This window comes from Oncorhynchus gorbuscha, linkage group LG16 (genome assembly GCF_021184085.1).
Source record: "Oncorhynchus gorbuscha isolate QuinsamMale2020 ecotype Even-year linkage group LG16, OgorEven_v1.0, whole genome shotgun sequence".
Classification (NCBI taxonomy): domain Eukaryota; kingdom Metazoa; phylum Chordata; class Actinopteri; order Salmoniformes; family Salmonidae; genus Oncorhynchus; species Oncorhynchus gorbuscha.
Window position 1 is genome coordinate 18,205,915 of NC_060188.1, and position 70,862 is coordinate 18,276,776.

At 41.7% G+C, this 70,862-nt stretch overlaps 4 protein-coding genes across 8 annotated transcripts in view; 3 read left to right on the plus strand and 1 right to left on the minus strand.

The window, feature by feature from the left end:
- Positions 1-4,563: 4,563 nt before the first annotated feature.
- Positions 4,564-6,542, plus strand: LOC124000115 (synaptonemal complex central element protein 2-like). Of its 2 annotated transcripts, XM_046306265.1 has the most exons (5): positions 4,564-4,959; positions 5,274-5,360; positions 5,526-5,614; positions 5,689-5,905; positions 6,048-6,542. In XM_046306265.1, exons 2-5 carry the CDS (start codon positions 5,277-5,279, stop codon positions 6,240-6,242), a joined length of 585 nt encoding a protein of 194 aa, XP_046162221.1. In that variant the 5' UTR covers positions 4,564-4,959; positions 5,274-5,276; the 3' UTR covers positions 6,243-6,542. The 2 variants fall into 2 exon arrangements, with proteins under 2 accessions (XP_046162221.1, XP_046162222.1); XM_046306266.1 differs by having other exon boundaries at positions 4,564-5,360.
- Positions 6,543-7,189: 647 nt separating this feature from the next.
- LOC124000114 (glutaryl-CoA dehydrogenase, mitochondrial-like) lies at positions 7,190-15,887 on the minus strand. 2 transcript variants are annotated; one of them, XM_046306264.1, is made up of 12 exons: positions 15,608-15,887; positions 14,893-15,012; positions 14,729-14,764; positions 14,465-14,605; positions 14,228-14,290; positions 11,113-11,283; positions 10,877-11,006; positions 9,261-9,477; positions 9,040-9,143; positions 8,765-8,890; positions 8,445-8,605; positions 7,190-8,186 (listed from the first exon to the last, which is right to left on the minus strand). In XM_046306264.1, the coding sequence occupies exons 2-12, from the start codon at positions 14,993-14,995 to the stop codon at positions 8,113-8,115; spliced, it is 1,326 nt and encodes a 441-aa protein (XP_046162220.1). In that variant the 5' UTR covers positions 14,996-15,012; positions 15,608-15,887; the 3' UTR covers positions 7,190-8,112. The 2 variants fall into 2 exon arrangements, with proteins under 2 accessions (XP_046162220.1, XP_046162219.1); XM_046306263.1 differs by having other exon boundaries at positions 15,659-15,886.
- Positions 15,888-18,264: 2,377 nt separating this feature from the next.
- On the plus strand, positions 18,265-44,936 carry LOC123999884 (choline transporter-like protein 2). Of its 3 annotated transcripts, none has more exons than XM_046305895.1 (22): positions 18,265-18,424; positions 37,103-37,151; positions 37,261-37,334; positions 37,518-37,602; positions 37,757-37,841; positions 37,952-38,062; positions 38,283-38,343; positions 38,540-38,666; positions 38,758-38,841; positions 38,966-39,078; positions 39,240-39,371; positions 39,639-39,738; positions 39,900-39,992; positions 40,122-40,206; positions 40,364-40,626; positions 40,759-40,853; positions 41,024-41,127; positions 41,306-41,379; positions 41,477-41,547; positions 41,699-41,787; positions 41,911-41,995; positions 42,614-43,647. In XM_046305895.1, the coding sequence occupies exons 1-22, from the start codon at positions 18,391-18,393 to the stop codon at positions 42,775-42,777; spliced, it is 2,178 nt and encodes a 725-aa protein (XP_046161851.1). In that variant the 5' UTR covers positions 18,265-18,390; the 3' UTR covers positions 42,778-43,647. The 3 variants fall into 3 exon arrangements, with proteins under 3 accessions (XP_046161851.1, XP_046161850.1, XP_046161852.1); XM_046305894.1 differs by lacking the exon at positions 18,265-18,424 and adding an exon at positions 34,537-34,941; XM_046305896.1 differs by lacking the exons at positions 18,265-18,424; positions 42,614-43,647 and adding exons at positions 34,538-34,941; positions 43,959-44,936.
- A 14,094-nt stretch (positions 44,937-59,030) lies between these two features.
- LOC124000759 (ral guanine nucleotide dissociation stimulator-like 1) overlaps positions 59,031-70,862 on the plus strand; it is a 13,498-nt gene continuing 1,666 nt past the window's right edge. Inside the window, exons 1-17 of the mRNA XM_046307350.1 lie at positions 59,031-59,353; positions 61,997-62,286; positions 63,006-63,050; positions 63,137-63,306; positions 63,414-63,571; positions 63,680-63,916; positions 64,078-64,181; positions 64,561-64,645; positions 65,528-65,599; positions 66,620-66,706; positions 66,858-66,890; positions 67,241-67,362; positions 67,768-67,857; positions 68,081-68,207; positions 68,674-68,934; positions 69,341-69,455; positions 69,699-70,862. The exon at positions 69,699-70,862 is cut by the window's right edge and continues 1,666 nt beyond it. Coding sequence (XP_046163306.1) covers positions 59,330-59,353; positions 61,997-62,286; positions 63,006-63,050; positions 63,137-63,306; positions 63,414-63,571; positions 63,680-63,916; positions 64,078-64,181; positions 64,561-64,645; positions 65,528-65,599; positions 66,620-66,706; positions 66,858-66,890; positions 67,241-67,362; positions 67,768-67,857; positions 68,081-68,207; positions 68,674-68,934; positions 69,341-69,455; positions 69,699-69,838 — 2,160 coding nt within the window. The 5' untranslated portion in view covers positions 59,031-59,329 and the 3' untranslated portion in view covers positions 69,839-70,862. The remainder of the gene's footprint in view (positions 59,354-61,996; positions 62,287-63,005; positions 63,051-63,136; positions 63,307-63,413; positions 63,572-63,679; positions 63,917-64,077; positions 64,182-64,560; positions 64,646-65,527; positions 65,600-66,619; positions 66,707-66,857; positions 66,891-67,240; positions 67,363-67,767; positions 67,858-68,080; positions 68,208-68,673; positions 68,935-69,340; positions 69,456-69,698) is intronic.

A 70,862-nucleotide genomic window follows, 5' to 3' on the forward strand; every position in this document is an offset into this window, starting at 1 on the left:
TTGTAGACTAGTGGGGAAGCATGTGCCTCATCATTGAAATTAAAACTGGTGAAATTGAGGGCATTCATTATGGAAAAGTAGCCTAAACGATATAGCTCTAATGATGATAAACCCGCTGATGCTCCGGAAAGGCAATCCCCCCCAACACCAAGACAAGGACTTGATTGGTGGTGAGTCTTGAATCCGTGCAACACTCAAGTCTCAACTTCTTTGATGTCTCAGTTCGAATGATCCTAAAGGGGATTGAAAAGCATGAAACATGTATATATGTTAATATCTCCACCAAATGTAGTTTAATTTATGGAGATATTACTTCAAAACGATTTCAATACAATTTTGACAGTACAAGCGTTAGCTGCTTACCTTGATTTTGGACGACCGCTGTTTTGATGAAACTGTCTTTGCTTAGATTTTTTTAAAGGTCCCTAATTGGGAGAGAACTTTTGGATGTCCATCTGAAATTAATTTCCATGTTCATAAATCAGTCCCCCTGGAGTTTTCCTTTGACACGCTTCTTTGTCATCCCTCTGTCTCTGTCCTTGGTTCTGTAATGAACCCAACCAATTTTCACGCGGTAGGAAACAGTTCTATTCCTAGACCGCCCACTGTTCATCACTCAAGGGATAAACTTTATCCAGCCTCCACTTAAACAGCCAACCTGTATCAGCTAGATGTAGTTGATAATGTTCCCTTAATTCTATAGTTGATGGATTTACATTACCAAGAAATGATGTCTCCTTAAATGTACTAAGGACTCATGGCGTGAAAATCATGCCAATTAGAACCTTTACAGGAGATTATCAGGAGTTAATCGGAGTTATCAGGAGTTAATCGACACACGATCGCATGTAGTGGACGAATTTGTTTAATCCATGTTGTTTATGAAATATTGTAGACATTTCCTATTCAATATAAACCTACTTTCATCTTTAAAACATGTAGTTGTTCATCTCCACTCGATTGTTTTAGAGGGAATATACTTCTCCGCCGGGAATAATTCAGGGCACATAAATGAAAAAGCCTTTTGGCCTTTAATGCTTTCCCACCATAGACTAGATTTGTATTTGTAAGCGCTAATTGTTAGAAGATTTTGAAACGCATACAGTTCATGGCCTCAATGTGTAAATATAGACTGTCCCTATCAAATAAATGTATTATTATTATTATTACGCTACGAATAATTTCTACCAAAATAGGAGCTACACTGGTTCATGTTCAGTGACTGACTTCTATTTCCTTAGGTAGAGAGCAGGCTTGGGCATGTATGGGATTTATCTGTTTCATAATTCCCCATTTTCAAAGCAGCAGTAGACATGCAAGGAAGCAGAATCTGAAGAGATTAGAGGTTTTATTCCCTCTATGAGACAAGCCTTTATCTGACCACCCCATGTCCTTCATTTCCTGATGGATTTAAACTGCTAGAGCCACTGGAATACCTCCAGAGATTATCTCCTGAACTTTGACAACGTTTTGTTCTGTTGGCCCAATATATCTACATATTGTGTATACTTCATGTACGTGTGTATGTGAATGCACATGCCACCTGCTTTCGTTATTTTTCACAGAAGTAGTGCACTGGGCCTTTACTAGTAGTGTTTTAGCGGACCAATATACCCCCCCCCCCCTCTTTCTGCGTGCCTGTAGACTATCTGTGCAGAGATGTTTGAGAGGTGTTGGGTGTGGAATTCCAGTTTGCGAATCACTTCTTTCACATAGAAGCCTCTAAATAAATGAAAGAATGCACATCAGACACACCTAGTAGGCTATGGTATGTTGAGATATAAAGGGTGTTAGGCCGAGATTCAATACGATCAATCCTTCAACCCTTTCGGCAATGCACCTTTGAAAGGAAATGTTTCTGCGTTCGCAGAGACGACATTCAAGGTGAACGCTGCATATTTCGGCTGAACTGGAAGTTACCTTTTAAATGTCAAGCGCGCTATAACACGATTCTTCCATGGTCCGGATTGAATCTGCTTTACTCGGAATGGAACTGAAAGGACACTGCATGGGTTAAATTACCGCTGAGCCCCTGCCAGAACAAATCACTGTGTGGATGACCCAGCCAAATACACATTTCCAGTGTTTGCTATGGCATTCTTGCAATACAACAACGCTCATCAATCAGTTTGACCCAGACATTGCGTCAAAGTCGCCAAAGCAGATTAAGCTACTGCACATGTGCAGCATGATAGTTCTATTGAGCCTATATCTTCCTATCTCCTCAGCATCTTCCTGTTCACCCTTCTGAAGTTAGGTGTTTGTCTATCCTAGGAACATGAAATTCAGCCCTTAGTTTGACGTTGTTTTAACCTCTTCCTGTCTCCTCCTCTCCTTTTCTCTTTTTTTCAGTTTGCTGATCACTTCTGTTTAAATCCCACTGGCATTACCTCAGTAGGCCTAATCCCCAGATATCAAAACATTTCCACAATGGCTGAGCTCAGATGGATGTACTTTAAAGTTTGTTTGATCACACAAAGTTCATCCTGAAAATACCTAGTCTCTGGTGCTCTAGCTACAGTTGAAGTCGGAAGTTTACAAACACTTAGGTTGGAGTCATTAAAACTCATTTTTCAACCACCACAAATTTCTTGTCAACAAACTATAGTTTTGGTAAGTCATTTAGGACATCTACTTTGTGCATGACACAAGTAATTTTTCCAACAATTGTTTACAGACACACTAGTTCACTTAATTCACTGTATCACAATTCCAGTGGGTCAGAAGTTTCATACACTAAGTTGACTGTGCCTTTAAACAGCTTGGAAAATTCCAGAAAATGATGTCATGGCTTTAGAAGCTTCTGATAGGCTAATTGACATAATTTGAGTCAATTGGAGGTGTACCTGTGGATGTATTTCAAGGCCTACCTTCAAACCCAGTGCCTCTTTGCTTGACATCATGGGAAAATCTAAAGAAATCAGACAAGACCTCAGAAAAAAATAGTAGACTTCTACAAGTCTGGTTCATCCCTGGGACCAATTTCCCTGAAGGTACCATATTCATATGTACAAACAATAGTATGCAAGCATCAACACCATGGGACCACGCAGCCGTCATACCGCTCAGGAAGGAGACGCGTTCTGTCTCCTAGAGATGAACGTACTTTGGTGCGAAAAGTGCAAATCGATCCCAGAACGACAGCAAAGGACCTTGTGAAGATGCTGGAGGAAACAGGTAAAAAGGTATCTATATCCACAGTAAAACGAGTCCTATATCGACAGAACCTGAAAGGCCGCTCAGCAAGAAAGAAACCACTGCTCCGAAACCGCCATTAAAAAGCCAGACTATGGTTTGCAACTGCACATGGGGACAAAGATCTTACTTTTTGGAGAAATGTTGTCTGGTCTGATGAAACAAAAAATAACTGTTTGTCCATAATGATTGGAGGAAAAAGGGGGAGGCTTGCAAGCGGAAGAACACCATTCCAACCGTGAAGCACGGGGGAGGCAGCATCATGTTGTGGGGGTGCTTTTTGCTGCAGGAGGGACGTGTGCACTTCACAAACTAGATGGTGTAGCGGGTCTTATATGTACCACAGGAGAACCAAGAAATGAAGAGCAACACCATGGCTGTCTTTTTGGCTTTTATGTTGATCTGCAATAGTATCGTGAAAAGACAGGACAGGAACACATCAGTCTCCAATGCACCATCTGACAAGTTGTTCTTACTCTGTGTTTTGTTGGACTGAGGAGAACGGAAGCTACGGGTGGTACCAGGGTGTTAGTAGGTGACGCAAGCACCCAGATGAAATAAAATACATTTAATGAAACACAACCCGAAGATGTTAACATTATTCAGCTACTGTAGCTGCCTACCGAACATCAACAGGCAGCACCAGTAGCGCAACAGTTAAAAATAGACACCAAAAATAAAGTAACTGGCAATCATATCGATCTGACTTCCCCCATCTGTCTGAACTGTTCACAGGTTTTTGCCACTGACCCTCAATCTGGTTGTTCTGTTCTGCGTTGTGTACTTTTCTAATAATTTGTTGGAAGTTGGATGGAAAAACCTTTTTAACTCTCCTACAATGGCATCATGAGGGAGGAAAATTAGGTGGATATATTGAAGCAACATCTCAAGACATCAGTTAGAAAGTTAAAGCTTGGTCGCAAATGGGTTTTCCAAATGAACAATGACCCCAAGCATACATCCAAAGTTGTGGCAAAATGGTTTAAGGACAACAAAGTCAAGGTATTGGAGTGGTCATCACAAAGCCCTGACCCCAATCCCATAGAAAATATGTGGGCAGAACTGAAAAAGAGTGTGTGAGAAAGGAGGCCTACAAACCTGACTCAGTTACACCAGCTCTGTCAGGAGGAATGGGCCAAAATTCACCCAACTTATTATGGGAAGCTTGTGGAAGGATACCTGAACGTTTGACCCAAGTTAAACAATTTAAAGGCAATGCTACCAAATACTAATTGAGTGTATGTAAACTTCAGACCCACAGGGAATGTGATAAAAGCTTAAATAAATCATACTCTCTACTATTATTCTGACATTTCACATTCTTACAATAAAAAGTGTTAATCCTAACTGACCTAAGACCGGGAATTTTTACTAGGATGAAATGTCAGGAATTGTGAAAAACTGAATTTAAATGTATTTGGCTAAGGTAAGGTGTATGTAAACTTCCGACTTCGACTGTAAATGTTTTTCTCCCACTGTCTTGACCGGACCCCAGCCTCACAGCTGACAATTCATTTGAATATGTCATTTTTGATGATAAAAATGTGTTTCTTTGATAATTGTTTTAAAGAATATGCATTCAATCATTCAGAATGCGTGTTGGTGCACGATACAGTATTGTTCCGAATCTACGTTGACAACTAACCAGTTCACAGCACGTGTCCTCCAGAACCCGTTTTCGCGCGCAATTTTCGAGGTGGCCAGACAGTTCTGACGAAAACTTTTATGACACAGTGCAACTGAATAATATACATATTCTTTTTGGTAAGTAGCCAGCAACAGTATTTTGTTGTTTCCAATGGAGTTTCGCTAAATATTCCTAATATTTTGGTTACCACCACATGATTTGCCCTTGACAAAACTCGAGACTGGATACCTATTTGGTTTTGTCATGATCAGATCAGTCTGAAGTGTTAGCATTATGCCTAGCTAGGCTAGCTGGCCAGCATAGCCCAATGTAACGTTAAAGTAGTTGAGTCAGAGAAGGTTAGAGAAAGTGGTTTGGTTGAGTTGTTACAGAATGATCTAACTTCCATACCGGTTGCATTTATTTTTCCTATGCAACATTTTGCTCATAGAAAATGTCCCAGCTCCTCTTTGGAAAGCCAGCACCTACCTTTCAGTCTACACCAAAACCTTGTCATCATCATCCTTCATCACCCAAGGTAAATTAAGGAAAATATGACTGTCCAGCTCAACTCTGAATGACTGAGATCTTGCACCTTTGAATCATTTGCTACTTATTTTTGACAACTGTACACATTGTCAATGTATATTACAGGGATCAGAAAATGTTATGGTTTGATTGACATTTATCCCTGTATTCTTAGGACCCTGAACAAGGACATCGGCCAGAACAGGACATCCCCGATGAGACATTTTCGTTTGTGACACTGGACGAAAGCCATGGACAGCAAAGGTATGGCGTTACTGGGTTTAAAGTATTATTCATTGTGTTCTGTTAAGTATTTAACGTTTTTATTTTAATGGAAGTGAGGACTCCGGCATCGACATTTCAAACATATCCAATAGACGTGACGTACACAACAGTATCTCCAGCGAGCGCCCAGGTGAGGGGGCTACAACTGTTCTCAGTTCAACGATAGAGGAAATAGGGAAGAAGGCCCAGGATCTGATAGAGCGAATCAACCAGAGCCGAGCCATGGACCAGGAAATCATGACCACCTTCGAGAACAAGTTAATGAATAAGGTATCACTGTCCTACTATTGAGTAAAAAGCACATGGTCATATTTTTTGGTAGTTAAAAAAGAATGCATTTAGATTGAGTCTAGCCTAATGTTTATGTGAAGGAGAGTGACTGTGACTAGTGCGCGTGTGGGTTCCTCCCCAGGTGAGTGAGGTGTGCCAACAGGTGAAGGAGCAGATGTTCAGCAGCTATGAGGAACATGGCCGTGGGATGGAGGCCAATCTGCAGGAGCTGTCTGAGGTTCTGGAGCGGTGCAGTCAGCTCAGTATGGAGCTGCAGGGAGCCAGTCAGACCTTATCAGCCATTAACAACAGCCTGCAGCAGACAGCTAAGAACTGACATCTACCCAGCCATGAATTTATTTGAACTGCCTAATAGCATCCCAACTTCTGGGAGGTCTGGAATAATTAAAGCAATGCCTTGTTTGTTTGACAGTGGTATATGTCAAATATAACATAAAACAGTGGTTGTAAACTGAGTGGGTGTTGGAAGCTTTTGTTTATAAAAATGATTACATAACTAGTGTGGATATTTTTTGTTCATACCCATCACAAAATAGCATTATAGAACATATTTAAATGGGTCAGAATATAGGTTTGTGCCCAGTTTAGAATCAAAAACATTCACCTTAATGCCTATGGGTCGGTCCACCAATTCGCTGCCTTTGGAGAAGTGTAACTTGGTATAATTATTATTTTTTGAACATGCTGTCAAAGAGCAGAGAACTTCATTAAAGAAAGTTTTTCTATCAAAAGATGTCAAATAAAAATTACTATAGTAAGGGCATATTAAGTGCCAAATAAAGTAACAGGGTTGATGACTTCTTAAAACAGCTATAAAATCCCTTGTGACAGGGGGAATGGAAGCTTGTGTGCAACAGTGGCAATTGAATGCAAGCTTCACCCAACATTAAAATTGTTAAAACATTTCTAGCCTGTCTATCCATGGGTAACGGGGTTGACGTGTTATTCTCGACCCACTCAGTTTTCCATCACAAAACACCAGAAAATGTCCAAAAAGAGTAGAATCTACTTTAACACTATGATTTGACTATTAGATGTTCAATGTTTAGAAATTTAAGAGTTCAGTTCACATAAGTATTGACCTTAATGTACAGATAAATCACAAATCACATTAAATAAGTATTTGCAAATGACCTTGTCAAAGCAACAAAATAACAACTTCAGTTGATGGGGAAAACTTTTGATTTTAAGTGCGTTAAAATCTTCCAGAAGTCAGTGCACAGAGGAGCATGTCAACGTACTGAATATAGGCCATTTAGCGAGTCATAATAGAAATCTGATTTATTGAATACTCCGTGTGATCTATATTAAAGGGCACTTCATTTAATGTAACAGGCTTTTAAAATTCAATAGTGGTGCATAATTTCTATATCAAAGGGACACAAAATACACTTCATGGAATACCCCAAATACACATTTCTCAGATCTGCCTAAATGGTCACAAATACAACGGCATGATTATTTAAACTGCTTTCATTTATTTACTTAATTTAACTTCAATTGATTTAACTTTTTTCCCCCTAACTCTAACAGTACATGCAGTATCAATTATTTGGCATTCAATAACTGGTCATTTGTACCATAACAGTTCTAAAAACTCAGGACATACGTATGGATCATGACCTCATTTTACAATGTTTGTCCAAAAACCATTTTACTACAAATGCTGTGAGGAAACAAGCGATTCATTCGGAACCATTTCAACTTCCACCGTATAGTAAACTATTTCAAACACATTCTAGACAGAAATTGTCCAAACAAACCAGTAAGTACTAGGGTTTTATGAGAGTAGAAAAATAGCTTTGTTTTTCAAGTTGAAATAATTACACTCATGAATTGTCCATGAGATCGATGATAGACTTGCCTTTAATACCCGACCTGGTCATTCGCATAAAATAAAGATTTAGGACTGGTTTCCCGGACACAGACTAAGCCTAGTCCTGGTCTAAAAAGCCATTTCAATCGAGATTCTCCATTGAGCATGCTTTTTAGTCCAGGACCAAGCTTAATCTGTGTCCAGAAAACCAGCCCATAATCTACAAACTCAAGAGAGAGGAAACATTAGCATTAGTGTTACTGTAGAAGACAAGCCATTAAAGCAGTGTAGAACTACTTGTCCTTTGTTTAAGGAACAGATTGACTTGAGGTTTCTGATAGTGGTCTGTTTGAGCACTAGCAGCAGGCAGTTAGTTATTAACAGTGAAAGACTGCAGTCCAGTGATGGCTCTGCCCAGAATCAGGGCATGGATGTCATGGGTACCTGGAAGACAAAGAAAACAATATAAGGAACCATGTGGAACAGTGCTGTTGCTGAAGTTGAGCAACTATATAAGGGGAGAGACATTTTTTTTTCTCATTTGAAAATATTGTGGAAAGTTCAATGGTTTTCCCATATGACCTATTTATTTATTGTAAATGACATTACTGACCTCTACTGGTGAGGAAATAAACCACGATAAAAGAGTTTTGCTTCCACATCCATATCCTTAGACCTGGTTATGGCCTTCTTTCTCCTCACCTTCGTATGTGTTGACGGCCTCCAGGTTCATAACATGGCGGATGATGTGGTACTCGTCAGAGATGCCGTTTCCTCCCAGCATGTCTCTGGCCTGCCGGGCGATGTCCAGGGACTTCCCACAGCTGTTCCTCTTTAGCATAGAGATCATCTCAGGGGCTGCCCTGAGGGAGGAGAGAAGACATATGAGATAAGTCTCCTCAGGTTCTATTCACTCTGAAACAACCTGAAATTGTACTTCCCCTATTGTGTGTAGTTATTTGTTAAAAGGTGGTGTCACACTACAAGACAATTAGGTCACATCATTTCCAGTTCCCTCTTACTTTTTGGCGTCGATGAGTCTCCCCAGCTGTAGACAGGCCTGCAGACCAATGGTGATTTCTGTCAACATGTCGGCCATCTTTTTCTGCATCAACTGGTTTCTGGCCAGGGGTACTCCAAACTGGATTCTGAGATTAACAAATATCATGAGTAGCAGAACATCTTCAGTTCACTCAGAAAAGCTGAGAAAACAAAATAAGATTCAAGAGCTACAGACTTTTTCTCGGTCCTGCTCATCCAAAACATCCCATACCAATAGTAGCCGCAGAATCCTCACCTGTCTAGTGTGTACTGACGAGCCGCGTGGAAGCAGAACTCTGCAGCACCTAGTGAACCCCAGGCGATGCCATACCGGGCATTGTTCAGGCAACCAAAGGGACCCTAGAGCCAAAGAGGACAAAACGTTTATATACCAACAAGGTTAAACAGCATTATAAGAAAGTCTGGCCATCCACATAAAAGTCAGTACATGAGAGCGGTATCCTGGCCTCTACTCACCCCCAGGCCAGAGACTTTGGGCAGCATGTTCTCCTCAGGAACCTCCACCTCGTCCATGATGATCATGCCAGTGGCAGACGCCCTCAGAGAGAACTTGCCCTCGATCTTGGGTGTGGTGAAGCCCTTCATACCGCGCTCCAGGATGAAGCCACACACCTTCCCATCGTCACACTTGGCCCAGACCACAGCAATGTCCGCCACAGGGGAGTTGGTGATCCTGACGAAGGTGAAGGAGATGAGGGAAGTCATTGTAATTTAGGGAGGAGCAATTTTATCAGTATGCTACAGAGTGAGCCTGGTTTCTAGGGCTATATGAGGACAGTTTTGCATAAGTTTCACAAGACGTGATGGGAGAATTGAACAGAACCACGTACTCAATGTCAAACTAAGCATTTTGTTGAAGTTGTTGAAGCTGCATTTCCCCAGAGGAAACAGTGTTACATTAACTATATAAAACATGAACTACAGGCCCAGGTTACCAATTAACATGTATTTATTCAGTGTTAAGCTTACGCAATGTGAGGGCCAATGCACTCAATGGTTAAGTATACAACCACAAAGTCCAGTTCAGTCACTGCTGACGTCTCTCAGTTCAGAATCATAACACTCTGTGAAACTCGAGTAAAGGGGAACTGAGGGGAACCTAATATTCATGCACCTAGCATTAACATATGTGACCAGCACCACCCTGTGGACTAGTTTACAGAGTGAAATGTTTACAATTTAGATAAGAGCCAAACCACTTGATCTTGGGTTTTTTATTTTAAAAATACATAAAAATATACATTTTAAAAATTGCTCTAATGAATACAAAAAGATTTCTGTATAATAGAAACCATATATTCCTATTCTTCAGAATTTTTGGAAGTGGCCTATTCTTGATGTTTCATGAATAGGTAGTCTTTTCAATCAGTAGAGGAATGCATTCCAAGGTGTTGAGACAAAGGTAGCCTTCATCAATGTTTGTGGTCTGTAGGTGTTTGTTCTGTTATATAATCCATTGGCTATTTATAGGAAGCAATTCTAAAGTTCTTCGCACTGGGTACACACAAAACACTGAGTACATCACATCTAAACATCAAGGTTCTCCTAATGCCTGCTATCCAGCTACATACATCTCTGTCCAGTCAGTCCTGAAGTCCTCATGGGGTGATGAACTGTTTCCGTCACTATGTAGTAGGGCTGGGAATTACAAGGGACCTCCCGCTACACTATCACGATATTTAGGTGACGATACAATATGTATTGCAATTCTCATGTATTGTGATTCAATACTGCGATTTTATTGCAAGATTATGTTCCAAACATATTGCTCACTATATGTCTGCTGCAGAGAGATGAGAAAGCATGAGAAAATTTGTTTTGATCAGTCAGGAAATAAAAGTGCTGAAGACATGGTGGCTCACTGTTTAAAAAGAAGATGGAGAACAAGCTATAAGATGAAAAATACCAGAGTTTTGGTGCAGGTACAGACAACTAGCACCATCTAGCAAAAATTATATATATATATATATATTTACACAATATCGTCAAAAATAATATTGCGACATGTAACTATAGATTTTTTCTCCCTAGCACTACTATGTAGTGAAGTACAGTCTCCCAGTTCTACTCACCAGGTCTTGGAGCCAGTGAGAGTGAAGGTGCGGCTGGAGGGGTTGAACTTAGCACGGGTCTCCATGCCACCGGGGTCACTGCCGTGGTTGGGCTCAGTCAACCCAAAACAGCCCAGGATCTCTCCACGAGCTGGGAGGTAGAGGACGCATTACAGGACAAATACACCCAGATACAAACAGGACTGTGCGTCATTTAAGATGAGGCTTAAGGGATGTGGATGTCCCCTCCTCCTTACCCAGCCTGGGCAGCCACTTCTCCTTCTGCTCTTCGGTACCGTACGCGTAGATAGGGTGCATGACCAAGGAGGACTGCACACTCATGACAGAGCGGTAGCCACTGTCCACCCTCTCCACTTCCCTCGCGATCAAACCGTAGGCCACATAACTCGTCCCAGCACAGCCATAGCCTGGTCAAAGTGTAGAGGGAGAGAGGTCACATCATAGGCAATAACCTCCAAAACAAACAGTAGGCCTACATTAAAAGGGAATTAAGTGAATCTACAATTAATTATCTAATTTACATGATCTATATTTGAATTCTTTTGGCATCACACATGTAGTTGATTCTCAAAAACAAATAGCCTTTAACATTTTGTGATCAAAATGACTAAAGTTCATTTCACAGAAAACAAAATCCCTCTTTGAAAGCTTACAGAGAATGATATAACCCCCGGGGGGGCTTACAGGTACATTATCCATTTCAAATTCTAAGTTTCTAAAACATGTACCAGTAGGCTGTCACTCAAATTAAAATAAAGAAAACTGTAAGAAATAGAGTTTAAGTGATAAAAAAAACAGCCAACCATGTTTCCCACCCATTCCCATCCCGCTCAACAGTTTAGTGTCAAGTATATTTGTCCAAGCCTCAATTGTTCCTTGAGTAGCACCATTCATTCTCGCTGTCAATAATTATAACTTCTAGCAGTAACTGTATCCACTGGCGAACTTGGAGAGAGTGGGGTGATTGCCATCTAAGAGCCATCAATCATCTCTGATTGATTGAGAGATTCAAGGAGCTATCATCATTAGGTAACATAATATATGCCAAACATTGAATATTTACATTCATGCACATCGCACTTGTACCTTTGCCCCAGAAGCATATAACTGCAGGGCACTCACACAGCATATGGAGTTGGGGCCAATTTCATCATGAAATATTTTCTTGGTGGTAAATACAGTCTGTGAACAAACTTATAATGTATAAATTGATGGCTTGGATTACAGGATGACTTATTTTTCCATATTCTGTTCCAGTTAAAGGGTTATTCAGATTCAACAAGATCTGTGAACCAAACTTTTTTAATAGCTAGCTCAGAATGAGTGACATCGGGTGATGTCGGTGTCCTGGAGGGCAAGTACTTTGCCCCCGGTGATGCGTTGTGCAGACCTCACTACCATCTGGAGAGCCTTACGGTCGTGGGTGGAGCAGTTGCCGTACCAGGCGGTGATACAGCCTGACAGGATGCTCTCGATTGTGCATCTGTAAGAGTTTGTGAGTGTTTTTGGAGACAAGCCAAATTTCTTCAGCCTCCTGAGGTTGAACGCTGTCTGTGTGGGTGGACCATTTCAGTTTGTCCGTAATGTGTACGCCGAGGAACTTAAAACTTTCCACCTTCTCCACTACTGCCCCTGTTATTTTCCTGACACCACACTCCGAGGGCCCTCACCTCCTCCCTGTAGGCTGTCTCGTCATTGTTGGTAATCAAGCCTACCACTGTAATGTTGTCTGCAAACTTGATGATTGAGTTAGAGGCGTGCATGGCCATGCAGTCATGGGTGAACAGGGAGTATAGGAGAGGGCTGAGAACGCACCCTTGTGGGGCCCCAGTGTTGAGGATCGGAGGGGTGGAGATGTTGTTACCTACCCTCACCACCTGGGGGTAGGTAACAACATCTCCACCCAGCTGATCCTCAACACTTAAGTTCCTTGCTCAGAACATATGAAAGCTGGTGGTTCAATTTTCCCAGTTAAGAAGTTTAAGGTTGTAGTTATTATAGAAATTATGACACGTTGACTATTTCTCTCTATACCATTTGTATTTCATATACCTTTTTGACTATTGGATGTTCTTATAGGCACTTTAGTATTGCCAGCCTAATCCTGGGAGTTGATAGGCTTGAAGTCATAAACAGCGCTGTGTTTCAAGCATTGCTAAGAGCTGCTCGCAAATGCAGTAAAGTGTGGTTTGAATGAATGCTTACGAGCCTGCTGCTCCCTACCCCCCACTCACTCAGACTGCTCTATCAAATATCAAATCATAGACTTAATTATAATAAACACACAGAAATACGAGCCTTTGGTCATTAATATGGTCAAATCCGGAAACTATAATTTAGAAAACAAAACATTTAGTCTTTCAGAACCATTCCGTATTTTGCCAAACGGGTGGCAACCACAAGTCTAAATATTTATGTTACATTGCACAACCTTCAATGTTATGTCATAATTATGTAAAATTCTGGCAAATTAACTACGGTCTTTGTTAGGAAGAATCACAATTTGCAACGAGCCAGGCGGCCCAAACGGTTGCATATACCCTGACTCTGCTTGCAATGAACGCAAGAGAAGTGACACAATTTCCCTAGTTAATATTGCCTGCTAACATGCATTTATTTCAACTAAATATGCAGGTTTAAAAAAAAATACTTCTGTGTATTGATTTAAAAAAAGGCAATGATGTTTATGGTTAGGAACATTTGTGCAACGAATGTGCTTTTATCGCAAAAGCGCTTTTGCTAAATCATCACCTGTTTGGCGAAGTTGAATTAGGCTGTGATTCGATAAATTAACAGGCACCGCATTGATTATATGCAACGCAGGACAAGCTAGTTAACCTAGTAATATCAACCATGTGTAGTTAACTAGTGATTATGTGAAGATTGTTTTATTATAAGATCATTTTAATACTAGCTAGCATCTAATCTTGGCTCATTGCAGCCACAAGGTCCTTTTGACGCTGCACTCACGTAACAGGTGGTCAGCCTGCCACACAGTTTCCTCATGATTGCAATGTAATCGGCGTCCAAAAGGACAGGTTACCGATTGTTATGAAAACATGAAATCGGCCCTAATTAAATCGGCCATGCCGATTAATCGGTCAACCTCTAATGGAGATCAGTCCTTTCGAGAGCCCAGATAATTTATTTATAAATCCCATCATTGGATGGTTCATTAGTTGGGTTTCCCAAGGGACCCCATAGGCCAGCATAGCTGATCTAAATTGTAAATATAGAAAAAATGATTTACCTGGTAATGTATATGTATTTCAAATCTTGGAATGTTCTCAAACTATTACTGTCCAGGATATCGGCAAGGCCACCCTCCAGATCACAAAGGTATTGACTCACCTTTAATAGTTGGGCCCAGGACACCCAGCTCCCCCATTTCTGACACAATGTCTCGATGGAACACTAAGACAAAACAGGCAGCTTGTTATGTTGACATGGTTTGCATAACTGACAAAATTCATAATATTGACATTCCATCTTAAAGGGCAAAACTGATCCTTAAGGGTTCCTTCCTAGGTTATTGGCATAAATAGCTCAATGGGCTAGGTGATGGTTTGTCTCAAAAGTCAGACCCACCTTCGTTTCTGTTGGCCATCAGAATGCGGGGCATGAGTTTGTCCTGACAGTAATCACGGAACGAGTCTCGGATCATGATCTCGTCCTCAGTTAGCTGACCCTCCAGCTCCAGGCCATCCCGCCAGTTAAACTGAACCTTGGCTGGTCGTTCAGTAGAGAAGGACCATAGAGCAGAGAAGCACAATTGAATAGCAATCAGACCCCAAAAATTGTAGAATGGCAATATATGTATGATTTATCTGAAAGGAGTTGATATCAACATACGTGCTTTAGCCTTCTTCTCACTAGCTTTCTCTGCATCTGTGGAAAAGACACAGATTGAGTACTTCACCCGACAAATAGAGGCATGATGATTGTATGAATGGCTTTGTAAAACTGCTACCATTGTGTTCTCATGATGGCAAGGTCATTATTGAGTAATGTTATACCCTTTTGTGCAGGTGCTGCTGATCCCTGAGATCTTGATGCTGAAATGATGGCACATCTCTGGGGGTTGACCAGCAGACGGCACACAGCGCTTCTCAGTGCCATGATGGGTAGCTAGATTTCTATGAGAGAGAAACAAGGAGAAAAACGTTTTAGAAGAAAATAATTCATAAATCAATGCAACAAACTCAAATAGTTGTCATTTCAAAGACATAATGGGTTATAACTTTTAACAATTATGTAATTTAAGAGAGCAGGTGGAGAAAGCAACTAGCAAATTGAACTCATGTAGCTGCATAGGATAGTTTGAGGAGTAATAAGTGAGGAGTAATAAGTCGTGATCAGTTTCGACAATGTTGAAAAAGAGATGTGGTGGTTGGCAGACAAGTTGTTACGCAAGATAACATTAGCACTAGCTAGTAGCTATCCCAACTATTTACAAAGTACATGGCTAGATAAATGATGATCTGCAGGCAACTGAAACTTGGCAGCTATTAACACACCTCACTGTGTGTGTTGGCCACGTTTAGTTGATGTTAACATTTTAGTTGTGATAGCTAAAAGAGATAGGTATTTAGAAAAATGCTGCATGCAGATAAATGAATACGATTAGTTAGTTTACGTTAGCTAGACTAGCTTGAAAGTCAGTCTTGCTCTAGTATCAAGATGTAAAAGCATAGTATCGAGTTTATTTACTTGACACGAACACAAACTTACGGTTTCATCAATGTCCCAAATATATTAGCGAACTTCAATACATAGACTGACCTGTAATTTACAGTGCTGGAGATCCTTGACCCAGGCCTCGGTAGTCCTTTCCAAATTGACAAGGTAGAGGAGGACAAACGTTAACACAGGCGCCTGCGTAAAGTTGGTCAGGAATGGTTAGGTTCTGTCGCCATTTTCAGTGTGGCAAATTTACGTTGATCCACATTAAGTATGATAAAATAACATGTTAATGGTATGTCTGGAACCAAATGTAAATGATAGTGGGAAGTAAATTATTATGAACTTCAAACATGTTTTTTTGTGCAAAAGCATTGGTCGTTTTTTTCTCTATTTAATCACTCCCTATGGCTGCTTTCTTGTGTCTCTCCATGTTGTTGCGTAGTTTTTGATTAAGCTCTGATTGGTTTATTGGCGGGGGCGTGCAGATTAAAGGCGTGGCTATGAGAGGGTTCTTTTCATGTATTGACCACATTCATGTTCAGAACTATTTTCAGAACGTAGGGACAGTGGTGGAAAAAATACCCAATTGTCATACTTGAGTAAAAGTAAAGATACCTTAATAGAAAATGACTGAAGTAAAAGGGAGAGTGACCTAGTAAAATACAACTTAAAATAATTGGTGTTAAATATACTTATGTATTTCTTTATTTTTTAAAATTTAACCTTTATTTAACTATGCAACACATTCGTATTTACAATGACGGCCTACCAAAAAGCAAAAAAAAGCCTCATGGGGGACCAGGACCGGGATTAAAATGTAAAATCAATTGAATAAAAATATAGGCCAAAACACACATCACTAAAAGAGAGACAACACAACACTACATAAAGAGACCTAAGACAACAACATAGCATGGCAGCAACACATGGCAACACAGCATGGTAAAAACACTACATAACAACATGGCAGCAGCACAGCATGGTAGGAGCACACAACATTATTGGGCAGTATCAATAGTTAATGTAATTGCTAAAAATATAAAGTATCAAAAGTAAAAGAATAAATCATTTCAAAATCTTATATTAATCAAACCAGACGCCATAATTGTTTACATTTATTTTTTATTTGTGGATTAGCCAGGGGCACACTCTAACACACAAATAATTTATAAATGAAGCATTGGGGTTTAGTGAGTCCTCCAGATCAGAGTGAATTGGAAAATCTTGTCCTGCTAAGCATTCAAAATATAAGGAGTATTTTTGGGTGTCCGGGAAAAAGTTTTTAAAATGTTATTTAATTAACAAGGCAAGCCAGTTAAGAACAACTTCTTATTTACAATGACGACCTATACCGGCCAAACGTGGACGAAGCTGGGCCAATTGTGCACCGCCCTATGTATGGATTAAAAAATACATGATTTTCTTTAGGAATGTAAAGTAAAAGTGAAACTAGTCAAAAATATAAATAGTAACGGTAAAGTACAGATACTACTTAAGTAGAACTTTACAAAGTACTTTACATCACTGCATATGGACCTGTCAAGCTGATAAAAACGATTGTAATTTATCATTCCATACATTAACTGACTATGACTTGGAACGTTTTTCCTGTAGATAACAATTAAACATTAAGTCACTAGAGTCTGATTATTTGAGCAACCACTTTCATGACTTTGCCCTTCTCTCTGGATCATAAAATAAGGATCATTTTCATATTATTCTAAGATGTTGGGCCCTGACTTTACCAGTAGAGTGCAGCACATTGGCATTTGTGTAATGAGCTCAATGTAACATGCACTAATATGATAGAGTATATACAATTCTACAAAGCTGATTGAAGGTTTGTTTATGATTGTTGTTAATTAAATGTGCAAAGAGATGTTGATTCCAGACATGCAACTCCCCATCCCACATTTAGAAAAAGGTCTGTAACTAAATGAGAATGAAATATATTAATAATTGGGGAAAAAAGCACTTTAATCCTGTGTGACACTTGGCAGAAGCAGTGTGCTGTTGAAAGGCCCTAAGGAATCCTGCAGTGAGATAGATGCCCATTTAGGTAAGACCTTCAAGGTACCAGCCATGCTGAGACAGAAACAAACAGACATGGTGTATAGTCACCTGGTGTTATGCTGAATTATGTAACTTTTTTTTACCAGGACAGTCACACATTTGGAACAATAGCCACGTTGATATGGTGCCAATGGAATGCCTTCAAGTGTAATGTAATTGTTTGCCAGTCATCTGAGTTGGATAGATAGGCACCAATTATAATATTTTAACTTGACTGCACGTCCAACACAGTTCTTACATATTTATTGTGTAGCTCAATTAATCTGATAAACTAGAAAACAAATTACTGAGCAAGTAGGCTTAAACCTGTATCGTACTCCTAGTCCCTTTTCACAGCGGTTCATCCACTCCAGTCCTGACATAGATGATTTAGTATTTTAGGAAATCTTGCAACTTCTCTTCTTGACAAACTGTATCATACTGTATAAAAACATGTCCCCGTGCTCTGCATATGAAGATAAATAGATAGGCTATACTGTCTGCATGTTATATGGTCACAATGACGTACCGTTATAATAGCAGTGTCATCGTGCTCACACCCACGTCCAGTGATTCGTATATTTGCCCGTCATTCAAAGTTTTGTTGGCATTCACTGGTCAACTTTTTCAAGAAGTAACGCCTCGCTAAATTTTATGAGTTTGGTTCAGATTTGTAGTGGATTTCAACGAAGTAACTTTACCGGTAGGCTACCATTTGGACTGGGAATTATGATATATGTAGTCTTACAATTTTAGTTTACAAGTGGACTCACTAATTCATGATGGAACTGGAGGGTGAGAAACCGAAGTATGGTAAGTTGTTAGCTTGTTTAGTTTATATAGGGTACCGTATATCTTTAACAGCGCGTTCACTGTCCTGGGATAGCTAGTCGACCAGCCCCATATAGTTTCGTTTTCATGTATGAAGAAGACTGGAGTGTGGAATGCAACATTGTATTGGTTTGTGCTGGATGCATGTAACAATTTAACTCAGCATTTGGCTATTACATATTTGATTTACCCCATTGACGTAGCCTAACTCAATCAACTTTTCTCTGTCTCCGTTTCAGAGAATAGACGAATGGAAATTGACTCACAATTCGAGCCATAATTTCCATGCATAATAGTCTATGCTTCTGTTTTGGGCGAGCCTACAGATTGCATTTGATTAGCCTATGTTGTTGTTGCCTCTCACATTCCCACGCCTAGGTCTCATCCCTGTGCCAAACAATGAGACTGCTGAGCAATTAGTGGTATAAGGGCCTACAATATTCCATACAATAAATGCACACTTGTATGCAAATACTGTAGCCTATCTGAAATTTGCATACAATATGATTCTCAAATAGGCTGTGGGCTTTGAAGTTTCTTTCAATTCTCTAACATTTTCAGTTAATCAGTAGTAAACATGTAGTTTACGATTGTTAGGGTTAAGCTGTAGTGTCCTTACTCAGCCTTTGCATGTCCAGTTGTTTCATTCCTCAGCCTGGTATGGCACACTAGAGAACAACTCACCAGCTTTGTGCTGACAGAAATTTGAACACCATCCAAATATAGATTAGTTCATTAAAAAAATGCCTCATGGTAGGTCTGAATTTGAATTTAGAGAAAATACTGTGTGTATTGTTTCAGCTATTGTCAGCAAAAACCTGCTATTCCCTGCAATATAAAGGTGTTGGTAGGTTAATGGATCCAAACAATTGTTGTTCATGTAAGGGAAATGTTTTTCCTTGAAGATATGTTCTCATAATACATGAGTTAATTTATGCTTCCTAAAACGAGCAAGAATCTCTGCTGGAGTAGACAAACCTCTGCCAAAATGATAAAGTCTGACTCCATGGTTGTAATTTGGACTTTAAATATACAGTACCAGTCAAAAGCTTGGGCACGCCTACTCATTCCAGGGTTTTTCTTTATAAAAAAAAAAACTATTTTCTACATTGTAGAGTAATAGTGAAGGCATCAAACTATGAAATAACACATATGGAATCATGTTGTAACCCAAAAAGTGTTAAACAAATCAGAATATAAGATTCTTCAGAGTATGACAGCTTTGCACACTCTTGGCATTCTCTCAACCAGCTTCATGAGGTAGTCACCTGAAATGCATTTCAATTAACAGGTGTCCCTAGTTAAAAGTTAATTTATGTAATTTTGTTCCTTCTTAATGTCCTTGAGCCAATCAGTTGTGATGTGACAAGGTAGGGGTGGTATATAGAAGATAGCCCTATTTGGTAAAAGACCAAGTCCATATTATGGCAACAACAGCTCAAATAAGCAAAGCGAAATGACAGTCCATCATTACTTCAGCCAATCTGGAAAATTTCAAGGATTTTGAAAGTTTCTTCAAGTGCAGTCACAAAAACAGACACATCTCAAAATCAACTGTTCAGAGGAGACTGCATGAATCAGGCCTTCAAGGTGAATTGCTGCAAAGAAACCACTACTGAAGGACAGCAATAAGAAGAAGAGTCTTGCTTGGGCCAAGACCGTGAAGCATGAAGGAGGTGTGATGGTGACACTGTCAGTGATTTATATAGAATTCAAGGCAAACTTAACCAGCATGGCTACCACAGCATTCTGCAGTGATACACCATCCCATCTGGTTTGCGCTTAGTGGGATGATCATTAGTTTTTCAACAGGACAATGACCTAACACACCTCCAGGCTGTGTAAGGGCTATTTTACCAAGAAAGAGAGTGATGGAGTGCTACATCAGATGACCTGGCCTCCACAATCACCCAACCTAACCCAATTGAGATAGAAAAGCAGCCAACAAGTGCTCAGCTTATGTGGGAATTCCTTCAAGACTGTTGGAAAAGCATGTGAGAGAATGCCAAGAGTGTGCAAAGCTGTCATCGAAGCAAAGGGTGGCTACTTTGAAGAATCTAAACTATAAAATATATTTGCTTAACACTTTTTTGTTTACTACATGATTCCATGTGTTATTTCATAGTTTTGATGTCTTCACTATTATATTACAATGTAGAAGATAGTAAAAATAAAGAAAAACCCTTCAATGAGTAGGTGTGTCCAATCTTTTGACTGGTACTGTATACCCCCAAAATGTTTAAGTAGTGGCACACCCAGTCATTTTGCGGGTACGCTACTGCTGCCTGCAGTTCTAACATTGTAATTCTAGTACAGCAAAGCATGGTGGAAACCAGTAAGAGAAAGAAATAATGAGATCCGCTCAAAATGTAGACTTTCTCGCAGCATCACAGACATCCCTTTGTTGTGAGCTAAAATATTGTTTTCAGTTTCAACACTGTCCACAAGATGTAGAAACACTGATACATTTTCTAATTTTCACTGTTTGTGTTTTGGTTTCATGTGGGGTTTGCAGGGCCCTGTGAACAACATGGAGGTGGGATAAGGCGAGATTAATGGTTGACTTGTTAGCTGTCTCCCCTCTCCAGCTATAGGAAAGCTGTTTTTCTTCTTTCCACTGCCCACAGCCTTTTCCTCCCTCTGCCTGTCTTATGATGATTCATTTATTATTTAAAACCATCTCTTTCATTATCCAATACTTTTTCCTCTCTTCCTGGCACAATAGATTTTACAACCTCAGTATATGCTACTATTTTGTGTATAGCACTGTTTTCCTCTTCCCTCTATACAGGATTTAGGAATTGTAACGACGTTCGTCTGTTGAATGAAGAGAGTCAGACCGAAATGCAGCGTGTAGGTTACTCATGACTTTAATGAAGATAATCGCGGTACATGAAAATAACTGAATATGAAAACAACAAACGAAACGTGAAACCTATTACAGCCTATCTGGTGACTACAACACTAAGACAGGAACAAACACCCACAAAATACAACGCGAAAGTCAGGCTGTCTAAATACGGTTCTCAATCAGAGACAACGACAAGCACCTGACTCTGATTGAGAATCGCCCCAGGCAACCAAGCCTAACTAGACACACCCCTAATCAGCCGCAATCCCAAATAATACAAACCCCAATACGAATACAACATATAAACCCATGTCACACCCTGGCCTACCCAAACATATAACAAAAACACAAAATACAATGACCAAGGCGTGACAGGAATGTGTTTACAACCCTCATACAAACAAGCAGTCAGGTCAACACCAGAGCAAGATTGTGATGGGAAGAAAAGACAGTTGAACAAAAAATTGCATTGTGGGAATAGTAAGGTGTGACTTGGCAGGAAATAAAGTTGAAGACATTCTGTGAAAAGTTGTGGGGTTAAAGGCCTCTAGCACTATATTGTGACACAAATGACTCTCCCAAATGACTGTCAAATTCGGCGTAGTACTCTTAAATGAAAATAATGATGGAGGTGCAGATATATTGGAATCTGACCAGTAGGAAGCATATTTAGTGATAATCAGGTATTATGTGTTTGTGTGGTTATAAATAGTGTGATGATTGGTAGACCGAGGCCCTTCTTTTTTCTTCTTCATTGTTTGTTCCTTGTGCGTTTGTTTTGCAGTCGTTTGAAGTCTTTCTGCATTCCATGGAAATCTGTCAGGGTTTCACATAAGAAGGCAATGTACAAAAAACATAACTATGGGGAGTTTGACACAGGCTACCACCGTGCAGAAATGAACAGCCCTCACTTGGTTTTAGATTGTATCTGTTTTTATGAAGAAATGGTTTTCAATATCTCCCCCAGCATTTCTCAACATTCCTTTGACCCCGACTCTCCCACGTGCTAATGTTGTAGATGCGTTCATATGATTGTAATTGAGGTTTTCATGGTATAACAGGACTGCCTCAGAAATACAGTGGGGTGTAGGCTGTGATCTAACATAGTCATCCCCATTTCACATCATGGAGTAATTTCAGGCCAACACATATCAGCAAACCTCAATAACAGGGGAACTGACAGGATCAGACAGCCTACAGCCCTGTGCAGTCTTAGATTATGTGTAATTATAAGACATATTTAGGAGAGTGGTTTGAAACTTGAGCCAGAGTCTCTCTGATCTTTATTTCAAGCTCTGGCAAGGTCTAGATACACTCTTAGAAAAAAGAGTTCCAAAAGGGTTCTTTGGCTGTCCCTGTAGGAGAACCCTTTTTGTTTCCAGGTAGAACCCTTTTTGATTCCAGGTAGAACTTTTTTTGGCTCCATGTAGAACCCTCTGTGTAAAGGGTTCAACATGTAACTCAAAAAGGTTCTGGCTGGAACCAAAAGGGTTCTTCCTAGGACCAAAAATGATTCTTTAAAGGGTTCCTGTATGGGGATGGCCAAATAACCCTTTTAGGTTCTAGATAGCACCTTTCTTTCTAAGAGTGGAGCAATAGTGTTGTTTTTGCTATTCATGAACATTTACATTTGAAGTCCAGTCCAGCTGTTTTCTATTACAACAGCTGTCATCGTGTTATCACTTGCCACATTGTCGCTTTACTCAACAACTGTATTGAATAAACAGGCATCCCACTGGGCACACTCTGGTTGAATCAATGTTGTTTCCACAACATTTAAATGAAATTACGTTGAATCAACGTGGAATGGACGTTGAATTGACGTCTGTGCCCAGTGGCATGCCCCTAGGGAAGGAGAATAGTGTTCCCTGCCAGCCCCAATTATTATTGTTTAATCTGCTTGATCACAGTCTGGTCCAAACAGACTCATGTGACTTATTAACCCAACAGCAGTTACGTTTTGTTTCTATTCAGACAGCAGACAGCCTGTGTTAGATTAAGTTATTAGGGAAAGTTATTATGGTCATGGGGCCTGATGAGAAGAGATCAATTCCAGTAATAGTGATGTTGAGTTATTAGGAAGCCCCGTCTATTTGTGTGGTATGCCATGCCCTTCCTCTTCCTGACTGGTAGTCATCACTGTTGGACTTGGCTGCCCTCCCACAGCCTGTCTGGTCTGTCACATCTGGATGTTTGGAAGGTGAAAAACCACTATATTCTTTGGAATTCTACATTGTTTTATAGATTTTCGTAGCTGAATCAGAGCCATGAGTAAGGGGTACGAAAATAGAGCACTGTTTTAGAAATAGGTTCATTTAGCAGACTTTTAGAGAATGTAATTGCGTTTCTTTGTCAATGTTATCAAAACATAGCCAAGTAACCTAATTGATGTTGTCTAATGGGTTGGTGCTGAGGCTCTGGCCTACCTATCTCTGCTCTGAGCACAATAGAGAAAACAACAAAGACAAGACATGAATGGGCGTCTGTTTCAGTGAAGTGCAGTGCTGTCTGTTGTCTGTGAGAGAGTCTCTCACTGGAGTAAATTAGGGAGATAGACAGTAGAGGTGACACTCTCTCCTCAGGAAGATAGGCCTGTTTATCCAGAAGGCTTCAGAAAGTGGAAACTGGTTAGGACTATTCAGAGATATTCATTGTTACAGAAGAGGTTTGTTTAGGATTAAAGTCCAGAGCAGGGATGGAATTACATGGAATGGATGGAATTGTGTCTTGGGATACTCTAAAAATAGTGGACTGGACCAACATTGATATTTGTAACATTTATGGGGGTGTTCTGGTAGCTCTGTAATTCGAACCCTGATCCAAAGTGTACAGACATCTAGTCCAGACCATAAAGAGGATGCTGTTTTTACCAGCAGAGATATTTGGAGAGAGGGCACACTGTCCTACCCTAACCACCAACAAGGCTCCATATCTAGTTTCAATATCTCTGAATGACTGTAACGGCTCTCTTCTATCTCCTCCTCTGACGAAGAGGTGGAACAAGGATCGGACCAAAATGCAGCGTGATGATGATTCATGATATATTTTAATGAAGGAAAACTATACATGCAGAAACTACAAAAATTATGAAATGAAATAATGAAAACCGAAACAGCCCTATCTGGTGCAAACACAAAGACAGGAACAATCACCCACGAAACACTGAAAGAATATGGCTGCCTAAACATGGTTCCCAATCAGAGACAACGAAAATCACCTGCCTCTGATTAAGAACGCCTCAAGGCAACCATAGACTTTCCTAGGCAACCCTACTCAGCTACAATCCCAATACCTACTAAAACCCCAATACAAAAACACACCACAAAATAAACCCATGTCACACCCTGGCCTGACCAAATAAATGAAGACAAACATACATACTTAGACCAGGGCGTGACAGAACCCCCCCCTAAGGTGCGGACTCCCGGACGCACATCAAAACAATAGGGAGGGTCCGGGTGGGCGTCTGTCCATGGTGGCGGCTCCGGGGGACGTGGACCCCACTCCATCAATGTCTTAATTCTTCCCCCTCGCGTCCTAGGATAGTCCACCCTCGCCGCCGACCATGGCCTAGTAGTCCTCACCCAGAACCCCACTGGACTGAGGGGCAGCTAGGGACTGAGGGGCAGCTAGGGACTGGGGGGCAGCTAGGGACTGGGGGGCAGCTAGGGACTGGGGGGCAGCTAGGAACTGGGGGGCAGCTCGGGACTGGGGGGCAGCTCGGGACTGAGGGGCAGCTCGGGACTGAGGGGCAGCTCGGGACTGAGGGGCAGCTCGGCACTGAGAGGAAGCTCAGGCAGGTAGTAGGCTCCGGCAGATCCTGGCTGGCTGGCGGATCTGGAAGTGTCTGGTTGACTGGCGGATCTGGAAGTGTCTGGTTGACTGGCGGATCTGCAAGAGTCTGGAAGAGTCTGGAAGAGTCTGGCAGAGTCTGGCAGATCTGGAAGAGTCTGGCAGATCTGGAAGAGTCTGGCAGATCTGGAAGATCTGGAAGATCATGGCTGACTGGAAGGAGTCTGGCAGATCTGGAAGATCATGGCTCTGGCAGATCTGGAAGATCATGGCTGACTGGCGGATCTGGAAGATCATGGCTGACTGGCGGATCTGGAAGATCATGGCTGACTGGCGGATCTGGAAGATCATGGCTGACTGGCGGATCTGGAAGATCATGGCTGACTGGCGGATCTGGAAGATCATGGCTGACTGGCGGATCTGGAAGATCATGGCTGACTGGCGGATCTGGAAGGCTGCTCATGGCTGAGCTCTGGCTGATCTATGCTGGCAGCTCTGGCTGCTCCATGCAGACTGGCAGCTCTGGCTGCTCCATGCAGACTGGCAGCTCTGGCTGCTCCATGCAGACTGGCAGCTCTGGCTGCGCTGTAGAGAAGGAAGGCTCTGGCAGCGCTGAACAGGCAGGAGACTCCAGCAGCACTGGAGATGAGGAAGGCTCTGGCTGCGCTGAACAGGCGGGAGACTCCGGCAGCACTGGAGAGGCGAGGCGCACTGTAGGCCTGATGCGTGGTGCTGGCACTTGTGGGAATGGACCGAGAACACACACAGGAAGCCTGATGCGGGGAGCTGCCACCGGAGGACTGGTGTGTGGAGGTGGCTCTGGATAGACCGGACCGTGCAGGCGCACTGGAGCTCTTGAGCACCGAGCCTGCCCAACCTTACCTGGCTCGATGCCCACTCTAGCCCGGCCAATACGAAGAGCTGGTATGTACCGCACCGGGCTATGCACCCGCACTGGAGACACCGTGCGCTCCATCGCATAACACGGTGCCTGCCTGGTCTCTCTAGCCCCCCGGTAAGCACAGGGAGTTTGCGCAGGTCTCCTACCTGGCATAGCCATACTCCCTGTGAGCCATCCCCCAATACATTTTTGGGGCTGACTCTCAGGCTTCCATCCGCGTCGCCGTGCTGCCTCCTCATACCTGCGCCTCTCCGCTTTCCCTACCTCCAGTTCTTCCTTGGGGCGGCGATATTCTCCAGGCTGAGCCCAAGGTCCTTCACCGTCCAGTTCATCCTCCCATGTCCAGTCCTTCTCTCGCTGCACCTTGGTGCGGCTATACTCCCCTGGTTTAGCCCAGGGTCCTCTTCCGTCGAGGATTTCCTCCCAAGTCCAGAAATTCTTGTCACGCTGCTCCTGCTGCTGCTGTTGCCTGTTACCACGCCACTTGGTCCTGTTGTGGTGGGTGATTTTGTAACGGCTCTCTTCTATCTCCTCCTCTGACGAAGAGGTGGAACAAGGATCGGACCAAAATGCAGCGTGATGATGATTCATGATATATTTTAATTAAGGAAAACTATACATGCAGAAACTACAAAAATTATGAAATGAAATAATGAAAACCGAAACAGCCCTATCTGGTGCAAACACAAAGACAGGAACAATCACCCACGAAACACTGAAAGAATATGGCTGCCTAAATATGGTTCCCAATTAGAGACAACGAAAATCACCTGCCTCTGATTAAGAACCGCCTCAAGGCAACCATATACTTTCCTAGACAACCCTACTCAGCTATAATCCCAATACCTACTAAAACCCCAATACAAAAACACACCACAAAATAAACCCATGTCACACCCTGGCCTGACCAAATAAATGAAGACAAACATACATACTTTGACCAGGGCGTGACAATGACATGCTTCTCTTTTCTCAAGGGTATACAGTGCCTTCGGGAAAGTATTCAGACCCCTTCCCCTTTTCCACATTTTGTTACATTACAGCCTTATTTTAAAATGAATTAAATAAATAAAAAGTTCTACAACAATACACACAATACCCCATGATAACAAAGTGAAAACAGGTTTGTAGAATTTTTGGCAAATTTATTAAAACTTAAAACATAAATACCTTATTTACATAAGTATTCATACCCTTTGCTATGATACTCAAAATTGAGCTCAGGTGCATCCTGTTTCCATTGATCATCCTTGAGATGTTTCTACAACTTGATTGGAGTTCACCTGTGTTAATTTGAATTGATTGGACATGATTTGGAAAGGCACACATCCTACTATTTAAGGTCCCACAGTTGACAGTGAATGTCAGAGCAAAAACCAAGCCATGAGGTCGAAGGAATTGTCTGTAGAGCTCCGAGACAGGATTGTGTCAAGGCACAGATCTGGGGAAGGGTACCAAAACATTTCTGCAGCATTGAAGGTCCCCAAGAACACAGTTTCCTCCATCATTCTTAAATGGAAGAAGTTTGGAACCACTAAGACTCTTCCTAGAGCTGTCTGAATACTTATGTAAATGTGATATCAGTTTTTTGTAAACATTTTGAAAAACCTGTTTTTGCTTTGTCATTATGGGGTATTGTGTGTAGATTGATGAGGGGAAATAACATTTGAATCCACTTTAGAATAAGGCTGTACCATAACAAAATGTTGAAAAAGTGAAGGGGTCTGAATACTTTCCGAATGCTCTGTATAATAGTTGACTCAGGAGAAGTGCACATTGGATGAGTGTATACTGTTTAAGTGCAGTGCTGTTCACCAGTCCCAAACTAAATACATTATTTCTGTTCTCTCAAGATATGTGCATACACACATTCAGAATGACAGTCACAATATATTCAGGCATGGTGGACAGAAAACATTTAATGGAAGGTTGGCCTTATTTATGGCCGTTTTTACTGTGAGAGCAGGAGAGGGTAGGGAGGAAGGATAATATTGAGGGGAAACTCGACTCAGGAAACATTAGAACAGTTCCAAAGCAAATACCTGAAGCTCAAGAACCAGAAGTAAAACTGCCTTGGACCTTGTGTAGTACACTATAAAATGAGCTCTCTGTCCACAAGAGAAACAGTGGTATATATATTTCTTTGTGCAGATTCTTGGGAAACATCTAGGTATGGTAGTGTACTCTATTAAAGTTATTACAACAACCGATGTAGCAAATAACATTTGTCCTGATAGTGAATGTAGGGAAACTGAGTCCATAGGCACCCCTTTAAGAAAGGATGCATAAATGGAATAAAGCTGGCAGGGCCTGACAGCACACTCCCACTCACCATGTTTCCCCAACAGAATACCATGTTGTGTTCTTGTTCCTAATGTGCTGTAGCTTTTTAAAAACCTTCTCAAGCCATAGAGAAGTTGTAGAGAAAATGTGACACTGAAATGTGGGAATTCATGTCATACCTGTATGTATTCAGTGGAGATCCAACTCTTGTAGGGTGAAATATCCTCCCTGTGCATAGCCCATCGAGATGTTGAGACTGTTGCTGATTTGCTATCTTGTGCTGGTAGCTTGTAAAAAGTCTGCTACTGTGCTTGTAATAATGGGGCCAGTAGGGTCTTACAGAAAATGAGGACAGAGGGAGCCTTTGCTTTCTCTCACTAACTTGTAATGAATTGAAAATTGGACATTCCCAGAATGACATAGACTATCCCATTGGCCAAAACAAGTGACTACACTGCCTGGAAAGAGTATGGAGAGATTCCAACAGAAGCTTCTCATCAATACCAATTTTCCAAACACAGCTCATCATGAAACATACTCCATAATCTGTCTTTATTATCGGCATACACAGCATCCCGTTGGGTTCAGATTAGAGGTCGACCGATTATGATTTTTCAATGCTGATACCGATTATTGGAGGACCAAAAAAAGCCGATACCGATTAATTGGCCATTTAAATTTTTTGTTGTTGTAATAATGACAATTACAACAATACTGAATCAACACTTATTTTAACTTAATATAATACATCAATACAATCAGTTTAGCCTCAAATAAATAATGAAACATGTTCAATTTGGTTTAAATAATGCAAAAACAAAGTGTTGAAGAAAGTAAAAGTGCAATATGTGCCATGGAAGAAAGCTAACGTGTAAGTTCCTTGCTCAGAACATGAGAACATATCAAAGCTGGTGGTTCCTTTTAACATGAGTCTTCAATATTCCCAGGTAAGAAGTTTTAGGTTGTAGTTGTTATAGGAATGATAGGACTATTTCTCTCTATACCATTTGTATTTCATTAACCTTTGACTATTGGATGTTCTTATAGGCACTTTAGTATTGCCAGTGTAACAGTATAGCTTCCGTCCCTCTCCTCGCTCCTGTCATGAACCGGCTCAAAGCCCGTAACAAAAGGGAGACAACGTGGAGATAAGGAGTAACAAAATATATATTTATTAAATAAAGTAACTAAGTATAATATACAATTGTGTGTGTGTAATCAGTCATCAGTAGTGTAAGTGAGTGTTTTGCATGCATGAATGTGATAATGCAGGGTGTTGAAAGATGCTAACGCAAACAACCCAAAAACCACCAAGAAACACAACAAAATCTATAAAGGTGTCTGCACGGAGAGAGTCTCCTCCATGAATGGGGAAGTGGTGTATTTATCCTGGGAGACACCGGGCCCAGGTGTTTCCCATTTAGTTGACGACCCTCCCAACTCCGCCCACCGGCATCCTAATAAGGAAACAAGAACAAAGAGAGAATACGGCAGACAGAGCGGGAGGGTCGTCACTCCTCCCTGGGCTCGAACCAGGAACATAACGACAACAGCCACCCTCGAAGCAGCGTTACCCATGCAGAGCAAGGGGAACAACCACTCCAAGTCTCAGAGCGAGTGACGTTTGAAACGCTATTAGCGCGCACCCCGCTAACTAGCTAGCCATTTCACATCGGTTACACAAGCCTAATCTCGGGAGTTGATAGGCTTGAAGTCATAAACAGCACAATGCTTGACGCACAACGAAGAGCTGCTGGCAAAACGCACGAAAGTGCTGTTTGAATTAATGCTTATGAGCCTGCTGCTGCCTACCACCACTCAGTCAGACAGCTCTATCAAATCATATACTTAATTATAACATAATAACACACAAATACAAGGCTTATGTCATTAATATAACCTTCAATGTTATGTCATAATTACGTAAAATTCTGGCAAATTAGGCAGCCCAAACTATTGCATATACACTGACTCTGTGTGCAATGAACGCAAGAGAAGTGACACAATTTCACCTGGTTAATATTGCTTGCTAACCTGGATTTCCTTTAGCTAAATATGCAGGTTTAAAAATATATACTTCTGTGTATTGATTTTAAGAAAGGCATTGATGTTCATGGTTAGGTACACGTTGGAGCAACAATACGCACCCCATCGATTATATGCAACGCAGGACATGCTAGATAAACTAGTAATATCATCAACCATGTGTAGTTAACTAGTGATTATGATTTATTTATTGTTTTTTATAAGATAAGTTTAATGCTAGCTAGCAACTTACCTTGGCTTACTGCATTCGCGTAACAGGCAGTCTCCTCGTGGATTGCAGTGAGAGGCAGGTGGTTAGAGCGTTGGACTAGTTAACCCACCATTCCTAGGCCGCCATTGAAAAAATAATGTGTTCACTGACTTGCCTAGTTAAATAAAGATTTAAATAAAGGTGTAAAAAAAAAATCTGATTGTTATGAAAACTTCAAATCGGCCCTAATTAATCGGCCATTCCGATGAATCGGTCAACCTCTAGTTCAGACAAAGACAATCTAAATTGAATTGGTATAAATATTGCTTTTCATTGCTCACTGCTAAATGTTTTTTAATAAAAAGTAGTCTAATATCCCGCTAGCATGATAATGAAATGAAAACAAAGGAAATGGCGCAACAGGATGTGGTTATGGATATGTGAATATCCAGCCAGGCTGGGTGAAACCACCCAATGTAATAGTCATGTTCCCACAAGAGGGTAGAAAACACCTATGAATATGACATGCAAATGGCTCTGAGAGGACACACCTGGATACAACAAAGAGGAATAGGCGAAGTGAGAGGTTTTATTCAGCCCAAAATATGTCCATGAAAATAAGCCCACGAAGAGAGGTATTTTCGTATGGAGGTCATTGAGAGTTTTGAATTTGGTCAACAAAAAAATGTAAGGTTAGACTTTATTTTGATAGTCAGTATGTAGACGCTCTATCCAATCAAGTGTGGCCAAATGAAATTGCTAATTTGCTTATTTGATCAAATAGAAGTTTCATAATAGTTGGGTTGTTACGAAGGCATTGATAAGTGGACGCACATGGCATTTCGGCAACTTTTGAAAAAAAAAAACTTTATATCGGCATTGTGCCTGTTCTCATAGAGATAGATTGAGGACTCATCATGGACAAGGCTCGACATTAATACTTGTCCGCTTGCCGAGGACAAGTAAAACAATTGTCGGACAAGAAGAATATAGATTTAAGTTGTCCAGATGGACAATTAAAAAACAATCACGCAAAAATCACAATATCAAACATTAGGTTACTCCGATCAGTATTGGATCAGTGTCCTCCGGATGCAATGTGTTGCACACTGTCCTCCCAATCTCAGCAGAGCACATCTTATTTAACCAGGTAAATTGACTGAGAACACGTTCTCATTTGCAGCAACGACCTGGGGAATAGTTACAGGGGAGAGGAGGGGGATGAATGAGCCAATTGTAAACTGGGGATTATTAGGTGACAGTGATGGTTTGATGGCCAGATTGGGAATTTAGCCAGGACACCGGGGTTAATACTCCTTCTCTTACAAAAAGTGCCATGGGATCTTTAATGACTTTAATCAGGACACCTGTTTAATGTCCCATCCGAAAGACAGCACCCTACACAGGACAGTCTAGTGCCCTGGGATATTTTTTTAGACCAGAGGAAAGAGGGCCTCCTACTGGCCCTCCAACATCACTTCCAGCAGCATCTGGTCTCCCATCCAGGAACTGACCAGGACCAACCCTGTTTAGCTTCAGAAGCAAGCCAGCAGTGGTATGCAGGGTGGTATGCTGCTGAGCATAGTATTGTAGGCCTGCATTGACAGGCCTTTACATCTTGCAGTTGCGAGATGCGTTTTTGAAATCAAAGCAGCAGCATGTGCACATTTGTTGATATGTATTACTAGTTAGTGAGTTATTTGCACAGTTATTATTATTATATATTATTATAGCAAATTCTGGTCAGCAATGAAAGTCCTGTAAAAGTCATGGTGTGTATATCACCTGTGTTCCAGTGGGCCATTACCAGAGGAGGGAGAGAGAGACATTTGCACAGCAGGTAAAATAATGATATACAACAGACTAACTGGATAACCAGCCAAACTACACAATATGTTTTGAATTGGCTCTCACAACTCGCTAGTTGGGCTGGGCACCAGTAGGTGGATAACACTTAAATAAATCATATCAATCATTAACTATCTAGCTTTTAGCATGTATTAGTGTCATTGTCATGTCCAATGTCCTAAAATAACTTTCCACCGGCACTCGTGTATAATCGCAAATGGCTGACATGCAGTTGATACGGGTGCTGATGAAACCAATGCTGCAAACTCCGGTTGTAAAACCGTCTCAAGCGCTCAAAATGTCAATACTGCCCATGTAATTCTGACAAAGTTACAAGAATATTCCTAGACTAGGTTTATTGACAAGTAACTCTTATGCTGTCAAGATCTCCCCTGAACACTGAATATTTGAACCTTATAAATAGATAAACATCTTAGTTAGATGCCTCACCCACCTTAGCCATTTGATCTCTGGTTCACTGAATGAGGGAATTATTTTATAAAGACATAAAAAGTATTTGGTTGTAATTGTATTGTTGCACGGAGGCCAATCATGCTCCAGGAGATTTCAGGAGCACTATTGGGTGTGCAGGCTTTTGCTCCAGCCTTGCTTGAACACAGCACATTGCAAAAAATCAGCTACTCAACAGGGCCTTGATAAACTGACTCTGGTGCGTATTTTACTTTGTGGTGCGGTGCGTATTTTACTTTGTGGGGGTTAAGTGCCTTGCTCAAGGCCACAACGCCAGGAGATACTGTATAATACATGGGATCAGAACAGCAGCCTTCCATTGTCAATACCAGTTATAATAATAAATTATTTTGTGGTTACTTGCGTAATACAAAACATTTTCAGTCATATTTATATATATATTTTTTTTTTGGGGGGGGGGTGTTACAAGTGACTTGAGCTTTTGGACAATTAACAAGAATCTGTCCTACTTGGCTAAAAAAGTGAATGTCAAGCCCTGATTGATTTAGCCATTGAGGACTTCCACCATTTTAAAGTAGTCAACTGGGTGGGGATTCCTATGAGTTGGAAGCAATCAGCCAATGAAGAATAAGAAAATGTACTACCTTAAAATGGAGATGCCATTTGTCACAGATACTACAGTATAATGGCACAGATACAAGGATGAGTCCTCTATCTATCTCTATGGCCAGTTGTTCACACACTTATCTGCCCTCTCATTGGCTGGAATGGTCCATCCTCCTGCCTGCCTTCCATCTTTGAGGATATGTATTTCCATTGTTAGAGCGGTCACATGTTTATCTTGTCACTATAATAGACAATCTTAGCCTATAATTAACTTCCTAATGAGCAACTTTGAATTGAATGCACCTTGTGAATACTCCATTCAACAGAGGTGCGCTCAGTTTGCTTTGAACATTTGCTACGTTGCAGAAACGGTTTGTACGTTAAACAGACTTTGAGGTACATTTGCTCCCATTGGGTGTGGCGAGTCATGCCTTGATTCAATGGGTGACGTATTTAAAGGGCAGAGGCCATGATACAACATTCCCCAACCTGGCCGTTCAGTTGAACGTTCCAGAACATAAAAACATACTGAACGCAGCCCTGGTGTGACAATAATTTTTCAAACGTAGAAGTGACCGTTAGAAAGAAGTTTTTAAAAGGCTGTGTTTACACAGGCAGTCCAATTCTGATATTTTTTTCCACAAATTGGTATTTTGAACAACCACATCAGATTTTTCACATCAGGGCCCGGTTTCCCAAAGCATCTTAAGGCTGAGTTTGTTAGAACCAACAATGGGCTCAGATCTTTTTCAGAGCTGATCTGATTCGTCAAAAGGTCAATTAGTGGAAAAATATCAGAATTGCCATTTAAGATACCTTGTTTAACTTTTAGAGCTATCAAAATATAGCTTGATGTTAATTTGACAGTCAAAATAGCTTCAGGGCTGGAGATCTTGATTAAAGCGCTCATCTATCCAGTATTATAACCAGCCCACCAGTCTCATCAGTCTCCAGTGCACACAACAGATTTTTGTTTTTCCCCAAACACATGCTTTTAATCACTCCTGTGTAGTTTGCTTGGGATCCACAAGGATATCCAGCAGCTCTTTCACAGAGGGGGAGGGGAGAGTCAGTGTTGTGAAAAACAAGGAATTGTCTCCACCCATTTTGCCTTGGTTGTGCTCCCACCCTTCCCTGTAGGTGAGCTACCTGACCAAACTCTGCGGAGAGAGAGAGTGTGAAAGAGGTAGAGACAGCCAGGAACAAAGGCAGAGAGTGAGAGAAACACAGACAAAAAGAGCTCTGTGTGGAGGGGAAAGAGAAAGGAACAGGTGGACCAGAGATTTGAGTTAGGCAGCTGTTGGGGGGTTAGGCAGTGGGTGGACTCTGAGGAACAGGGGTGTGCTCAGAGCTGTTCTTGACAGGTCAGACAAGTTTCTCCCCACAATACCTGTCGCTCTCACTTTCTTAAACACACCAGTTGGTAGGAAAAGGAAGTGAAGCAGAAAAGGGCTGAAGAAAAAGAGGGAGAGTTTTCCGGTCATTTACAAGTTGACTACCAGAAAGGAATTTAAAGATGCCTGAGCAGCAACCCTATTACGGAAAGAATGGTAACTACTAATTGCTCCTACTTGATTTTAGTTTCATTAGAGCTTATGTGGTTTGACCTTTTTCAACCTTATGAAAAGCTGTTTGTGTCTTTCATGATGGCTGGTTTGGTTGTAGCTTAAGTTTGTTCTTGAAGTGAGAGAGCTTTTCTCACTGCTTGAATGTTTTAATGAATCTGTCAGTTGGGAACTTGCTAATGGGTGGTGTAATTTGTCTCTAGAGAAGAGCGACACTGGGTGAAATTAGACCTCTAGTATTGGCATTATGACAACATGACTGAGAATGGGTGTGGGTTAAACCTGCTGATTATACAGGTGTGTGGAGAAATGCAAGTGAACATTGTGTCAATCTTTTCTCTCCTCTATCAAATGCTGCTGGGCTGAAAAATTGGCAGGCAACATTGTTTGTTTTCAGCCCTGATAAAATGTAAATGCATCAGCCACTGTTGTTTTGGACAAATGTTTCTGCATGTTGCTCCAGCTTACACTCCCTCGGCAGGCTGTTTCCACCATGTCTTTGAAGGGCATCTCAGGCTGATTATGCCCATTTAACACTTTAACATCCAGACTCTGTATCTCTGTGCTTGTGGACCTGCTGTGTCCAGTGGATTGATGTTCTCTGGGAGCAGGCCCACTATAATGCATGCTGCAACAGCACCCTGACCACTGCTCTGCATTATTAATGGCCGCCATGCTGAACGTCATACTCTATAGTATCTAGTCTAGACCCAGTGGTTCAACCACCTTAAGACTGTGATTATTGATGTTCTGTGATGTTGAGATTCACTATGGCTCAACTTGAGCACTTCTGACTGATCGTTATAACCGTACCTTTTCTCATCTAGGCCTGAATGTAGTTGACATTAAGGCCTCCTGTTGGTCGTCTGAGGATTTAGAACTGGCAATGAGTGAATGTAGTTGACATTAAGGCCTCCTGTTGGTCGTCTGAGGATTTAGAACTGGCAATGAGTGAATGTAGTTTGCTCATGACATATTCATTCCCTCGTTGTACAGTAACTGTAGGTAACTTTGATTTATGTGGGCTGATTGCAGATGTGGAGAGTCTGTCGTCTCTGTGCTCTTCCTCACCCTGTTGGAACCCCAGGGTTCAGATCCAGGTTACACATTATATTGGGTATGAAAGGGAGAGGATATTGTGCACTGGTTAATAGCCTAGTTTAATTTGGGGGGTGTTATCAAGTTAAGAAAATCAAGAAACATCAACAAGAACATATTTTTTTAATACCTTTTTCATGGCATTAATCAACATTTACCTTTTAAGAAGTAATCAATACTGATGAAAAGGTTCATCTGTCATTTTGTGTGTCTTATGTCCTTCAATCAAATGTAACATTGGCTGAAGGAGACATCACACGAGTTCATTCCCCACATACGCTACTGTCTTATGTATCCTGTTGCCTGGTCACTTTACCCCTACCTATATGTAGATCACAGGAGGCTGCTGAGGGGAGGACGTTTCATAATAATGGCTAATGGAACAAATGGAATGACATCAAACACATGGAAACCATGTTTGATGTATTTGATACCATTCCTCTCCAGCCTGTCCTCCCTAATTAAGGTGCCACCAAACACCTGTGATGTAGATGGCTACCTCAATTACCTCGTACCCCTGCACATCAACTCGGTAGTGGATGTATTTAAAAATGTTACTTTTTACTCGTTATTGTTATTCGGTATTCACTGTGTAATATTCCTTGTGCTACCATTTTTATATTTTATCTTAACTCTGCATTGTTGGAAAAGGACCCCCAAGAATAGGTTGTGCTCACACAGAGTCGCTGACCTCTGGTGACTGTGTTGTGGTACTGCAGGTTCTCATGTTGCAAGGGCTGCTTAGTCACTACAGAGGAATTTGTCGGGTTGCCAGGTGTGTCTGCCCCGAGGGAAAAGTCATCTGACCTACAGTAAAGGGAGCAGAATGTCGACACGTGGGCAATCCATTCTGTTTACCCCATGAAATGTATAACTAGGAGGCAGACGCCCCCACATGGAACAGTGTCAAAGTGCTTCTTGGTTATGAAATGCCTTCTGACAGCCCTGCAGTGTGTACACTTTCATTTAACTTCTACACTGCAAGCCATTTACCATCTGAAATGGTATTCCTACTGTTTGTTTCAATACTTGCATTCTTTCCATCTAGGTGAACCAAAAAAGTATGACCCCACCTTCAAAGGCCCCATCTATAACAGGTGAGAGGATTGCCAGTTCATCCACACTGTAGTCAGGACGGCACATCATTCACATCTAAAAACTATTGTTCCCATAACGTTTCCATGTCTCCCTCTCTCTTTACTCTAGGGGCTGCACTGACATTGTATGCTGCATCCTCTTCATTATTTGCATACTGGGCTATGTTGCAGTGGGAATTCTGGGTAAGTAAATGTGTCCTGTAGGCACAAACAAGCTTAACTGACCCCATATTAAGGACTTGGGTATACCCAGAGTCATGCCCTTGGGTATGTCTCTGAGTGCTGCTCACCTAAAGCATGTCTGTATGTTAAAGATGCCTGGTATTTGATTGTTTCTTTGTTGTTGATGGTTCCCTTCTCCCCTAGCCTGGTCCCAGGGAGACCCCAGGAAGGTGATCTACCCCACAGACAGCAGAGGACAGTTCTGTGGGCAGGCAGGCACACCTCTGGAGTAAGTTCTGCTCTCACCATTCATGCACAGTGGAATACATAACAGACAATCACAAACACTCATGTGTTGATTGTCTCCATCATTCCCCCCCTGGGCATTCACTTTCTTTAACCTGCTCCTGTTTTCTGAACAACTGGTTGTGTTTGTATTGTAGGACGAAGCCCCTGCTGTTCTACTTCAACATCATGAAGTGTGCCAGTCCCATGGTGCTGCTGGAGTTTCAGTGCCCAACCACACAGGTGACCTGAACCTTTGTTTTCAGTTGATACGTTCTTGAACGCCATGTTATTTATGCATGTCTCTGCACTTGTATTATCTTGTCTCATGGTAACATTTCTTTTGCCATCAGATGTGTGTGGAGAAATGCCCTGATAAGTTCATGACGCTCCTGAATGCCTACACCAATAAAGAGGACTTCAAGTATTATAAGAACTTCTGCAAGGAGGGTCTAGAGGGGCTGGTGAGTAGCATGTGAAGAGGATTCTGAGATGGGTGGCGTAGTAGTTTTCCAAAATCAACATGGATGAGAATGTCAATAAAATGTCAAGAATGTGACAGTGTTTTGTTCTACAACAATAGTGTGCCCAGTGGAAATTTAGTGTGAGCAATTCAAACTTTGAATATACATTGCCGCACCAATGGTTGAGATACTAAGTGCTGATTGTTCATGTGTGTTTTAGACTGTAACACAGATCCTGAGATCTGGCCTGTGTCCTGCCATGCTGACGCCAAGTAAACCCTGTAAGTACGGCTCTAGTCTATTTTGCTCCCCTATCCTGTCTAACTGCCCCTTTTCCGTTCCTCTGAGTCAAACTCCCCAACCCTCCGTCTGGCCAGCCCATCCTCCCCATTTCTGGAATTTGAAAAAAGTGAAAGACATTGTTTTACTGCTCTCCCTCATTGTCCTGTGTCTTCTCCTTCACCCCTCTTCCTCCAGTCACCCGTAGGTGCTTCCCTGCCCTGGGCCAGAAGAAGGGAGGGGAGATCACCGTGGGAAATAACTCTAAGTTTGACGACGGGGAGGGGAACATTAGAGATGCCAAAGATCTGGTGGCGGGGGTCAAGTGAGTCCATAGAATTTGCATGATGTTTTCCTGTGATGGGTGCTAGGGCTACATCTACAATCAGCATTGGTCACTGTATTTTCTTCTATAGGAATGCCACAGTGGTCATTGAAGCTCGACAAGTGGCCATGAAGATCTTTGAGGATTACACCCAGTCCTGGTACTGGATCCTAATGTAAGTCAGCATCTTCTCTTTGACACTATTGTGCAGTAATGCATTCACACTGAATTCCAAAGCACTTGATCAGCAAAGAGTCAGTTATGTAGCCACTATCGTCTGTTTTTGTGTCTGGGTTCAGAGGGTTGGTGATTGCCATGCTCATCAGTCTCCTCTTCATCGTCCTCCTGCGCTTCCTGGCCGGGATCATGGTTTGGGTCATGATCGTCATGGTGATTCTGGTCATTGGATACGGTAAAGACCAGTTCAACAGAAGTCCCATTTGTAGTTGTTTCTTAATGTTCATGTCTCTATGAACGCTCTTATCAACAAAGCCATCTCCTGTGTCCCTTTCCCATCTCTCTATCTAAATGCTGTACTTCCCTCTTGTGGCCATGCTCTGTATCACACCACAGGCATCTTCCACTGCTCCATGGAGTATGTTAGCCTGAAGTCAGAGGCCGGCTCTAATGTCACTCTAAAGGACCTGGGCTTCCAGACAGACTTCTCTGTGTACCTGCATATCAGACAGACCTGGCTGGCCTTCAGTAAGTCTCCCCACTAACCTCCTCTCAACCTTACAGCTAGTGTGGCTCAAGAGGTATACACCTGGGCCAATACATTAGAGTTCTACTGTATATCATGAAGCAGGATCAATGTTAGCCAGATAACTTTTATAAACCCTTAGATATAATGCATTGCGGTGTTATTGCAAGCATAAACTGATACTAAGGACTACTAGGATTCCTGCATAAATGGCCGTGACTGAATTCTCCATTTGTTTTTATGCCTTTTCTCTCTCCCGTTGTCTTTAGTTATTATTCTGGCCATTGTGGAGGTCGTCATCATTTTGCTGCTCATCTTCCTCAGGAATAGAATCCTCATCGCTATCGCGCTCATCAAAGAAGCCAGCAGGTCAGGAAACGGGAGTGATCTCTGCACTTACAGCCTTTTCTAATGGGATTGGATGGGAAATGGATCATTGGATGCTAGATCATTGTGGTTTAAATGGGGGCGTAATACATAGATGGTGGATAAGACCTTTCTAGTGCTAAACTGTGATGTTTTGTTTACAGGGCCATTGGGTATGTGATGTCAGCACTGTTTTACCCCTTGTTCACCTTTGCCCTCCTATCCATTGTCATCGCCTACTGGGCTGTCACCGCTGTGTATCCTTCATATTTGGAGAAAAATGACTCATAGGCTTGAGTAAATCAACATGCTCTTCTGAATGATTGTGTTTGCTGGGATTTGTAGTTCTCTGGGTCATATTCTAGTCCTTGACAGCCTCTGGCCAGGTTCCTGTCCACCTCCAATCAGCCCATCTATAAGGTGTTCAATGAGACGGCCTGCGATCACTCCAGGAAAATCTGCGAGCCAGCTGTGAGTCCTGCTTTTCCGTTAGCCCATGCAACATGTCACCATCTAACATCCTGATCTTAATTGGAGAGACATTGAACCATCGATCACCTCCCATGATAAAAGTGTATACAAAGGATAGAATGTCAACTGTTGATTCTTCTCTACCTGTTTCCTCCAGAACTTCAGCACATCCAGTATGAAGGCGGAGTGCCCAGACTCCAAGTGTCTGTTTGCCTTCTACGGTGGAGAGACGGTCTACCACAAGTACCTGATTGGCCTGCAGTTCTACAACGTCTTCCTGTTCTTCTGGTGTGCCAACTTTGTGACAGCGCTGGGTCAGATGACCCTGGCTGGGGCCTTTGCCTCCTACTACTGGGCCTTGGTCAAGCCTGACGACATGCCTGCCTTCCCCATCTTCTCATCCCTTGGCAGATCACTCAGGTGTGTGTGACTGTTTACGTTCCTAACCAAGTTGGGTGTCCAGATATGTACATGATGCTCTGTTGCATATGTGGGTGTCTTGGCGCCATTTAATAAGGTTGGTTAGTGACATGTCGTCACTCCCCTGCTCAGGTATCACACAGGTTCCCTGGCGTTTGGCTCTCTCATCCTCTCCATCATCCAGATCATCAGGGTTCTGCTGGAGTACATCGACCACAAGCTACAAGGTGAGCCATAGATCCTGTATTAGCAGTACTACGGTATGTTGATATTAACACAGCTGTCACTGTATACCCTCATCATACTTTACACTAGCTGTGTATGAATGTTGGGTTTTTTAGTACTTGTGTTGGCTCTGATTTGGTTCTGCCCTACTGTCTGTTATTCTCCCCTAAAGGAACCCAAAATAAGTGCACAAAGTTCCTACTGTGCTGTCTCAAGTGCTGCTTCTGGTGCCTGGAGAAATTCATAAAGTTCATCAACAGAAATGCCTATATTATGGTTTGTGTACTACATGTTTGTGTGCACCTGCTATGCCCAATGTCACCCAGTTAAATGCATGTCATATTGGATATAATTAATTTCAGAGGCGCTTTGTCACCTGGATCATCTGTCAATGTTAACTGTGGGAGAACGTTTGGTTTATGCTTGATTATGAATTTGAGTCTGCTGCCTCTAGGTGGCGATATATGGCAAGAACTTCTGCACGTCTGCCAAAGATGCCTTCTTCCTCCTTATGAGGAACATGATCAGGTGAGTGAGTGTGCTGTCTCTTAATGTTTGTGTTAACTTAATGAACTTTATAAAATGGACTATGATCATCACAACGTATCACTGTTTGACCTTGCAGGGTAGCCGTCCTGGACAAGGTGACAGACTTCCTCTTGTTTCTAGGCAAACTCCTCATCGTGGGGCTTGTGGGTAAGTGCGGCTGTTTCTACAGGAAACATGATGAACAATAACACGCTCTCAGTACGGCCAGTCTTCTAATGATTGTATTTAGTTTTATTATGTTTCATTGTTGACAACCAGTTGTGCTATTGGAAGAGAACTCTTCCGTTCTGTTTCCCAGGAATCTTTGCGTTCTTCTTCTTCTCTGGGAGGGTGAAGGCCTTTGAGAACACAGCGCCCAACCTCCACTACTACTGGGTTCCCATCCTGGTGAGTAGCATAGCCATGCTCCGGGTCTGGTTGGTTATGTAGTTTAATCTATGATTTAAATGTAGCTGAGTGTAACCTACGGTGTTGTGTATTGTAATGGTTGGAGTGTGTTTCTCTCCTCAGACGGTGGTGGTTGGTTCCTACCTTATTGCCCACGGCTTCTTCAGCGTGTACGCCATGTGTGTGGACACACTCTTCCTCTGCTTCTGTGAGTAACAGTAAAACCATCCCCCTCTTGTTTTACGCATTGTCTTTCCCCCACAAACACAAGGGACCAGTGGTGAGAAGGTAAAGGATTATGGTGGACACAGTATACTTAGGAAATGGCTGCCTCGTGTTGGCAACTCTTTTACATCTCAAAGCTTTACTAAATGGCATGTTTTGAAGTAAAGATGTCCCAATGTGTCTAGAGTTCATGTTGTCCTGAAACGGTGACCTCCTCTCCCTTTCTTCATGACCTCTTTAACTGCTAATGGTGTTGGGCTGCCACTAATGATGAATTGCATGATGATATGCTGGTGTTCTTCATAATGCTTTATTGCTAAGTTATTGATCCTAACCCAGCTATCTAGGACTAGTGTTAACTTTCTGGTTGCAGACAATGGGGAAGTTTAGGTGTTGATCTATTCATTTAAAATGCAAATGGGTGCTTTTGCTGGGAATTTTGACAGACTTTCTCTTTCTCTCCCTTCTCAATTCATATGGTTTTCCTCCATCTCCCTTACTAATGCCACCCTTCACCTTCATCATCCTGTTTTCCAATCAACCATCCCTTGACCCCATTTAACACACACACGCACACGCGTACACACACACACCCACATAGGTGAAGACCTGGAGAGAAATGATGGCTCTCTGGCAAGACCGTATTACATGTCAGCTTCGCTCCATGACATTCTGTCGGAGAACAAGGCTGTGGAGGAGACAGAGGAGCCAACCCAGTCCTCGCCACATCAACCAGATGACCAACACGTCCAGCTGAAACAATAGCAGCCTCCGATGCAGGGGAAAGACCAGGAAGTTTATGAGTAGTCATAGCAAAGACACTGTGGACGAGATCTCCACCTGCAGATCTGTCTTGTAGAAATGGGCATGCTACTGTTCATGATTGGTAGATTGACATCAAGGTCTGAATTTGGACAAGTCAACTGCTTGACCAGTGTCTTTCCTTCTCCCTATAGAAGTGTATGTATGTATGTATGTATGTATGTATGTATGTATGTATGTGTATGTATGTATGTGTGTGTGTGTGTGTGTATTAGTGCTCTTAATGGTTGGAGTTGGCAAATGATAGTTGTTTCATTGATTTGGAAAAAAGACACTGACCCATAAACAATGCTAGGAATTCCACTGATGTTTTAGTGAACATGTTGCAGTTCTGACATTGTTGCTAGAAGGAAAACACTGTCAGCCATAGGAAACAATGTGCCTAACTATCCATTTTGGTCTGATGTATTGAACCTCCTACAGATATCACATTTGTTTACAGTTAAAGCATTCAAAAGATCTCTGCAATGCTTCCATCATTTAGTGTTACTGCTATCAGTGCATTATTAAAATGTGAGCTTTTCAATGATCTATAAAAGCCATATGTAGTTTTGTATATACTGAAATGTATTTCTTAGTTCCGCTTGTGAGGGAAGCGACTCCATTTTTTTGTTCTATAAAGCAATTTCAATCAGATCCCTCATTGCCTTGAAATATTTGCCTGTCAGCAAGGTCTGTTTGATGCACTGCACTGGAGACTCCTAGGATCTATGACCATTAACTGAATGCAGTTTCTCTTTTCTCTCTTTCTTGTGCTATTGTGCATGTTGGTAGTATGTCTGCTAGTGATTAAAGCTGCCAGTCTTTCTGTTATTTGTCTTCCTCCTCATTCTCTTTCTGCATTGTGTTGATGGGGAACAAGCTAAGGTAACAAACTTCCTTTTGGGTTTGACTAGGCAAGCTTTACCAATTCTGTCAGAAGCAGGCCAATTATATGTTTTGTAGGATGACATGCTAAATGACTTAAAGCACTTCTGTTTAACTTGGTGTAACCTTGAAGCTTTGCTAATCCATCACAAGTTAGTTCTGATCTGGCCCCTGCTTGGAAATGTAACAATGTTCAAGTTTTTCCTTTTGAAATCATTTCATATTTTTGTCTCATGATGTTTTCCTTGATTCTTCAGTGGAGGACCTGGAGAGGAACGATGGCAGTGCGGAGAGACCCTACCTGATGTCTGACCGCCTCCTCAAAGTCCTGAATAAGAAGAACAAGCCTGAACCAGCAGAGTAGAGCTCTCCCATGTGGTGTGGAGAAGGGCAAAAGCTCTGGTGTGTACAGGTGTGTAATTGTATATAGTGGAGTATGCTTTAAAGACTGGGTTGGCCAAGGACCTCATGCTGTCACTCATCCAGTACCTATGTGGCAATCTGGATAAGAGCGTCTGCTAAATGACTTAAATGTAAATGTAAATGTTGTCATAAGTCCAAACAATCGCTGCCATCCTCTGTGGTCGAGTGAGGCGTATAAATCCTAAATGGAATTTTTATGCTGCATGCAGAGTGCTTCTTACAAGGATGTTTTTTTTCCCCCATTTTCATTCAGTTATTTGGTTTGGATGAAATCATAGTTTTTGTCTGTTTTAAGTATATTTTGATGACCTCATTTTCAAAAACCAGCAACCAAATGTGGTTCTTATTGAATATAGCTGTATGTTACTGTAATCAGACCAGCTGTACACCAGTGTGTTATGAGCATGCTTTGTTATGAATATTACTTGGTGAGCACAGAACTGATCTATTTAGTAAAGTATTTTATACATTTACATAAAGCTGCACTTTTGTATGTAACCTATGCAATTAGTTTAATACATGCAGTACGAAGACATACATTTTATACTTGTTTGAAATTGTGTAACTACTTTATATTTGTTGCAATACTTTCTCTGCTTTGTCATTACCAAAGCCATTAATACAGTACTGTAGCCCCTTTTTAACCCGCTGTTAAACGTCAATGCTTTGCTCTCTGTTACAATTGCCAGGGAATGAGTGGTAAAGAAATGTATTAAGATGGTGTGAGGCTGAAAGCAGGGAAAATATGGGTTGTGGATCTGTTTAAGTGCCTGAGGAGTTCTGAAACTAAAATAAAAGTTGTTTTTTGTTCATTTAGTCGTGTGTGTGTGACTGCCTGCCAGGGCAGATGACCGTTTATCTGACTAACTGTGGATCCTCACGGCTCTCTGAATGGCGTAATTAAGCATCTATATCTGAACTGTTCTACAGACAGACAATTATACAGTTGAAGTCGGAAGTTTACATACACCTTAGCCAAATACATTTAAACTCAGGTTTTCACAATTCCTGACATTTGATCATAGTAAAAATTCCCTTTCTTATGTCAGATTCACCACTTTATTTTAAGAATGTGAAATGTCAGAATAATAGTGATTTATTTCAGCTTTTATTTCTTTCATCACATTCCCAGTGGGTCAGAAGCTTACATACACTCAATTAGTATTTGGTAGCGTTGCCTTTAAATTGTTTAACTTGGGTCAAATGTTTAGGGTAGCCTTCCACAAGCTTCCCACAATAACTTGGGTGAATTCTGTCCTATTCCTCGTGACAGAGCTGGTGTAACTGAGTCAGGTTTGTAGGCCTCCTTGCTCGTACACACTTTCAGTTCTGCCCACAAATTTTCTATAGGATTGAGGTCAGGGCTTTGTAATGGCCACTCCAATACCTTGACTTTGGTCCTGAAGCCATTTTGCCACAACTTTGGAAGTATGTTTGGGGTCATTGTCCACTTGGAAGACCCATTTACGACCAAGCTTAAAGACTGACGTCTTGAGATGTTGCTTCAATATATCCACATAATTTTCCCTGCCTCATGATGCCATCTATTTTGTGAAGCGCACGAGTCGCTCCTGCAGCAAAGCACCCCCACAACATGATGCTGTCACCCCGTGCTTCACGGTTGGGATGGTGTTCTTTGGCTTGCAAGCCTCTCTTTTCCCTCCAAACATAATGATGGCCAAACAGTTATATTTTTGTTTCATCAGACCAGAGGACATTAATCCAAGAAGTATGATCTTTGTCGCCATGTGCAGTTGCAAACTGTCGTCTGGCTTTTTTATGGCGGTTTTAAAGCAGTGACGTCTTCCTTGCTGAGTGGCCTTTCAGGTTATGTCGATATGGGACTCGTTTTACTGTGGATATAGATTATTTTGTACCTGTTTCCTCCAGCATCTTCACAAGGTCCTTTCCTGTTGTTCTGGGATTGATTTGCACTTTTCACACCAAAGTATGTTAATCTCTAGGAGACAGAACGCGTCCACTTCCTGAGCGGTATGATGGCTGCATGGTCTCATGGTGTTTATATTTGTGTACTATTGTTTGTACATATAAATGTGGTACCTTCAGGCGTTTGGAAATTGCTCCCAAGAATGGACCAGACTTGCAGTCTACAATTCCTTTTGAGGTCTTGGCTGATTTCTTTTGATTTCCCCATGATGTCAAGCAAAGAGGCACTGAGTTTGAAGGTATGCCTTGAAATACATCCACGGGTACACCTCCAATTGACTCAAATTATGTCAATTAGCCTATCGGAAGATATTTGTCACGAGTTCGACCGAGGGTGTTTCCCCTTCCCGGGCGGGTGGAGCTCAGCGGTCGTCGTCACCCGCCTATTAGCTGCCACTGATTGTTTTTCCTCCCCCTCCTTGTATGTTTAGTGGTAGCACCTGTTTTTGTTAATTGGTTTGTCTTTATTAGTCAGCCGGCCCGCCTGGTTGTTGTGCGGGATTATTTCATTGTAACCTTCGGCTCTGTTGTAAAGGTACGTGTTAGTTCCATGGTCGTGTATTTTTCCATTGTATTTTTTGATTCCCTGTGTTTTGGGAACGTAACTTTTGTGAACACCCTGTGGTGCGTTGGTGCTATTAAAAGACGCACAGCATTGAACTCTGTCTCCTGCATTTGACTTCACACCCACGACACCCGGAGCATTACAATATTAAAGTCATGACATAATTTTCTGTTATTTTCCAAGCTGTTTAAAGGCACAGTCAACTTAGTGTATGAAACTTCTCACCCGCTGGAATTATGATACAGTGAATTATAAATGAAATAATCTGTAAACAATTGTTGGAAATATTACTTGTGTCATGCACAAAGTAGATGTTATAACTGACTTGCCAAAACTATAGTTTGTTATCAATAAATTTTTGGAGTAGTTGAAAAATGAGTTTTAATGACTCCAACCTAGTGCATGTAAACTTCCGACTTCAACTGTATATCATTGAAAGAACAGCTCAGCATAGCACATTCTGCAGAAGGTGATGGAGTTCTAAGGCATCTCCATACCTCTCCCAGTCCCAATGCTGGCTCTGCATCAGGTGCTTATTCACCTACTCATCTGGCTAGGAACCATTATGATCCAAGAAGCATCCATTGTCCTTGGCACCAGCATGACTGACTTTGTCTTGGCATTGTCCCAACAGGACTTTACATAAAACGTAAACTGGCAGCACCATAGACTACATTTTTCACAGTCACTATAATTGAGTCATTGTATAACATATTAGAGATGACTCGATCAGGCTTTCGGACATATGTTCAGTGACCTCAAATAGGCTTGTGATTATTTAGGTCATAACCTATGGAGGTCTGTGGTTCCTTCATGGGACTCTATGATTGAACTGTGGATGTGCCCTGGGTCAAATACGATTCTGTGAGGTGCTGACAGAACCAATGCACCTTCTCAGCTCACTCAATTCAGGAAATAACTTGATTCTATCCACTCTAGAAAGAAGGGTTCCAAAAGGTTTCTTCTGCTGTCTTCATAGGAGAACCCTTTCTGGTTCCATGTAGAACCATCAGTAAGGGTTCTACATGGGACCCAAAATGGTTATAGCTAGAACCTTTTAGGTTCTGGATACCACCTTTTTCCCCCCTAAACGTGTAGCCTAAAATATGCATTCATAAATGCCTGAATAATGCAAAACTGAATCTAATAGGTCGGCCATTTATTGTGCCGTCTATTGAAGTCTTTCATGAAAAGGTCTTTGTGTAACAATATTTTGTAACCTACTATGAAAGGTCATCCCTTTTCAGTCCCTTTAGTCCCACATTGAGTCTTTACATACACAAAGGCCAATAAAAGCATATCAGTTCAACAAAATGCATTGTGCTCTTTTACCATGGAAACAAAGCCTTTTCAATAGAGTATGTCTCAAGTGACAATCACAAGACTTTGTTTCCTCTGGTGCTCTGGTACGTCACGCCGGTGCTCTGGTACGTCACACCACTTATACAGCACAATAATGGGGGGTTTAGTGCGTAAGAGGAGGACACTTCCCCCAGAGGCAACTCAGCTTAATAGGGACAAAACTCCATTGTATATAAGTGGTGCTATTCTTTTTCTCAAACCCTTTAGCAAAAACGTAATCAAGTTGTCCAGTTTATATTGGCTGGCAGGACCACATAATCATATCACAGTGGCTTTTATGTAACAACTAAGTGTGTATCTTGTTTGGAATCAAACAGGGTAACAATGGCGAAGGGATGCTGGTGGCTTGGTGGCGGTGTGCGTTAGCATTGCAGAGGTCTGAGTCAATCACAGTATTATGGATTCCTCTCATTCTTGTCCCAGTGGACCTAGAGGGCTACAATGTCATTATTATTATAGGTACAGGCCTTGAGACAGTCTGGCATGCACTGAATGTGGTGGCATCATGGTCTGGCTGCTTCAGAAATGTCAAGTACTTGATGATGCTATTTAGGATTATAAATGAAGGATTATTACATGCAAACATGCCACTGTTGACCAGCACTTCCGTATACAAAATGCTAAGAGATTTATGCCAACAGTGAGAAGAGAAAGGATTCACCTTCTGCGTAATCATGAGGAATGTTCAGACCGGTATTCAGCACGCAGTGTGACTCCAGCAGGCATGCCACTGTTTACATGCAAAAAAAAGTTGGCCTCATTCAGCAAGAATTTACCTAAGACACGCTCAACTTGCTGTCATTGTCACGTGTAGAGCTTCATCTGCACTATGGGTTAAGGACTCATCTCTACATTAGATCACTTTAGAGATCTGAAACCTCTTGATTTTAGGGAGAGTGAACTATCCTAAAATTCCTCTTTTTACAAATTGTACTGTTTTGGATTGTTACATGATGTAAGTAAAAGGTTCCCCATCCAACCATACAGTACACTCCCCCTATTGGGGGTTAGGGCACTGCTTAAACTGCTGCCAATTGCAGAACTTAGTGACTGAAACAGAATTAGGCCATACACAAGAATCATGGGAAAACATTGCAAAAATATTTTTAACCTTTATTTAAGTAGGCAAGTCAGTTAAGAATAAATTCTTATTTTCAATGACGGCCTAGGAACAACAACTGCCTTGTTCAGGGGCAGAACGACAGATTTTTACCTTGTCAGTTTGGGGATTCGATTTTGCAACCTTTTCGGTTACAAGTACAATACTCTAACCACTAGACTACCTCCCGCCCTGTATGCAGGGGCCATGTGTTCTCAGCCACACAGGTCAACCACAATGGTCAACCCTCAGTCACGACTCATGAGCCTCAGCTGTGGCAGCACTTTCTCTCCACAGGTAGGAATGTGGACTGTAAACTCCACCTAATGCTCAACCACATTCCACTTAACTTCAAATGTCAAAATTATGTCTAACCCTCTACAAACATCATCCTACATTCTAAGAAAATGCATTGACGTCATCTGATGTCAGGTGCCCATCGAACATCCGACTGCTAAAACTGCAAATAAGGTTTAGAGGAAGACATTGTAATGGAGCCAAGACAGTCCTCCTTGGGAGACTGAAAAGATATGGCATGGGTCCTCAGATCCTCAAAACGTTCTACTGCAGCACCAACAAGAACATCCTGACGGGTTGCATCACCGCCTGGTAGGGCAACTGCTCGGCATCTGACTATAAGGCGCTACAGAGGGTGGTACGTATGGCCCAGTACATCACTGGGGTCAAGCTTCCTGCCATCCAGGACCTATATACTAGGCGGTGTCAGAGAAAGGGCAAAAATGGCTCCTTAACAGCTTCTACCTCCAAGCCATAAGACTGCTGAACAATTAATCAAATGCCCCCCCCCGACCTCCACTAACCTGTACCCCACACATTGACTCGGTACTGGTACCCCCTGTATATAGCCTTGTTATTTGATTGTGTTACTTTTTATTTAAATGTTATTTTATTTAGTAAATATTTTCTTAGCTCTAATTCTTGAACAGCATTGTTGGTAAAGGGCATGTAAGTAAGCATTTTACAGTAAGGTCTACACCTGTTGTATTTGGTGCATATGGCAAATAAAATTTGATTGGATGTAGGAGTGGCTAATGTAATCAATGCTCCGCCCCTGCTTAATCATTGTGTGCATCACTGTGAATAGTACAACCCTTAATCGTAATTTCAACAGCAGAACAGAGGCGATTGAAAACAATCTGAGAGCTGAAGTGTTTTATAAACAGGTTTGTGTGATTACATCAATTACATAAAATCTGATTACATCAGGTACATGTAATCTGGTTACAAATGAAACTACCTGTAATCACTTACCAGAATAAATATTGTAATCAGATTACAGATACTTTTGAATAACTAGATAATTACTTCTTGGATTACTTTTAAATTCAGAAAGGATATTGGTGGAAAAAAATGCAGTGACACCTTTGTTTTCTTAATGACATTGATGACAAGTTTAAGTCTGTTCCACCTGAGTGAGTCTGACCACAAGTCAGAGAACACGATGATGACACACCTTTGATGGATCATTTTTGTTTTCTTCTAATGCCTCTTAAAGTACTACTGCACTTCCTGATTTGGTCTTGTTATTAAGAAATGCTAGAGGTCATGACTAAAGGCAAATGAGAGTTGTCTTGGGGGTGTGGTTTGATGTGAGTGTTTCTTGGGTGTGTCTTTGCCATTCAATCACAACAAACAAGGACATTAGTTAGCCAGTTCGAGTTGAAACATTATTGAAAGCAAGCTGGCAACATACTTGCATCAAACTTGTCATAAGGTTTGCTTGATTATGAGCTAGCTAGCTAATGTTAGCAAGGAGGCATCAAACCCAAAGTTATGCAAATCTTCCTCTCACATTACACGTTAGGGAGAGGCTGTATGTTTAGCTAGTTACATCACAGTATCATGGGCTATGCCGCTATGATACTAGGCTATCACATAATGACAAAACCTAGCTACTTAGCAACAATAAACCAGGCTCAGGTTTGACGGTTGACAGCCCAAGTAGAAACTAGTTGGATGTAATCAATATCCAGGCCATTCCATGAACAACTTTATGGAAGCCCATTTTCACTAGAGTAGCTATTTCCCAAACAAGGGCAAGAAGTAACCAAATGTCTTGTCTGGGGAAGAGGTTCCAGTGGGCGAGTTCATTTTGTGTGACCCGGTGCCCCGGGTGGGTGGGGTTTAGTCATTTTTGACCATTCCATTGGTCCTCCTTAGGAGAGGTTTCCTGCAGCTCGGGGCACCGGGTCATGCAAGTGAACTCCTCCAGTCTTTTCCCAGAGAACATGGTGCCACCACGTGTCAATAGGCAAAAGGGAGAATGAATTGTTGACATAATTGTAATCCAAACCAAAACCTCAAGTAAGTCATGACATAGTCATTTACCAAACTCCGTTTTGAACAAGACTGACTTTATGACCAAATGATCCTATTTATACTTTAAAATCCATTTTGACACTAGAGTTACTGTTTCTGGCTCACATAGATGCCACATAGACTGTTTAAAACCAGAGAAGTTGGTTCTAAGGGGCAGTTGACCTTTAAAGGGAAAGTCATCCAAAAGTAAGTAATCGGAGTAATCCGGTTACATTACTGAGTTTGGGTAATACAAAAGTTACGTTACTGATTACAATTTAGGACAGGTAACTAGTAACTGTAACCGATTACATTTAGAAAGTACTACCCAACCCTTACACAACCAGCTTAGTGAGGCACTTGTATATGAATAGGAGAAGAATCAAGTTCAAGTTTCCACTTTATTTGTCCCAGAGGTAATACATACAATGCAAGTGCATCAGTCATGGGCTGACAGCCATCAATATAAATATAAACAATACTAATGATCAACATTAGCAGCAGCAATAGTACAACCTACAACATCTAAAGTATCATACTGTGTAATGACCTATACAATCAGTAAAAACAATTACTGTGTAATATACAATCAGTTATAATAATTACTGTATAATAACATCAAATTAGTAATAATTATTACTGTGTAATAACCATAAAATCAGTCGGAATAATGTCTTACTTTTCCTTCAAAACAAACTATTAGATGTCTGTTCTGGACAGAACAGTTATTTGATAGGTTACCAAACCATACCTACCGAGAACAATGTTGTAATTTCTTTAACTTCCCATAACCTAATTTGTAGATGACACATTAATAACAGATAAATGTAAGGTCCTGACGACAACAGGTACAGGTTTAGAGCCCTAGGCTGATATATGGTGGCATATTAAATAGTTAATCAGATACAGTATGGATGTAATACCCCTCCAACAAACGTCATTGATTTTAAAGCTCTATTTGTCAGATATGGATTGGGTGGGTAACAAGTTTTTTTTGTGAAAGTTCTCTGGAAAGGTGAGCATCTGTGCAAATATCTGTTATTGAAACTCACTGAGAAATACTCTCTTTCCATTCCATGACACACATGTTACACTAGTAGCCCTACATTGTTGGATTTGTTGGCATAGCCTTTCTGGGGTGACCAGCTCATTAGCTTATGGGCATTGAAAGAAAATGTGTAAATTTGACGTGCCATGTCTATGCAGTGTAATCGCAATTCTATCCATGGAGGGAGACTCAGACTGGAAGTCAGACTTCAAAGGCCCGTTGAAGGAACTAATTGGGTCAATCTAATTCATCTTTCACTCCTGAGGTGAGTGTCTGATCGTGTGTGTGAAAGGAATAGCTGGAACGGAGTCAAACACATTGTTTCCATGTGTTTAATGTGTTTGGTATCATTCCAATGAGCCCGTCCACCCATTGCTCTTCCCACCAGCCTCTTCTGGTCTTCACATACACGACAGCCTTGGTAAAAGAGACCCAACAGATTTACTTGAACATTTAGTGGAGAAGAAATGTTGTCCTCTGAACCTGTTTTTGCTGTTATTCACTGAGTGTACGAAACATTAGGAACACCTTTCTAATATTTAGTTGCACCCCCATTTGCCCTCAGAACAGCCTCAATCAGCTGAGGCATGGACTCTACAATGTGTCGAAAATGTTCCACAGGGATGTTGGCCCATGCTGACTCCAATGCTTCCCGCAGTTGGGTCAAATTGGCTGGATGTCCTTTGGGTGGTGTTCCATTCTTAATAAACACAGGAAACTGTTGAGCGTGAAAAACCCAGCACCTCAACCATGCCCTGTTCAAAACACTTCAATCTTTTGCCTCTCTCATTAACTCTCTGAATGGCACACATACACAATACATGTCTCAATTGTCTCAAGGGTTAAAAATACTTTAACCTGTCTCCTCCCCTTCACAAACACAGGTGACATCAACAAAGGATCATAGCTTTCACCTGGATTCACTTGGTCAGTCTATGTCATGGAAAGAACAGTTGTTCATAATGTTTTGTGCACTCAGTATATTACAGTGTTATTCCCCATTTGAGCTGTCTGGCTGAGATGTAAACAGTCCCATCCCAAAAGTTACACATGTACTGAATATAAGATTATATTGTACTGAATATACGATTATATTGTACTGAATATACGATTATATTGTACTGAATATAAGATTATATTGTACTGAATATAAGATTATATTGTACTGAATATAAGATTATATTGTACTGAATATAAGATTGTAACATGACATTATATTGAATGACTGGAAGAATACATTCTTTCTAATAGTTTATACAATTATAGAAAAAAGACTAACTCCCTTCATCCTAAACTGAATGTACAGTCTTGGGCTCCCGAGTGGCACAGCGGTCTACTGCATGTCAGTGCTAAAGGCATCACTACAGACCCTGGTTCGATTCCAGGCTGTATCACAACCAACCGTGATTGGGAGTCCTATAGGGCGGCACACAATTGGCCCAGTGTCGTCCGGGTTAGTGTTTGGCCGGGGTAGGTCGTCATTGTAAATAAGAATTTGTTCTTAACTGGCTTGCCTAGTTAAATAAAAAAAGAAAGTATCTACCCTGGAAATATAAGACAGCTGTAAAATCGAATTCCAGATTAGGATTGGAATTGATTGTGCATGTTTGATTTGTTGTCTAAGTCAGGGATAGGAAACTCCAGTCCTTGGGCTTGATTGGGGACACACTTTTGCCCCATCTGTCAGGATTTGGCCAGGGTTGTTCCGGTTTTTGGTCACTAGATGCCCCCATTGTGCCTTTTGACCTTTTGTTTTCCTTTGATCCCCATTATTATTTGCACCTGTGCCTCATTTCCCCTGATTGTATTTAAATCATTTGTTTTCCTCAGTTCTTTGCTCTGTGTTTGTATGTTAGCACCCAGCCCTCGTAACTCTTGTTGATCCCGGTGGACTCTCGTGGAATTCTGTTTTTTGTTCTTGTTTGTTTGTTTTTGAGTATCTTTTGAGGCTTTTTGTGCTATACCTTCCACCTTGTGGATTTACCTTTTTTGTCTTGGAGGATTACCTTTGTTCTTGTGGAATTCCTTTTGAGGTTGTGGAGTTACATGTTTTCCTGAAGAACTTCACTTTTTACTTCATTAAATACACCGTCTCAAGTACTGCTGTGCCTGCCTCATCTTCTGGGTTCTGCCGACTATTTGTGGCTTCGTGTTCGTAACCGGGTCCTGACACCATCTGCAGCTGACACACCTGACTTCAATTATCAACAAATCATGGTCTTGCAATTAGTTTAATCAAGCGTGATAGCAAAAGTTCTGGGAGAAAGTGTGACACCAATCAGAACCCAGAGGACGGGAGTTGGTCATCCCTGATCTTGGTCTACATGTGAGCTGATACATACTCATGTATGTGGTTTGCTTTCCTTACTCCAGTCTATGAGACAGGAACCCCACTGGCAGCACTTGTAACCATTATAACCATCGTCCAGACTTGGAGAATGTGGAAGGCAACAAGATCTAAGTGTTAGTCATCCTACCGGTTGTGAAAAACATTTATGATGTAAAACCCCCAAAAAATCCATTATTAGAACTACAAATATACATTTACTGTTATATTTTCAGCAGATGTCAACACTACAGTTCTGCACTGATAGTAGATAAATTATGTAGACAAAATACTCACCAAATATTATTATATCTTTCAGCTACAGGAGGCTCTAATAACAAGTCTCTAAAGTGGAGTCTCTATGCTTAGAAAACTGCACCTACATCCCAGAACTTCAGAGAGCAGTGTTGAGAAGACTGGACTCTCAATTGGTGCTACTAAGGAGAACGACCCTGAGATCAGATGAACCAAGACTCACTGAAGTGCCACCACCAACAATGGCTGAGCTGCTACAACTTTGAGGAGATGTCACCATGCAACACAGGACGCAGTTAGCACACCTTTGAGCGGAGAAGGAGCTTTCCCTTATGTCAGACTTGGTGGTTCCCGGGAAAGTGTGAAAACCTACAGAGTACTCAGAAATGCTGTTGAAAGAGGGTGGAGTACAACCAAACATAAATCATAAGGGAAGTCTGTGTGGGCAAAAAAATTGTGTGGGAAACAATATTTGTGCAATCTTTGTCTAGCATATATGCATCATTATTGTAATTTTGAAATGGTTTTAGAATGATTTACTAAACTGTTCTCTTTTCCTGGATATCTATGCTCATATGCACCCTCTTGTAGCAGACCTACAGGAGGGTACATATCCAGAAAGACAGATGGACTACCTTGGTGGAAATACAGTTCAAATTACACAGATGAGGTCAAATAAAGTTGTATTAGGGAGATAAACAGCAATACAAGGTAGTCTCTGTAACCTTCTCAAAATAACAAAAGCACAGTGTAAAGAAAACATTCTGATAAAGTACTGAACTGATATCACCCAGACCGAGGAGGAAATCGCAAAGAACTACTTCAAATAAAATGGTACTTGTCACATGCTTCGTAAACAAAAGATGTAGACTAACAGTGAAATGCCTCCTTACGGGCCATTCCCAACCATGCAGAGAGAAAATAGATATAATAGAAAAATAATATGAGGAATAAATCCACAATGAGTGGATAACAACTACTTTACCGTGAATGTTTGCAATTAAAATGGTTAGAAAAAGACACAAAAATAGCTTCTTAGCAAAAATAAATTTCTCAAGCAAGAATTTTGCTAGGATTATCTGGGAGTGGTCTGAGTGGGGAGGGGAAAACAGAAAACTAGCTGTTATTGGCAGAGAGGTTTTCTTATTGGTCTAACTAATTTACCACATAGGGACATCACCAGATAGGTCAAAACCCCATCCCACCATAACAGGTTGAAATTTCAGGCGGTCATTTCTAACAGCTCTTACACTAAAAGGGCATTATCATAATTTTCACAATATCACAGTACTATTCCAACCTCATAGTGTGGAAATAATAATAAAACCCAGGAAAACACATTTTTGGCTGCACAGGAGCTTTAACAAAGATGTTGCTAAATTTAGGTCGGAATTCTGCCAAATTACCCAGATTGGCTACACATACAGTAACTACACTGAACAAAAATATGAACGCAACATGCAAGAATTTTAAAGATTTTTCTGAGTTACAGTTCATACAAGGAAATCAGTCAACTGAAATACATCCATTAGGCCCTAATCTATGGATTTCAAATGACTTGGAATACAGATATGCATACCAGTCAGTATCTGGTACGACCACCATTTACCTCATGCAGCGTGACACATCTTCTTCGCATAAAGTTGATCAGGCTGTTGATTGTGGCCTGTGGAATGTTGTCCTATTCCTCTTAATGGCTGTGTGAAGTTACTGGATATTGGTGGGAACTGGAACACGATGTCGTACACGTCAATCCAGAGCACCCCAAACATGCTCAATGGGTGACATGTCTGGTGAGTATGCAGGCCATGGAAGAACTGGGACATTTTCAGCTTCCTGGAATTGTGTACAGATCCTTGCATTATCATGCTGAAACATGAGGTGATGGCGGTGGATGAATGTCACGACAATGGGCCTCAGGATCACGTCACGGTATCTCTGTGCAGTCAAATTGTTATTGATAAAATGCAATTGTGTTCATTGTCCGTAGCTTACGCCTGCCCATACCATAACCGCACCGCCACTATGGGGCACTCTGTTCACAATGTTGACTTCAGCAAACTGCCCACCCCCCACACAACGCCATACATGTGGTCTGCGGTTCTGGAGGCTTATGGTAGAGAAATGAATAAATTCTCTGGCAACAGCTCTGGTGGACATTCCTGTAGTCAGCATGCCAATTGCACCCTCCCTCAAAACTTGAGACATCTGTGGCATTATGTTGTGTAACAAAACGGCACATTTTAGAGTGGCCTTTTATTGTCCCCAGCACAAGGTTCACCTGTGTAAGGATCATTCTGTTAAATCAACTTCTTGATATGCCACACCTGTCAGGTGAATGGATTATCTTGGCAAAAGATAAATGCTCACTAACAGGGATGTAAACAAATTTGTGCACAAATTTTGAGAGAAATAGACTCTGTTTGGAAAATGTTAAGGATCTTTTAGTTCAGCTCATGAAACATGGGATCAAGACTTTACATTGTGTTTACGTTGCGTTTACATTTTTGTTCAGTATAAATCTTAAACGAGTTTTAGAAGATGCAGAATAGATAGTTGAATTAACTAATTTGAGATTTACAAAAAAAATAGACCTTTCTTTTAAGAAATTTGAAATCAGGATTTGTTTCCAACACATGCTTTATCAAATCAACCAAATCAATGCTCTCTGTCTGTCCATCTGTCTTCCAGACTGTTAACTCACTGTGAAGAATGAAAAAGGGGCACTAGCCAATGGAGGAAGCAGACTCTGGGCCTGTGTGGGTGTGTTCAGGGAGAAAAATAAAACATTTTTGTGTGCTGTCCTTATTTGCAATAGGGGATAGTGGGTTAAGTTTAGCCAAATTAGTATTCTTTCTAATAATTATATCTACATATATTTCAGGATGATGTGTATCTCTGGAAAAAAATCAGAATTCATGTAAACATTAGCTTTGAAAACACAGCTTGTCCAAAACAAATGTATCTCTTGGCACAACTTACCCCAGGAATGGGTGAGTTAAGCCACCTACAAATGTATGTACTGAATGAAATACACGACCTTTTTAAAACCATGTCCATCTATTTCCCAAACACAATTCAACACAATCCCTTTTGTATTATAATAATTTTAAGCATCCTTTAACATAGGCTTAACATCTAACAAAGACGTTGTACTTTATCGTAGGCCAGGCCCTGTTCTTACCTCATATCCCAACAATAATACCTTGCATAACACATGGGAAGCAACCACTTAAATTTGCTCATCTTGTCATTGGCTCAACTTACACCATGACCACTGGCTCAATTTACCCCAAGGCAAGCATTTGAACTATATTAGCCCACACAGCTACAACGATGCACTTTCATGCTAGGTTTAGGGCCTCATATTGAAGCTTATAGAGACCCCAACTGATGTACAGAACTCTCTTAAAATGATCTACTTTGGTTATGATACCAGCATTATGAAACCTCTAACACAAATGCATTTGACTTGCTGAAAATCTTTTGGACCTAACTTGCTTACCATTTTCCCATGTGGATTCTTTCTTCACAGACTCCATGAAATGACCTCTTCCTAAATATTTGGTCAAATTATCAATTTTGTCTATGGTTCCTATAAACAAGAGAGGCTCAACTTACCCCACTCACCCCTAATTATCATTGTGCTCATTATGCCACCCTTGTTTACCATAGAATACATAGGTTGTGGAGCTGCCAACAGCGTACAACAGATTTTACTTTCAGCATCCAGGTTTTTTCTTTATCATCACAAAAAACTCACCAGAAGATGAACTTGCAGAAGCAATGAGCTCGAGTTTCGATCAGATGATTATCCCCTATGTAGTTTTTGTAGGAAATATGCAAATACTTACAGAAGAGTAGACCAGAGAGCACACCCCTTTCATCAAGACCGCCCTCAAATGAAAAGCCTGTTCTTCCCATAGCCGCCACCCACTGCATAAAAGCTGGGAGATTCAAGCAAGAACGCCAAACTTCGATTTGAAGAATTTAGCGATAGAGGCATTAGGTAGCTATGGGAAGCGCTTGACAAGTGATAGCGTGTTACTTGTATGCGGCCGCAAAATGTGACGAATAGTACGCAGATAAAAAAATAAATACAAGATATATATATATTTTTAAATATGTAGTTTAAAGAAATAAGTTTCGTAAAATATTTATTAATATCACCATGCAGCCGTAAACTTCAACTCCTTCGAAGTGGATGTGTATTTTCAGCTTCAACACTTAGTTTGAACAAGATGGAAGTTATCACACCATAAACGTTCTTCGGTGACTGACGAGATGGGAAAATGGGAGATATCAATGGTAATTCCCAATGATATGCATAAGAATTTTGTAGTTGTACGACATGCGTTTCATTTAGAAATGATAACTATCTTATTAGTTTTACTGTATTTTCAGAACTATAATGTAATGTAGGATTTTTGAATTATAGGTTATGCACTGTTTTGAACGGAGTCAAATGCGGTTAATAGCCTAATATCTTCTTACACCTGTTGGTCATAAATCAGACAGTGCTGTCTTGTCAGAGGGTTATAGTCATGTGTAGCTATAAATGAGCCTAACGTTACTCCGTATAATCTAAGGACCTTGGCTGTTCTATTTCGAGGTGAATTGGTTATGGCAGCCAAATATTCCATCTAAACGTGAATCGATTCACAATTGCGGTAATCTTTTTAGGAACATAAAACCCTCTTTCATTTCACATCCAAATCATTCTACAAGTGCAAAATATTGGCTACACTCACTACACAGTTTTAACACCGTTGCAGCAGACAGTATTTTTCAGTGACGGCACTTTGTGGCATCAGGTCTTCGGGTTACACACAGGTGTTTGGAGAAGCAGTTAATTAGCATAGGTATTTCTTGCTGATATGAAATATATACCTGAGAAGACAACGGTCCTTATCGGAGCAGCAATAAGAGGACTGGCTCATTGTAAAGGCTGGAATGGAATTCATTGAATTGGATCAAACATGGAAACCACACGATTGAATCTGTCCCATTTCAGCCATTACAATGAGCCTGTCCTCCTATAGCTCTTCCCACCAGCCTCCACTTGTCCGTACGTTTCCTTCGTGTTAACATTTAGAGCGAATGTCTGGGTTCTTAAAACTTCCCTGGCCAGAAGGCGTCTATGAATAAGCTAATGTGCAGCTAATGAATAAGACTGCAACATATTGCCAATGCATGCATCTTGCATGGATGTCCAGTATATCCTTGTATTTAGTGTATGAATATCTGTCAGTGAGACACATACACTTGTGTTCCCACATGTATTTCCTGTATTGATTTGTTAATAAAAATGTAAAAAGATTTGATCTCTCTCTCAAAAAAGACAAACTGGGGAGGAAGTGTAGTTCGTCACTGGGGGCACACAGTTTGTGCAGAGCTACTACAGTAAGTTATCTTATTTGAGAAATTTTCTAGCTGATATGAAAGATAAGGTGCATATCGGAATGTCTTTCGAAAACCGGTTTGAAAGCTTTGATTTATGTTTATAAACATTTTTAAAAAGCATCGAAATTGTAGTTCACATACGGGGAAGAAGTGTTTTCGAGAGCTATCCTGATATCATTTGTATCATTCTGTTTAATCTCAATATTGGACAATTATTGTCTGTTTTGAATTTAGTTTGGTGCACCTAAGACTAACATAAAGATGTTACTGTATTGTATCCTTGCCCATAGAATTAGGATCTCTGTGCCTTGGCCTCATGTAGGCCTACAGATAATGTAATACAGTATTCCATAAAGGACAATGGTGTGATATTGGTTCCCTCACGACACTGATAAATAGTGTCTCTCTTTTCTTGGCCTGGTCAAGTGTGTATAATTAGATTGTGACACACGTCTGCCTGCCTTGAACCTCAGTAACCCTCTGTAATTTAGGAGCTGGGTAATGATTATAACGTGCCTTGAGTTCTCTGCCCACTCTACGCATCTGCATGTCTGTCAATGGCATATGACTTAAAATGCTCTGATGTGCTCTGCTCATACATGGATAATATAAGTGCCAGTGTTAAAACCAGACTGTTTAGTTTTGACAGGGACATAGGGGGGAAAGCCTAAATTATATCAGAAAGCGGTGGACAGATATGGGGGGCGTGTATTAGAACAGAGAGGTTGATTGGGGGCTAGCGATAGACTTGTATGGTGGACGGAGTTGGGGGAGTGGGTGGAGGGATACAGTGGCAAGACAAAGTATGTGAACTATTTGTGAAATACCTGGATTTCTGCATAAATTGGTCATAACATTTGATCTGATCTTCATCCAGGTCACAACAATAGATAAACAGTATGGTTAACCAATTTGGGTAAGCCAGGTAATTCCAAAGGGTTTATTTACTTTTTCTTGCCACTGTAGATTTAATAGAACCTGTGATAGTGTGTGTACAGATGTAAACATGAGTTTGTCTTTTCACCTGTCTGCTGAATAACTGATAAACCCAAAGCGCTCCCTGTATCACAGACCTCCCAGCTGAATAACTGATAAACCCAAAGCGCTCCCTGTATCACAGACCTCCCAGCTGAATAACTGATAAACCCAAAGCGCTCCCTGTATCACAGACCTCCCAGGTGAATAACTGATAAACCCAAAGCGCTCCCTGTATCACAGACCTCCCAGCTGAATAACTGATAAACCCAAAGCGCTCCCTGTATCACAGACCTCCCAGCTGAGTAACTGATAAACCCAAAGCGCTCCCTGTATCACAGACCTCCCAGCTGAATAACTGATAAACCCAAAGCGCTCCCTGTATCAGAGACCTCCCAGGTGAAGTGTCTACATTTTTCTCACAAGGCGGGCATGCCTCTGAATAGACTTACTGTGATGGACTATAAACATCAATCTGGTCTCACAGTTGGTCATTATGGTTTTTAGGATCTGTCCTGTCAGTGGTCTATATGTCTCCCCATCTCATTGTGTGAGTTCCTCCTTCCCACCCAGAACCCAGTGCAGGAGTGGGGTGAGGAGTTTGAGGAGGGGGCGTTGTATGGAATCACCCTGCGTCGGGAGCCCGTCCAGATACCAGCCAGCCCCACCGAGGCCTGGCCATGCGTTGCCTTCGTCCAGTACCGGACCTGCAAGGTGCGCAGGCTGAAGGCAGCCACCCTGAACCGGCTGGTGAGCCACCTCCTGGACCCCTGCTGCCAGGAGCCCGACTACAGACGGATCTTTCTGTCCACCTACCAGACCTTCACCACTACCAGGGCACTCATTGAGCTGCTCTTCCAGAGGTGGGCCATGTCATTAAGTTACAGCACTCATAACTACTATCATGTTTCACCTGACCATTGTCTCAGAGCATAATGCAGAAGCTGTTTCACTGTTAAAATTAGACAGTACATTTACATTTAAGTCATTTAGCAGATGCTCTTATCCAGAGCGACTTACAAATTGGGTATAAAATGTATGTGAGCAAGTTGTTTGATCTCTGTAGTTTGAAAACACCTTGGCGGTGTAGTTTTACCATCTTCTATAAAATGAATGTTTGGTGAAATTACCTAAAGATGTCTCTCCCTCTCTCTTCTCTCTTTTTTACACATTCCGAGTGACCACAGTAACAAATAAGATTAGCCAAATTGGATTCAGAATGTTATGTTGGACACAGATGAGAGGCTATGTCGAGAGTGGCTGTTTTTGAACAACACCTCTCGCTGTGTATGGTCACTTTGTTTCGTCAGATAGTCATTTTGTGAGGGAAGCAAGAAAGAAAAAACTATCTCAGCATCTTTGATGTAATGATAATAAGCACCCAGCAGGTAGTTAGCCATTACAGGTTTTACAACAACAACATTTATTCACTGAGTTTGGAGTGAGGTCAGTGTCAGGATAACAACAGAGCATAGAGACAGACCAAAGAAAAACAGTCTGAAGAAGAATATGGCCAACAGGACAGTGGTCCAGTCACGGTTGAGGTTGATGAGTCTGACACTCTTCCTAATTGTTCTCACAGGGACAATGGGGCTTCAGATGTGTACAACAGTGAATGTCACAGGAGGTGAGCTGGCTGCTTTTCCCTTGATCACATTTATTTCCTTGACTCTGAAACAGGGAAGACATTGTTTCATCACGTTGTCTCCTCAGGCGTCTGTTGCCCCTGATCCAGACTTGGTTGGAGGAGTACAGTGAGGACTTCCGGGATCCTCCTCAGCACCCCTCCCTAAGGCTGCTGTTGGACCACCTGCACTGCCTGTCCTCCTTCTGTTCACTGGCCCAGCGCTCTGAAACTCTGCTTAATAAGTTCCAGGGAGAAGGTACAGGATTCTCAATTTACTTGTTTTTCCTAACCGTTTCTGTGAATTGCCTTTGATTTTTTATACCATTGTTGAACCCCTTCTGTCATTCCTCTCTCCTTTAATAGAAATGGATACTGGTGCCCATTCTGCCCAGGCTGAGGTTAATCAGGAAGGCGAGAGCTCAGGGGAGGAAGGCCTAGAATGGGACAGCCCACTGGATCAGGGTGACATCATGGACTTCTCAGTCACAGGCATCGCAGAACAGCTCACCCGACTGGACGCTGTAAGTGTCAATCATGGCAGATAATTTCTGACTCTTAATATGCGTCCTCAGGAGGGGATCACTAACACTCTTTTTCCATTTGACCTTCCTTATCTGTGCATCTCTCAGGGGCTGTTTAGGAAGGTGGTTCCCTACCAGTGTCTAGGCTGTGTGTGGTCCCAGAGAGACAAGAAGGAGAACCTGTCTGCTACCGTTAGCGCCACCATTGCCCAGTTTAATGCAGTCACCAACCGAGTCATCACCTCCCTGCTCTGCCGGCCCACCTCCAGCCCCTCTTCTGTCCTCAGGGCCTCCAGTCCAGCTCAGAGGGCCTGCGTCATTGAGAAGTGGATCAGAGTAGGACAGGTCAGACACATCTAGGGACTTGGACCATTTGAGGGATACAATTTCAAATCCAAGTGCATCCTTCTTACACAACGTTAACCTGCATCCTGGTTCTCAGTGCGTTTAGTTGTAAGTAGTAAGTTCTAAGTCAGACTCTAACTTGTGACTGTTTTCTGAAAAAGGAGTGTCGGCAGCTGAAGAATTTCTCCTCTTTGAGGGCCATCCTATCTGCCCTTCAGTCCAATGCTGTCTACAGGCTGAGGAAGACGTGGGCTGCTGTGTGTAGGTACGGACTGTCGGATCATACTGGAAGGGTTAGTTGAGTCATGAAGCTAGAGGGCCAATAACATTGACTGAATATGGCAAAAGAAAATAACAAGGGTGTCCTTATCCTCTGAGAATGTAAGGCTTAGTAAGGAAATGATTTACTAGTAATTGACCTACATTATTCAACTAACCTTAGTTTGTACTTCATGCCATAACTATGCAATAAGCAATTTTTATTGAGTCAGTCAAGAATAGTTGAACAATAATTTTAGGTCAACATGCCATGCCTTACCAACTCTAAATCCTTTTGAAGCTTCAAGGATATCTTTTGTAATGAAGTTGCTAGTGGTGTCTGAGTGTTATTTTTGGATTGATTTCATTGGTTTGTTTTTCTTCAGGGACAGCGTGGCCATCTTTGATAACCTCTGTGAAACCTTCCCTGATGAGAACTGTGTGTTGAGCAACAGAGAGATCATTGTGGGGGTAAGAATCAAGTACCTTAAGGAAATTTATTTGACTTCATTTTTCTTTACTTGAGTCTCTGCACAAATGTAATGCAGACGATATGACACTGTTGAAATACACAATATGGAGTGTTTTATTGTTTTGAGAGCAGTTGACCTTTACTTACATCTTAAGGGACGTTGATATTCTACTTTTACGACTTATTAAAACCCATCTTTCTGTCAAGTTAATGCTTAGTGAAATTGCCTTACAATGTGTTAATAGTAAGCCATTGTCCCAAAGCAAAAGAGAGGGTGTTCTATTTTTCTGTCGGCTCTGGGTGTTTGCGTCAAATCTTCACTAGGTCTGGTTACAGTGAGCGGGCTCTAAAGTAAAATTCTACATATTGTCCAGAATTTCCAAATAACATGCTAATATTAGCATCATTGTCAACAAGCACTACACTAATGACAATTTCCCCAGCAGTTCCTTGAGAAACACCTTCATTTGCCTCACGTCTTTATTTAATTTTACTGTATTGGTCCACCCCTTGTTCAATTGAACTGTTCCAGAAAAATAGTTTGATGCTCCCTGTGTCTGCATTTAACAGCCTCACAGGATTTGTGCTTTTGACACATGTTCTTATCAAAATGCTCCTTAGCACAAAACTGCTTTTGTTCACGTGTTTGCATGGATTTTAAAAGCTCAATATATTGTTTACATAATGACACATAATGTGTGTCTATTCTAAGAACAACCAATGTGGTGTTGACCCTATAAGCTGGTAAAGTAATTTCTGACCTAGAACATATTTGACTGACTCTTTGCATATGCTGTAGGTCATTGCAGATGAGTGGACAGGTTGACAATGGAAGGCCATAAATGCAGACTGAATTTAGCTTCTATCTGACCCCGTTTCAGGATGGAAGCCAAACAGCCATGGATAACATTTCTCCCAAGATATCCAAGCGATGTCCTATTGCCAGACAGATGGTAAGCAATGCTTCAGAGAGCGATTAAGAGACATTGCAGACATGATATGTAGACATGAGATATATATCTATCTATATATAGTGGGGGTCAATAAGTTTGAGTTTAGCTTTCACTTCTTTCCATGCAACATTAAATGGACAGAAATGATAGCAGAGGCCTCCCAAGTGGCGACGTGGTCTAAGGCACTGCATCGCAGTGTTGCAGCTTCACTACAGCATGCGGTTTGATCCCAGGCTGTGTCACACCCGGCCTTGACCGGGAGTCCCATAAGGCGGTGCACAATTGGCCCAGCATTGTCCGGGTTAGGGGAGGGTTTGGCTGTGGGGGGCTTTACTTGGCTCATCGCACTCTAGTGACTCCTTGTGGCGGGCCGGGCAACTGCAAGCGGACTCTGGTCGTCAGTTGAACGTTGTTTCCTCCGACACATTGGAACAGCTGGCTTCCGGGTTGAGCAGGCGTTAAGAAGCGCGGCTTGGGGTGGGGGGGGGGGGGCTCATGTTTTGGAGGACGCGTGAGTCGAGCTTCGCCTCTCCCAAGCCCATTGGGGAGTTGCAGCGATGAGACAAGATCGCAATTGGATATCACGAAAAAGGGGGGTATAAAATAGAAATGATAGCAGAATTCTGTGTATCTGAAAGTTAAAAAAAATACATATAGATTTATTATAAGCTATTACGGGGGGTGGAAAGGGGAGGTAGCATCCTAGTACTGTCTACTCAGTATTTTGCGGTGGCAGTTTCTGCTTCTTGAAGTCACATGTAGCCCCCTATCCCCATCAGCTTTTAACCCACGAGGAAAAATCTAGGAGAAATCTATTCAAAGACCGAGAGTGTCATGTGTGGCAAGAGGAAGCCATCCTATCCTTAGCCACTGATGTTTCAAATGGCCACAGATTACTAGGCTATGAATGGACAGTAATCATAGACCAATACCTTTTCTAGCATCATATGCACATTCTCTAAAACTGTGTTACTAGAATCCTCTGCTGACATGCTGTCTCTGGTACTGTTGTCTCCTCAGAGCACCTCCAATGGGGTTGTTCCTTACCTGGGCACATACCTGACTATCCTCACAATGCTGGACACTGCTCTACCAGATACTGTGGAGGTAAGCAAACAGCCATTGAAACAGACGTCTCAGTTATGGCAGCTACTTTAAGTTAACTCTATATTTACTTTAGCGGATTGCTATCTTAATGTTTAATATTGATAATAAATATTCCATATTGTCAGGTAGCATGTTGTGCTATTTTTGACAGGGGGACCTCATAAACTTTGAAAAGAGGAGGAGGGTAAGTTGTTTTTGTCTTCGATCTCTAAACCTGTTGAGAATAGGATTCTATGTAAAGAAAACAAAAGATGCAGTACGAACATGTCCAATAAATATTTGACCCTTGTTATATGACATGCATTGAATTGGTTGTACACTCACCACCACATTTTAGTGGTACTTTCACATGCCGAAGGGAAAAGTGCACACCTTTATGCTTAAGGATGTTTGCTTACTGCTCTAAATGACTATCTCCTAGCCTTTACTGGAGCCCCATGACTGTTAAAATTGTTGTCAGGTGTTACTAGTTCAGGACACGTTACATAACAACCACATAGCTGACATGGGCTCATGATCTCCCTCTCTCTGCAGGAGTTTGAGATTCTCTCTCAGATCCGGCAGCTCCAAGCCTCCTGCTCTCAGTACAACCTGCCCCATCACACCAGGATCACTGCCTGGTTGCAGGGCCAGAAGCTGCTCACTGACCAGGAGAGGTGAGAATCTGTCCCCCCACTGCTTTTATTGTAGATCAGTGAGGAGATAAAGAGCTGGTGAGCTTTGTAGGATTGATGAGGCCTAATAATGTCTTAAATTTATGCCCCTTATAGCCAATAAACCCTTTATACAACCTGAATTGACTATTTCTAATATACTGTATACCCAAATGTACTACTCAAATGACATGTAAAACACAATTCCCATAATCCCTACCCTGGTTTTGCCTGTTAAGGAAAATGAATAGAAAACCCATCTAGAGCTGGGGTTGACACAGGGCTGCAGTGTGTTCAGGCTTTTAGAATCAGATGTGTTAGTGCAGGGCTGGAACAAAAGGCTGTATACATTTAGACAAGTCCACCCTGACTTCGGGGCTCATAAGTGTTTTCTGTGTTCTGCCACAGCTATGAACTGTCCAAAAACCTGGAGCCTCCAATAGACCTCTGCTCCCCAAGCGCCTGGAGCCACCGTTTGCTCAGCAAGAAACTGTCCTCGTGAGTACTGAACACTTCTCTTAATAGCAGTTGCCATCTTGTTAAGTCTACTCAAGACAGTAGTATTCACCCCATCTCTAACATATACAACTATTGTAACATTGTTGCAAATAAACAAGAACTGTAAAAGAACAATGACAAAATGCAGTATTTAAGGTTTTACTAGTGTACGTTGACCACATTTGTTAATTTAGTGGAAAGTTCTAACTGTGTGTATTTGCAGACTCCTGAAAGTGAGTGAGGGATCCAGCAGGAAAACCCATGCAGACCAGATCAGTGTGTCGTCTTCAGGGTCCAGTGGCTCTGAGATGGAGGATCTCTCCACCCCTCCCTCCACACTCCGACTGCAGGTACAGTTCTCGCCGATCCCCTTTAGACATGCCTCTGACTGTCTCTCTCTTTCTGTCAGTCATTGCACACCCTGGTTAAAGCTGTTTCAAATGTTTTAATAGAACACACTGCACTACAAAACATCCTCTAATTACACTTTACTAATACCAGTAGTTACACCATGAAGCAATTCAAAAGTAATTGCCATTATGTGTCTTTTTCTATAACCTCCCATTCATAAGAGTGATCCCCATTGACATCTCATCGAAACTGATGTCCTTGAGAACTGGAATGTCTTTTGACCCGGTCCTCGAAGCCAAGCAGGAGTGGTGTTTGCTTAGCACATGCCTCACTGGTGAAGCATGGCTCAATACTTCAGTTGTCCACAAATGTGCTGAGGTCAATGTCTCAGACAGACAAACTGAAAGACTAATTCATTATTTCCATAGGCACTCATGCATGTACGGTCTCTCTACCTTGTCCCAGTCTCTGTCCAGCTCCTTTCAAAATGTGGCGGAGGCCTTACCCTCCTCCCTGGATGGCTCCACTCCCTCCAGTTGTTCCTCCAGTTCTCAGCCTGACCTCTCTGCTCCAGTGGCTGCCCACCCTAAACCCATGCTGGCCTCTCATCACAAGCGCTCTGTGTCCATGACCTCCCTCCCCCTCTACAACAGACAGGTGGCTGACTCCTGTATAGTGAGGGTCAGTGTGGAGGCTGGCAATGGAAACATGTACAAGAGCATCCTGGTGAGCTTGGGTTGGGATCTGGTGGTAGGGATTATCTTGGGGTCCTGTTATGGAAATGTAAAAGGGATCATGTGTGTAGTACTCTAGCTCTGTACATTTGGTTATGATGACATCTAAGATAAGAACTGCTGTGTTGGTTACATTGACATTTTAGTTATTTGGCAGACGCTCTTATCCAGAGCGACTTCGTTATTGCGTTCAGCTTAAGATAGCTAGGTGAGACAACCACATATCACAGTCGTAGTATGTACATTTTTCCTCAAAGGAGTTATCAGCGAAGTCGGGTGGAGGGTGGGGGGGGGGTGTTATTTAAGATACTCTGGTTGGTTGAAGGGAGGTTTTGCAGCCAAATCTTTCGCTACCTCATTACAGAATATTAACTGCTTGTTTGACTTGTCCTTCTCAGCTGACTAGTCAGGACAAAACTGCCCAGGTGATCCAGAGGGCCCTGGAAAAACACAACCTGGAGCACCTGACCTGTCAAGACTTCACCCTCACACAGTTGATCTCCCAGGAAAGAGGTGAGCTAAAACAATCAGTGCTCTTACACAGTACAATGCCCACTCAAAGATGCCACATCACTGTGCAGATCAGTATTGGTCAAGCAAAGAGTTGTTATAGTTTGGCATTAACTACACCTACCTATAGTAGAAATATTACTGAAGATATTGTTGTCCTGGAATGATTGACTTTTTAATAGTGTATGCATACTGTATGTAATATTCTCCTTTCTCATACCAACCCCATCATCTTCTGTTTTTCAGAGTTACTCATTCCGGACAAAGCTAACGTCTTCTACGCCATGTGCACGTCAGCGAACTTTGACTTTGTTCTGCATCAGTGTCCACTGGGTCAAAAGAAACCTCTGTGTGCTACTTCCAGCCTTGGACGTTATTCAAAGTAGACACCGTTCTATGGCAATGATGAGTAACTGCAAACTAGGACTGAGTTCAAAGGATTTTGTACGGACATTTACCTGGTTGTAGTTTTTGTTTTTAATAACTTTATTTTATGACGAAAATCATGTTTAAATGTTCCATGATGGACAGACCCCTGCTTGGTTTGTTGTCAAGTGGGTGCCATGAGAGGAACAGGTGGAAGATGATAGTATGATGGCACGTCATGTAAAATACACGTGTTGTGTGTGTATATACGTCTGAAGACAACAGATTTGGGGCTTCATTTTTGAACAGAATGTCCTTTATTTATTGGTGGAGCGAACTCTACATGAATTCCACCATTCAACACTCAACATTCCTACTAGACATCCCTGAGATGCTTTACTTTGTGGAAAGGAGTCACATTGGAACAGCATCAGCAGTGACTCTCTCCCTCAGTCACACACCAATATACAGACACGTAATAGTTGTTTCCTCTTGTCTCTTCTCCTCTGAGCAAAACCAGTCACCTATTTGTTTTAATGAGAGACATGACTGACGTTTCCCAACAGGGAGAGACACCCTATGAGCCTTAAAAGGGAATGAGGTCACAGGAGACGGCCTGCCACCTGAGCAGTGGATGGGAATGTTCTCACCCGGATCACTATGTTCCCCAGGGTATCAGCCCGCCTTCATGGCGATACTGATTGGGGCTGTGCGTGTGAAAGGTGGGACTGCCCTGACTGGCTGGATAGCATTCCACATATGCTACAGTCAGCTGCTGTAGAGGGGACACTGACAAACATTTATGGACTCAGACTGTCAAAGTTTTAATGATGGTGATAATGTGTGTGTTAAATGGTTCTGTGTTGCATTTCAGTGTTAATACTTAGATTATTTTTTTTTTACATTGTTTTCTATTTTTCTCCTGTAATGCTCTTGATGATTAGGTGGGCCTCCATGGCTGTGTTGCCTAGCTACCCAAACTACTTGTTCCGGCCAAATGCCACGCCAACGGACGTTAATTTCTCCTCCGCAATGAGTTTGGAT

What these genes read in the sequence shown, in the direction of transcription:
- LOC124000115 (XM_046306266.1), top strand. Translation starts at nt 5,277, where the DNA reads ATGTCCCAGCTCCTCTTTGGAAAGCCAGCACCTACCTTTCAGTCTACA. An exon ending in ATCATCCTTCATCACCCAAG is followed by an intron (nt 5,361 to 5,525) that starts GTAAATTAAGGA and finishes CTGTATTCTTAG; the next exon opens with GACCCTGAACAAGGACATCG. An exon ending in GAAAGCCATGGACAGCAAAG is followed by an intron (nt 5,615 to 5,688) that starts GTATGGCGTTAC and finishes TTTTAATGGAAG; the next exon opens with TGAGGACTCCGGCATCGACA.
- LOC124000114 (XM_046306264.1), bottom strand. Translation starts at nt 14,995, where the DNA reads ATGGCACTGAGAAGCGCTGTGTGCCGTCTGCTGGTCAACCCCCAGAGA. An exon ending in GAAGTGGCTGCCCAGGCTGG is followed by an intron (nt 11,007 to 11,112) that starts GTAAGGAGGAGG and finishes TCTACCTCCCAG; the next exon opens with CTCGTGGAGAGATCCTGGGC. An exon ending in CTCACTGGCTCCAAGACCTG is followed by an intron (nt 9,478 to 10,876) that starts GTGAGTAGAACT and finishes CACCTTCGTCAG; the next exon opens with GATCACCAACTCCCCTGTGG.
- LOC123999884 (XM_046305895.1), top strand. Translation starts at nt 18,391, where the DNA reads ATGATGGAACTGGAGGGTGAGAAACCGAAGTATG. An exon ending in TCCTGGTACTGGATCCTAAT is followed by an intron (nt 38,842 to 38,965) that starts GTAAGTCAGCAT and finishes GTCTGGGTTCAG; the next exon opens with AGGGTTGGTGATTGCCATGC. An exon ending in CTTATGAGGAACATGATCAG is followed by an intron (nt 41,380 to 41,476) that starts GTGAGTGAGTGT and finishes TTGACCTTGCAG; the next exon opens with GGTAGCCGTCCTGGACAAGG.